Source organism: Ostrea edulis, chromosome 4, assembly GCF_947568905.1.
Source record: "Ostrea edulis chromosome 4, xbOstEdul1.1, whole genome shotgun sequence".
NCBI lineage: Eukaryota > Metazoa > Mollusca > Bivalvia > Ostreida > Ostreidae > Ostrea > Ostrea edulis.
Window position 1 is genome coordinate 70,142,934 of NC_079167.1, and position 72,089 is coordinate 70,215,022.

General features: G+C 36.1%; 2 protein-coding genes and 1 long non-coding RNA gene across 5 annotated transcripts; 1 reads left to right on the forward strand and 2 right to left on the reverse strand.

The window, feature by feature from the left end:
- Positions 1–1,707: 1,707 nt before the first annotated feature.
- On the forward strand, positions 1,708–31,989 carry LOC125670406 (chymotrypsinogen A-like). Its single transcript, XM_048905544.2, has 7 exons — positions 1,708–1,866; positions 5,263–5,384; positions 20,117–20,217; positions 22,089–22,360; positions 27,153–27,298; positions 29,396–29,450; positions 31,823–31,989. The coding sequence occupies exons 1-7, from the start codon at positions 1,830–1,832 to the stop codon at positions 31,930–31,932; spliced, it is 843 nt and encodes a 280-aa protein (XP_048761501.1). The 5' UTR covers positions 1,708–1,829; the 3' UTR covers positions 31,933–31,989.
- Positions 11,371–19,600, reverse strand: LOC130054302 (uncharacterized). 3 transcript variants are annotated; one of them, XR_008802606.1, is made up of 5 exons: positions 18,242–19,600; positions 17,411–17,556; positions 15,632–15,852; positions 14,581–14,645; positions 11,371–14,129 (listed from the first exon to the last, which is right to left on the reverse strand). It is a non-coding gene; the product is annotated as an uncharacterized LOC130054302 (long non-coding RNA). The 3 variants fall into 3 exon arrangements; XR_008802605.1 differs by having other exon boundaries at positions 11,371–14,645; positions 18,242–19,276; XR_008802607.1 differs by lacking the exon at positions 15,632–15,852 and having other exon boundaries at positions 11,371–14,645; positions 18,242–19,265.
- Positions 31,990–41,005: 9,016 nt separating the features above from the next.
- Positions 41,006–58,602, reverse strand: LOC125670409 (uncharacterized). Its single transcript, XM_048905549.2, has 3 exons — positions 58,423–58,602; positions 42,772–43,113; positions 41,006–42,358 (listed from the first exon to the last, which is right to left on the reverse strand). Exons 1-3 carry the CDS (start codon positions 58,481–58,483, stop codon positions 42,156–42,158), a joined length of 606 nt encoding a protein of 201 aa, XP_048761506.1. The 5' UTR covers positions 58,484–58,602; the 3' UTR covers positions 41,006–42,155.
- Between the last annotated feature and the right edge of the window lie 13,487 nt (positions 58,603–72,089).

Consider the following 72,089-nt stretch of genomic DNA (forward strand, 5'->3'; position numbering starts at 1 on the left):
CTTTACTCTCTCGTCCTGATGTGTCGGATCCAGTGGCAAACGAAGTCAAGGCGACTGGGGGCGGGCCAGGATGCGGGAGCTGCCGAATGTTGATAAGTGCACCAGTCAACCGCCTTACGGACCCCACTCCGGATTGTCTTTTGGGTTTACTTCATTAGCCTTCTTCTCTCCCAAGATGCCTACAAGGCAGTAGAGCTATTTACCCATAGCTGGGGGTTTGGTTCGTGGGGCACCAGGGCGTATCCACACGCCGTTGGTCCTGCATGCCACACGTCGGGGGGACCTCCTCCGTGTCGTTGCCAGTTCTACCCGAGTCCGTGAGGTATTCAGTTGCCCAGATGATGGTTCAAAGAGCGTTCTTTGACCAGCACCTTACTATGGAAAGTCAAGTTGCTGCTACAGTATGTATCACCAAATCATGCCACTATACCACCTTAGTAACATTGGACGGTTTATATCCACGAATGCATATAAAACACTGGTAATTCTATAGTTACTGCTAAGCTTGACTATGGAAACAGTCTACTTCAAGGAAAATGCAAAAAGGGCTCATGAGTTAATTAATTTAAACAATATTTTATTATGTATAATACATGAAAGGATTGGACAACAGGCGTGGCCTATATTGGACAACAGGCGTGGCCTATATAAGCCGTCTCCGTACTGAGTCGATTACAGACGGTACAAAACAACGTGGTCTGTCTCATTAGCAGATCCAAGAAGAGAGACCATATCCTACCTGTTCTTGTAGAGTTGCATTGGTTACCAGTTGAGCTCCGGTCTCAATACAAAGTTCTAGTGTATTGCTCGGGGTTATCTTCAATATCCTACTAACCGCACTGGAACGACACCGTTCACTCCGCTCTGAAGGAAACTTGAGACGTTTACTATCACGAGTGCGTAACAAGACCCAAGGTGAAAGAAAATTAAGGTTTGCTGCGACGAGTTTATGGAGCAGCCTTCTTCTGCATATCCGACACTCCAAATTAATCTAGTGTTTTAAAAATCTTTTGAAAACAAACTTATAAACTAGATTACCTGTAATTTTCAATATAATATTTTGTACTTTCATTTTGATGGAGATGCTAAGAAGTGGTGGTATATATTTTATCAACATTATCATAACTAAATTGGTAATTTTAGCACATCTAAATTTGATTTTTTGGGCAATAAGATTTCCATAAAAAAGCATGTTTTGTTCTATTGACCGATTAATCGGTCGAAAGTATTTACAACTAACCGGTTATAAAATTTTGACCGATTGTCATCCCAAATGACAGCTCATGCCCCTTTAAAGTCCCTGGAATGAAATTCCGAACCGCTTGTTTTTTTTAATTTCACGTACGATTTTACAATGCACCATGTTGTGAGAGAATGTCATCATTTGCGGAGACCATGGAAATATTAATTCTAAAGTATTGCTATTCACCAAGACAAAATACGCTAACTATAATTTAGAGTACAGATCGCGATAAGTTACAATGGGTGACCTCTTTAAAAGAATGGATGAAATTGTTGCATGTATTGATTACAACATCCAGCAAATAAAATATATAGACTTTATCCTTTACATGTATGCACGAAATGTGATATTTAATGTAAAATGCATTCAATAAAACACAATTTGTGTTTCTATCTAGATTCGAGCTGTGGTTATTTTTACGGTCACGCCTACAAAAGTACTTGGTAGCACTCACTGTTCAAAATATTGGTACCATATTATGATCGTGATAGACTTCTGATAAGGCATACTTTAGTTTAATGACACAGTCTGAAGATAACGGAGCAGTGGCGACAATCTGGGCGCATTGAATTACACATCAACTACAATGCTATTTTTAACAATTTCCATTCTCCTGGTATTCGGTATGTATTCGTATTGTTCAAACACGTTGTCAAAAATCTGTAAAATGTTTAATGAACTAAATGTATTGGTTTTTAGGCAAACTGGCTGGCTTTCCTCTAAGTGTTCTAGACAAGTTTCCAACAGTCCCTTTGCAACATGTCAGTGTTCTACTTGAAAATAGTTGTCTTTATTTCATTAGACCCCCGCAAACGAAGTATGGGTGGACCTTAAACTAAATTTCGTGGCGTTAATGTATGTTTTGTGATTCTGTGCACCATGTATTTTCATTTTGACCGTTCAGTTGTGAGAAATTTACGGCAACTTTTAATTGGTTATAATTCTGTACAAACAATTATTGATTTCACCATGTTTGACCGTCTTTTCATTCATATGCTATTGAGTTAATTAATTAGTGTCAATTTGGCTAGTTAGGTGTAGATTCAAGTTATTGATTGAATAGCTGTACATTGTTACTCAGGTTGGCCACTCCCCCTTTTACATCATGAATATTCATAAAATCAAAGTGAACGGAATATAGTGCATACGATATTTTTGATATGCCTCAATGTAGATGAGGCTGTGGGGGCATTAGTCTCTTTAATGCAAACGTAACTTTGAAACAGCATTCAATAGGTATATCTACTTTTAAATTTTATTGAATATTGTAAATTCCTTATTTTATGCGAGTATTTAATGAAAGGTGAAGATAACGAATAGTGATCAATCTCATAACTCCTATAAGCAATACAAAATAGATAGTTGGGCAAACACGGACCCCTGGACACACCAGAGGTGGGATCAGGTGCCTAGGAGCAGTAAGCATACCCTGTCGACCGGTTATACCTGCCGTGAGTCCTATATCCTGATCAAGTAAACAGAGTTATCCGTAGTCAAAATCATTGTGCCTAGAACGGCCTATCAATCGGTATGAAACACGTCAGACAGCATTTGACCCAATGATAGGTTGTATTGACGAACTAGATCGTATAACGATCATAGAATTTGTGAAATCCTTACTTCAATCGAGACTGTTGAAACCCCTGTACCATCAACTTATTTGTCAGTAGCTTGCCTCGATTCAAAAACTGATTATACGCAGAACAAGATATTGCGTATCGAATCAGTTGAGAGATAAAAACTCCACATGCAGGTGATAATGGGATATTGCTACATAAACATGGGACGTTAACGATGGAGGGGCTGAAATCATCCCGTTTGTCATACAGTTGAGTTGTCAGTTTGCCGTTAATGTCTACTTTCAATAAAATATCTAAGTATGAAGCAGAAGTGGACGACTCTGTGGTGTCTTTTATTCCGAGCTCACAGGGATATATATCGAATCGACATATGAATGAAAGTTGTTATTGCTAATAGACAAAACGTCGTAGATATATCTAAATGTCGATTTGAATGCCACAGCAAGAGAATTTTTCTTCTCGCGTAAAAGTTTTTGAAAAATTCTACTTCATATGAATATAAAAACTGGTCAGCTAACAAAGGAGCAGAATTCGTGCCCAGGGAATTCTAACAGACTGTTGGAAGACCTGATCACCAAAGATTACAACGATATTGTCAATGAGGAACTTTAGCATATCATTTTTTATTTCAACTTCAGAGTACTTGTGCGTGGAATCAGAGTGGTGTTTAACAAAGTGAGTTTTTGGATGACTGATCACTAGATATGAAGATTTCCTTTTTCCATTTTTGTTGAAGAAGCAACTGTCTATAATGTCAAAAAGTCTAGTCTTTAATTCATCGTGAGGAATGGGCGTGTATAGCGTTGAAAAGTCATAGGTTTTGATGTTATTGATTTGGGAAAAGTTTTGCGATATCAAGTTTACTAAAAGTTCTTTAGAATTTCTTAGAATCCGCATTTGATTAATACCACTTCTGGCATATGTAATCGCACAGTAAGTTTGACGTTTCTCCTTCACAGTTGTTAATATTTTCGTGAGGAGCAAAGATAGGGGCTTGGTTGAGCCCCATTTTTCGTTAACAGGTATGACATGTCATGCCTGCATTCTGATAGTTGATTGGCCATATTGTTTTCTTCTTTCGTAAAATAATATGTGAAAACTCCGGGACAGGTGGGAGCAACAAATAAAAGCAATGCTAAAAGCCGGTCCCGGTCTCGACATTTTTTCCTCAATAGCCGCTTTCATCTACCTTTTCATAAATAAGATAATTACGTGATACTCAATGGCATCCTTTTGTATACACATGTTTCTGATTTATTGTGTGTGTGTGTGGTATTTTATTCCATATTAATTTTCTTTATATTTATGTCAGAATCGAACTCAGCTAGATTTCTACGTGACATTTTCTCCCAAATGAACGCGTTTCACTACCTTTTCATAAGAAGAACCAGTCCCGGAGTTTTCACATATTATTTTACGAAAGAAGAAAACAATATGGTCAATCAACTATCAGAATGCAGGCATGACATGTCATACCTGTTAACGAAAAATGGGGCTCAAATATCCCGATATATTCTGTTTTTATCGAATAAAGAAATCTGAGACCGGGACCGAAGAGTGGGATTTAGTCATGTGACCGAGACCGAAGACCGGGACCGAGACCGGGTTTTTATCAGTACTATTGTATTGTCAAATTAGATCATTATATTGACCATAGAATTTACGAAATGCTGACTTTAAATGAAACTGTTGAAACCCCTGTAATGTCAACTTGTATATGTAAGTAGCCTGCCTCGATTTAAAAAACTCATCATACGCAGTAGAAGCTCTTGCGAATCGAATCAGTTGAGAGATATAAACACCGTATGCAGGTGATAAGTATACATAGATATGGTGAAATGACTAATATACGTCAAATCGCGTGAGCAATTCGTGTGTAGTCTGTTTATCAGGAGTTCTTAAATGTATTTTAACAACAGAAAAACAGTGTTGCTATTGTATTTTAGAAATAAAAAAATTAATGTATTTCATAAGGAGATTGATCACTGTTCATTATCTTTACCTTTCATACTGAAATGATATATACATGTCCATGTATATAAAAAGCACAAAGTTCCAACAACACCCGATACCAAGAAGAGTCGGATCCACAACGTAGATAGAAGGTCAAATACCAAAATCATACGAAGCATTAACATGTAGTCTGTGGTGTAAATATGGTTGTAGATATAGTGCAGTTTTAGTGATAGGTGTAATATTTGTTGTTGTTTTGTAATCCTTTGTTAATATTAGTCATATTGTGTATACCTTTGCGTTTGTCCTGAAGAAGGGACAGATCGTCCAGAAAATATGACGATCTGGTTGTTAGTGCCGTCGGTCATTTGAGTGATATATATATATATATATATATATATATATATATATATATATAATAATTCGTTCGGAACTTAAACCTCCAAGATCCACTGTTATAGCTGAACCATTTTGTAACCTTTACAGATTCAGCATGGGGCTCAATTCCCAACAACACAGGCTGTGGGGTGCCGTTCTACGCACCAGACTCACCGGTGAAGAGAGTGGTGGGAGGGGATCAAGTGGCCCCCAATAGTTGGCCGTGGATGGTAAATCTCTATAGGTCATTTATTCACCCTGCATGCTGGAAATAGATTTGCATAATTTTCTTCTTCATCATCATCATCTTTCTTTCTTTCCTTCTTCTTCTTCCAACGCAATAGTAAGTTGTGTTATTTATTACTTCATCATTTTAAAAAACACATGGCTGTGTAATATAGAAGTCCTATATATGTTATTGTTATTCCTTGAGAAATGCATATGAAGTCGAAGTCAAGAAGGCTGCATCAAAAGTGTTTTTTTTTTTGTCTCCAATACCAAGTATGCCCACCATAAGCATTGATAACTAAGTGCGTTATTGATACTAAGTCATGCATACGACATACTTCCAGTCAGACGTACAACATACATGTACTTAGTTAGTCGTACAATGAAATAATTAAGTCAAAGGCTATACTGAAGTTTGGTGTTTTTTATGATATTCTAGACACTGTTGAAGTTTGATGTTTTGGGGATATTCTAGACATTGTTGAAGTTTAGTGTTTTGGAGATATTTTAGACACTGTTGAAGTTTGATGTTTTGGGGATATTCTAGACACTGTTGAAGTTAAATGTTTTGGAGATATTCTAGACACTTTTGAAGTTTAATGTTTGGGGATATTTCAGACACTGTTAAAATGTAATGTTTGGTGATATTCTAGACACTGTTGAAGTTTAATGTTTTGAGGATATTCTAGACACTGTTGAAGTTTAATGTTTTGGGGATATTTTAGACACTGTTGAAGTTTAATGTTTTGGGGATATTTTAGACACTGTTGAAGTTTAATGTTTTGGGGATATTCTAGACACTGTTGAAGTTTAATGTTTTGGGGATATTTTAGACACTGTTGGAGTTTAATGTTTTGAGGATATTTTAGATACTGTTAAAATGTAACGTTTGGTGATATTTTAGAAACTGTTGAAGTTTGATGTTTTAGTGATAATTTAGACCCTGCTGAAGTTTGATGTTTTAGTGATAATTTAGACGCTGTTCAAGTTTGATGGTTTTGTGATATTTTAGACCCTGTTGAAGTTCGATGTTTTTGGTGATATTTTAGACACTGCTGAAGTTTAATGCAAATAGATTTTATAGACACTGTTGAACTGTGACGTTTTTGATGATGTTTTAGACGCTGTTGAAGTGTTATGCTTTTGCAGTTATGTTCAGACTTCCTTGTGCTTTGAAATGCGTTCTTAATATACATTACATTGTAAGGTCGGTTTTGATTTCAACTGTAATTAATGTACTTAAGTACAGACAATTTATATGGAGGGTTCTCTCGGCTATATATATTAACATATTTGTTATGACATCACATGACTTTCTTTGATTACGTGACAGTCATTCATAATTTTTTGAAGTGTTTCACACAAATTGCTTCGGTACAGCTGATTAACACAGTTAGTTTTACATTTTTGGGATATAGATCAACCCATCGTATCCTTATGTACTCAAAATGTGCTTGGAAAAAGTGGTAGAATTGTTTGGGTACAAAATATGTCATGAGACGTCCGACTAAGCAACAAATTTAAGGGTATTTTCCCCTCAATGTCGTAATCTGCATTAAAACAAGTCGAGGCTATCTGGTACCGCTTAGAGGGTGACGACCACGAGTTATCTCATCTTATGTAGGTACGAGTTATCCCTCGTGCCAATTTATAATTCACAATGATTCGTACGAATAATCGTCGTGTGTCAATTCTTTTATACTTATTTCTTGATAGACCAATATTAGGTAAAAGGTTTATTATCAATTACGTAGGAAACATGAATACTTTCAATCATATTCAAATCAATCGGTTCTAAAAATGAGAAGCACAACACTGTTGATTATTTAAAACTCAGATTTTCGACACAACCCGCGTCTAAATCAAGTGACATATATTACATAAGCAAGTATCAAAAAACCCTGACAAATATTAATAATCTACATTGTTAACAAGAATGATACACTGTTGCAGTGAATTGAGAAAAATGGTAATTCTATGCATAAACATATAATTTTTTTTAATGCATATTAGGTACCGTGTGTTATAATGGATGTATTAGCATCACACCCTCCCCAAAGTATTAGACTGATATTTCTAAATCATTGATGTACAAATTTCGGGCAGAATATTTTAAAATCTTGATACACCATTAGAACGTCGTAGTATTCATAATTTCACGGAATGTTGTGACAGCACATTGATATGAAATACGCTTAATTACAATTAACAATGTGTACACTTTAAATCAACTTGAAATGTTATTTTCCATAGAGGATATCAAGACTTTTACATATTTGTTGTTTGAAAACTGATACCAACTTATAAGGCAACCTCCCTGTAACAGGTACCAGATTATAAAGCACTCTCCCTCTTAACAGGTACCAGATTATAAAGCACTCTCCCTTTAACAGGTACCAGATTATGAAGCACTCTCCCTCTAACAGGTACCAACTAATAAAGCACTCTCCCTCTAACAGGTACCAGATTATAAAGCAACCTCCCTCTAACAGGTACCAACTAATAAAGCACTCTCCCTCTAACAGGTACCAACTTATAAGGCAACCTCCCTCTAACAGGTACCAGATTATAAAGCACTCTCTCTCTAACAGGTACCAACTAATAAAGCACTCTCCCTCTAACAGGTACCAACTTATAAGGCAACCTCCCTCTAACAGGTACCAGATTATAAAGCACTCTCCCTCTAACAGGTACCAAATAATAAAGCACTCTCCCTCTAACAGGTACCAAGTAATAAAGCACTCTCCCTCTAACAGGTACCAACTTATAAGGCAACCTCCCTGTAACAGGTACCAACTTATAAAGCACTCTCCCTCTAACAGGTACCAGATTATAAAGTACACTACCTCTAACAGGTACCAACTTATAAAGCACTCTCCCTCTAACAGGTACCAGATTATAAAACACTCTCCCTCTAACAGGTACCAACTTATAAGGCAACCTCCCTGTAACAGGTACCAGATTATAAAGCACTCTCCCTCTAACAGGTACCAAATAATAAAGCACTCTCCCTATAACAGGTACCAACTTATAAGGCAACCTCCCTGTAACAGGTACCAGATTATACATCACTCTCCCTCTAACAGGTACCAGATTATACATCACTCTCCCTCTAACAGGTACCAGATTATAAAGCACTCTCCCTCTAACAGGTACCAGATTATAAAGCACTCTCCCTCTAACAGGTACCAACTAATAAAGCACTCTCCCTCTAACAGGTACCAGATTATAAAGCACTCTCCCTTTAACAGGTACCAGATTATGAAGCACTCTCCCTCTAACAGGTACCAACTAATAAAGCACTCTCCCTCTAACAGGTACCAGATTATAAAGAAACCTCCCTCTAACAGGTACCAACTAATAAAGCACTCTCCCTCTAACAGGTACCAACTTACAAGGCAACCTCCCTCTAACAGGTACCAGATTATAAAGCACTCTCCCTCTAACAGGTACCAAATAATAAAGCACTCTCCCTCTAACAGGTACCAAGTAATAAAGCACTCTCCCTCTAACAGGTACCAACTTATAAGGCAACCTCCCTGTAACAGGTACCAACTTATAAAGCACTCTCCCTCTAACAGGTACCAGATTATAAAGTACACTACCTCTAACAGGTACCAACTTATAAAGCACTCTCCCTCTAACAGGTACCAGATTATAAAACACTCTCCCTCTAACAGGTACCAACTTATAAGGCAACCTCCCTGTAACAGGTACCAGATTATAAAGCACTCTCCCTCTAACAGGTACCAAATAATAAAGCACTCTCCCTATAACAGGTACCAACTTATAAGGCAACCTCCCTGTAACAGGTACCAGATTATACATCACTCTCCCTCTAACAGGTACCAGATTATACATCACTCTCCCTCTAACAGGTACCAGATTATAAAGCACTCTCCCTCTAACAGGTACCAGATTATAAAGCACTCTCCCTCTAACAGGTACCAACTAATAAAGCACTCTCCCTCTAACAGGTACCAGATTATAAAGCACTCTCCCTTTAACAGGTACCAGATTATGAAGCACTCTCCCTCTAACAGGTACCAACTAATAAAGCACTCTCCCTCTAACAGGTACCAGATTATAAAGAAACCTCCCTCTAACAGGTACCAACTAATAAAGCACTCTCCCTCTAACAGGTACCAACTTACAAGGCAACCTCCCTCTAACAGGTACCAGATTATAAAGCACTCTCCCTCTAACAGGTACCAAATAATAAAGCACTCTCCCTCTAACAGGTACCAAGTAATAAAGCACTCTCCCTCTAACAGGTACCAACTTATAAGGCAACCTCCCTGTAACAGGTACCAACTTATAAAGCACTCTCCCTCTAACAGGTACCAGATTATAAAGTACACTACCTCTAACAGGTACCAACTTATAAAGCACTCTCCCTCTAACAGGTACCAGATTATAAAACACTCTCCCTCTAACAGGTACCAACTTATAAGGCAACCTCCCTGTAACAGGTACCAGATTATAAAGCACTCTCCCTCTAACAGGTACCAACTAATAAAGCACTCTCCCTCTAACAGGTACCAACTTATAAGCCAACCTCCCTCTAACAGGTACCAGATTATAAAGCACTCTCCCTCTAACAGGTACCAAATAATAAAGCACTCTCCCTATAACAGGTACCAACTTATAAGGCAACCTCCCTGTAACAGGTACCAGATTATACAGCACTCTCCCTCTAACAGGTACCAGATTATAAAGCACTCTCCCTCTAACAGGTACCAACTAATAAAGCACTCTCCCTCTAACAGGTACCAACTTATAAGGCAACCTCCCTGTAACAGGTACCAACTTATAAAGCACTCTCCCTCTAACAGGTACCAACTAATAAAGCACTCTCCCTATAACAGGTACCAGATTATAAAGCACTCTCCCTCTAACAGGTACCAACTAATAAAGCACTCTCCCTCTAACAGGTACCAACTTATAAGGCAACCTCCCTGTAACAGGTACCAGATTATAAAGCACTCTCCCTCTAACAGGTACCAACTAATAAAGCACTCTCCCTCTAACAGGTACCAGATTATAAAGCACTCTCCCTTTAACAGGTACCAGATTATGAAGCACTCTCCCTCTAACAGGTACCAACTAATAAAGCACTCTCCCTCTAACAGGTACCAGATTATAAAGCAACCTCCCTCTAACAGGTACCAACTAATATAGCACTCTCCCTCTAACAGGTACCAACTTATAAGGCAACCTCCCTGTAACAGGTACCAACTTATAAAGCACTCTCCCTCTAACAGGTACCAGATTATAAAGCACTCTCCCTCTAACAGGTACCAACTAATAAAGCACTCTCCCTCTAACAGGTACCAACTAATAAAGCACTCTCCCTCTAACAGGTACCATCTTATAAGGCAACCTCCCTCTAACAGGTACCAGATTATAAAGCACTCTCCCTCTAACAGGTACCAACTAATAAAGCACTCTCCCTCTAACAGGTACCATCTTATAAGGCAACCTCCCTCTAACAGGTACCAGATTATAAATGGAGGATATTTTATAATCTGGTACATGTTGGAGGAAGTGTGCTTTGTAAGTTGGTACCTGTTAGAGGGAAGGTACTTTATAGAATCTGGTACCTGTTAGAGGGAGGGTGCTTTATAAGTTGGTACCTGTTAGAGGGAGGGTGCTTTATAATCTGGTGTCTGTTAGAGGGAAGATGCTTTATGATTTGATGATAAAGCATTTTATCTCAAAGAGGTACCAAGTTATACAGCACCATAACTCTAACAAGAAGCAGTGTATGCTAGGACTAAAATAATTATAGCTTCTCCCAAAGTAGAACTTCTATTGTGCTTATCAAAAACAATCGTTGTCAATAGTACAGTGTACTTGGGATCAGCTGGACTTGTTACACTACAGAAATCATGGAACACACTGTTTCCATGTTGTACCTGTTTGGTTGTGAATCCCAGATGATGTTCAACAACTTGTTCAACACCTTGTTTGAAATGAAAAGACTTGTAAAGTTTACAAATTTATTATAGCACAAGTCAATATTGTTTTAGAGTAGCTGATAACAAGTAATAAGTTTTCCAATAAAAATAAATGAGTACAAGCAGAAAAGGTTACATAGGGTGTTTTTCTGATGCCATTTCTAGAATAAAGTGCACCGCCACGGCACATGATATGCCCGTCACATATTGTTAACAGTATAGACTGTACCCATTAAAACATTTTTTTTATATCACCTTAATTAAATGTCACAGTGACCTTAAAGTAGGATGCGACACACCTTCTACCTAAGATGCATTAGTTGACCAATTTTGGTGATTCTAGGTCTAAAAGTTTTCAAGTTATGAGTCGGACAAGTTTTTGCCATATATGGCCATATCTTCTTAATGAAAAGTCACATTTACCTGGTTTTAATGTGCGACACACCTTCTACCCAAGATGTATCTACAGACAAAGTTTGATGATTCTAGGCCTTGTAGTATTTAAGTTACGGGTCGGACACGAAAAAGCTAACAGACGGACAGACAGATATCTTCTTAATGAAAAGTCACAGTGACCTGGTTTTAATGTGCGACACACCTTCTACCCAATATGTATCTACAGACAAAGTTTGATGATTCTAGGCCTTGTAGTATTTAAGTTACGGGTTGGACACGAAAAAGCTAACAGACGGACGGACATGAACGCTATACCATAATATGTCCCGTCTTAAGACGGGCGTATAAAAAGACTTTAAATAGTATCAGCCATCATCAGGTTGTCACATACTTTCTTTCCATGAATAAAAGCTCCTAAACTTAAAAGTGACAGGAGGCCGGTAGATAGACAACTAGAGCTCTGCGGAAAATATTTCCCCAAAATTGACCATGATCAACAATCTGTAAATATTCTAAAACACCAAAGAAGTTATTTACAAAGACCCTAGCTTCAAAACTGTGAGAGGAGTTAAAAGGTCAAACCGTCATTTATTTAATACATGTATATTTCCTCAAAAACTGACTCGGTTAAACCTGTAATTTTCAACATCAAAAAATTAAACAAAAATCAAAATCATAGCCACATACACATTTTCCATACCCATACAAATACTCTGCAGAATAAGGTTCTCAGTTGAATATTGGGAGAAATTTGACAAATCATGTACTTTCTATGTAACGTTTCCTCAAAATACTCAGTTCAAGAATCTGTAATTTTCTCAAACAAGGTTTTCCTATTAAGTGAACCTACAACCTTGACCTTAAAAAACAATAAGCATCTTCCTTTTATGGTGATCAAATGTACCAAGTTGTAAGATTCTAGAGCTTACGGTTCAGTCTGTATCCCATCTTACAAGGTCCGGACAGACAACACCATACCCAGTCTCTGACAGGCAAGTACCATAATAAGAAAATCTAAAGTTATGACCCTAACAAGCTTTCACAAACTATAAAACATGAGGTGTTTGTAAAACATATAAGCCTCCATGGTGCAAAATTGAAAAGGGTTATACACATGCATAATTTGATTGATAGTAGTATCATCAATTCGAAATATTGAGCAAACAATATCTTCCTATGTCAGGAGTGGATTGACCAAGTGACCTAAAAATCAATAGGGGTCATCTACTCCTTATGCTGTACCAGGTTTGGTGTCAATCAAGCAAATAATTCTTAAAACATAAGAGACAATATATTACTATGTCCAGTTTACCCCTTGACTTTTGACCATATGACCTCAAATCTACTCCTTGAGATGTACCAGTGTACCAAGTTTGATGTCTGTCAAGCAAAGGGTTCTCAAGATATTGAGCAGGCAGTGTCTTCCTATGTCCAGAGTAGATTGACCCTTGACATTTTGACCTGAAAAACAATTGGGGTCCTCTTCTTTTCATAACCAACCCACATATGAAATATATTACGATCAAGTGAATGGTTCTTAAGATATTAAGCGGACAACATGTGGTCTATCGACCGACCAACAGGTGCAAACCAATATGCCCCTCTTCTTTGAATGGGGGAATAAATATAGTGTTATAACACTAAAAGGCTTCCATACATCTAAAAGTAACATAGGACAAGGCTAACTATAGAAACATTGAGATAGCCTAAACACTTAAACTCTGAAAAAGTAATATCTGATACTACCCTGAACCAAGTAAATTGACTCTGCTAAGGTATTTACATATTATAATGTAAAATCTAAATAGTTCCCTAACTCAATGTTATGTTCATTTCCTACTCTATGTAAAAGATAAGAGGCGAACACGAAATTCATGTGAAAAGTACAAACCTTAGAGTTCTTTAACCTAGAAGAGTGAGTAAATCTGAGTCAGCTCCTTATATAGGGCTGACAAAATCAATGGGATACTAAATATAAATGCTCAATCTGATAACCCAGGATTAAACCTCTTGGCCAATGAAATTGCAGAAAACAAATTATGTTCAGGAAGACTGGCATAATGGCAGGTATAATGAATTACATAGCACAGTGAAAGGTAAACATGTGAAACATTAAGATATTTCCTTTATAAAATCTTAAATGTAAAGTTTGAAAAGGTTGCATGTATAGTACAATGTATGCCAGTGGATTTGAAAATGACCTGAATCAATGCTCTTTCTATTTGGTACAAAACAGATATAGTTATGATTAATCATTATATCATTGGGTACAGGCGGCAGTCTGCTTCCCTTAAGGATGTATTCTAAACAGTGGATGCAATCAAAATCTCTGCCTCCACAAACATAATATCTTTGAAGTATTGGATGTGTGTGTTCATATTCTGTCCAATCCTGTAACATGAAAAACAAGACATAATCTTATTGGCTCATCCTAAATTTAGTATCCTATCAAAGTTTAACTAGTAAATTGCATTCTTCTATTGTGTTATCGAGTATATAAGCTCAAACACAGTATTTATCAAGTTTCTCTGAATAATTAGAATTTATCCTACCATCTCCTACCATTATCTTTTTCCTTTAAATATTGAATATCTTAGACAGAAAATAAAATCATAAAACTTTATATATCACACAATGCGAAGTCAATATAAAATTACTGGTAAAGAAAGTTCAACTCTTTGACACAAGTATGATGGAAAATTAAAGATAACGGTGATAATGTTTCGAGGATTGTTTTCATCTCTCAAACAAAATACATGTAGAATTTCAGATTGAAAATAGAAGCAATGTTGACTATTTGAAATGACCATATGGAATTTGTGCACCACAAAGATGAACTTACATGATGGATTTTAGCCTAAACAGCCCAAATTCTTCCAAAACCAATGCACACAGTTCTAAACTACCCTGGATGAAAAAATGAAAGAAAAAAAGATTTATATATATAGATGTCTGTTCTTAATGTTTGAATATCTTCACACAAATAAAAGATATAGGTTAACAAAGAGGCCCATGGGCCACATCGCTCACCTGAGTCACCCTGGTCCAGTTCTAAAGATTTTCCCTATATATTCGCATGTAAAACTTTGGTCTCTATTGTGACCCCATCCTACCCCCAGGGGTCATGATTTGTAACAAGAGGCCCATGGGCCACATCGCTCACCTGAGTCACTTTGGCCCATATCTGAAGACTTTCCATATATATTTCCATGTAAAACCTTAGTCCCTATTATGACCCAAACTACCCTTTGCATACTTGAATCTACACTATGTCAGAAAGCTTTCATGTAAATGTCAATTTCTTTGGCCCAATGGTTCTTGAGAAGAAAATTTTTAAAGCTTTCTCCTATATTTGTATGTAAAACTTTGACCCCCCCCCCCACTTGTGGCCCCACCCTACCCCCCAGGGGCCATGATTTGAACAAACTTGAATCTGCACTACGTCACGATCACGATTTTCATGCCATGTTTGGTTGAAATTGGCCCGGTGGTTCTGGAGAAGAAGTCGAAAATGTGAAAAGTTTAACAGACAGACGGACAGACAGACAGACGGACGGACAGACAGACAAACAGACGACAGACAAAAAATGATCAGAAAAGCTCACTTGAGCTTTCAGCTCAGGTGAGCTACAAACTTGAATCTGCACTAGGTCAGGAATCTTTAATGATAATTTCAGGTCCTCTGGCCCAGTGGTGCTTGAGAAGATTTTTAAATGACCCCACCCTAATTTTGTGATTATCTCCCCTTTGTGCCAAGTTTTGGTTGAAATTGGCTCAGAGGTTCTGGAGAAGAAGATGAAAATGTGAAAAGTTTATGCCGACGACAGACAACTAACAAATTTTGATCAGAAAAGCACATTTGAGCCTGAGAAAATTTTTTTTTTAGAACTTACTGGCAAAATCTCGGTGCCCTGTAAATGTGATTTCTTACATCCTTATTGGCGGGGTAAAAGCATCTGTTAAATTCTGAGATGGTGTTCCCTGGTGAAATAGTATCCTTTACAAACAGATGGAAATGTCTTTTTGTTTCATCAACGCTTTGTGTGCCCTCGTGTACAAGTAAATGTATTTTTGATATAATAGTCTCATCTACTGGCTGGCTTAATCCTGGAAACTAAGAAAACATTCTAAATGAATACATGTAATTATATAAGGGGATTTGAAACAAAATGTATGCCTCTCTTGCTGAACTTTGCCAACAGAATTTAAGTTTTACAATTTTCATTTATGTATATTGAAAGTTTGATGCCAGTGACATTTGGGAATTACTGACATAGCATTATTTTAGGGATTGTAGCATTGGTGAGAAACACTGCACTGCCACCGGTCTCTAATTTATGAATGGGCTTGTAAATTTTTCACTTAAAGTTTATAATCTGATTGGACTACTTGTCTGGCAATATATACAGGGCTCGAAATTAATGTATGCCCGTCACTCCGTGACTGGTTAAAAGTCTGGCTGACTGACTGACATTTGTTTTAGTCAGTCAGATGAGTTAATTTTCTAAAGCATCATTTTGGAAAATATACTTATGAAAGAAGTAGGTACAGTTTCTAAAGTCATTTGGCCCAAAATATCGATGATTTCACTTGGAGCTCAAACCCTGGCATTCAAATAAGGTATGGATTAGCAAACCCACAATCTGCTCAGTTTGATCAGCAAAATGATTTGTGTCATATGACGTGAGCTAGAAGTTGGCATAAAATTGCAAAAATGCCATTTTCAATGAAAATATCCACAAATTCAGGTGGTTTTCTTATCAGAAAACATACAGTGCATGCGTCGAGCAAATTCATATTCAAGTATGTTTTTCATCTTAAATTAATACACAATATATATCATTTTTATTTTGCTCGACAAATGCGCACATCTTTTCCTGAGCAATAATCTGTATGACATTTGACAGTTTTCAGGCTTATTTGAAAACAAGATGTGTTTGTGAAACACAAATGCCCCAGATAATGGCCAATTCCAAAGATGGTCAAGGTCACAAGGGCAAATATCTTGGTACCAGTAGAAAGATCTTGTCAAAAGAAATCATCATGTATAATACGAAAGCTCTAATATTTACCATTTAGAAGTTATGACCAATGTAAAAAAAAATTAAAAGTAAGTTAAATGTCAAGGTCAAAAGGTTTAATACCAACGGAAAGGTCTTGTCACAAGGAACACTCATGTGAAATATCAAAGCTCTATCACTTATTGTTCAAACGTTATTAGCAAGGTTAAAGTTTTCAAAAAGTAGGCCAAACTCCAAAGTCAAGGTCACAGGGTCAAAAATGTTGGTACCCCTGGAAAGGTCTTGTCACAAGGAACACTCATGTGAAATATCAAAGCTCTATCACTTACTGTTCAAAAGTTATTAGCAAGGTTAAAGTTTTCAAAAAGTAGGTCAAACTCCAAGGTCAAGGTCACATGGTCAAAAATGTTGGTACCCCTGGAAAGGTCTTGTCACATGGAACACTCATGTGAAATATCAAAGCTCTATCACTTAATGTTCAAAAGTTATTAGCAAGGTTAAAGTTTTCTAAAAGTAGGTCAAACTCCAAGGTCAAGGTAACGGGGTCAAAAATGTTGGTACCCACGGAAAGGTCTTGTCACAAGGAATACTGGTGACATAAAAAGTTAGCTTCAAGCCCTGTATATAGGGAGTAAAAGATGCTTCATTTACCTCCCCTACTAGATGCTTTCTGTGATCTGCTGGATCTGGTAAAAACAATGAATCTCCACTTTCTTCTGAATGCTTTCCTTGGCCAACTTCTCACAGAGGAGCTTTGATATTGTTTTCCTTTTCCAGATAGAGTCCGTTTCTTGAATCTGAAGACAAATATGACACCATTTTAACATGTCTAAGTAGTCCTCATAAATTCCAGTAATTAACATCACTAAATGTTTTAACCTCTAATTGAAAATGATTTCATATTTGAGTCTTCGCAGGGGTTTTCCTACCATTTTCAAACTGGGTCCAGAGTCCGTAGAATTGGGAAAATTGACACATAAAATGTTCAAATTGGGAAAGTATGAAAAGTATTAATTATTTTGTGCTTAGATACGTATAAATAAAAGAGAAGAAAAAAATGTTTTCACTCAGCAAAACATGATATATATTCATAGCAAAATCTGTGTCAGAGATCTCATTCCTTTCTGTCTAAAAAAAATTCTAATTATGTCTCCCCTCTTCCAGGGGGAGACATAGTTTTTGTACTTCATCTGTCTTTCTGTCTGTCACAAAATCTTGTGAACACTTCTCCTATATGGCTTATCGGATAGTCTTGAAACTTTGTGCAATGCTTCATTCTCATTTGTAGATGTGTATATTGGTGGGACAGGATGATCCAATTATTTTCCTTAAAGTTATAGTGGATCTAACAGGGGTGGAAGAACAGTGTCATTGTTACATAAGGGTCCAGCAAATGAAAAGACCCAGTCCCTATTGAAAATTCCCTCTAATTAGATAACAGCTAAACTATAAGCTGATTTTCATGGTGTACAAAATGCATACCTTAAACTCTGGATATTTCAAGACAGTCCTCAAGGAAACTATTGTGAGGCAGTCCATCTTCTTGGAAGGCTGTAGTGATTGTCTTTTTTTTTTTGTGTCTAGCTGAATTCTGCTGAAAGAATTTATTAGTCTCACTATCAACCTTGCCATGCATTAATTTTTTTAAAGACCACACCTGTAATCAAAATCAAAGCATTACTTGTTTCTAAATATATACATCAGTATCATCACCAACAAAGACAGCCTTGTCTTGAAACACAAGCTTAGTATAACATGAAACCAATCATTACAATGACCAATGTTTCAAATTTATTTATATTAACAGTCCTTGACCAGTCGAATTTGATCAATATTTTCATTAGTTTGTCACTATGAAGATACCGTAATTTTCCAACTCAGTCTCAGATAGACATACACGGAGAAAATTTGTGGCTGGATCGGGAATTGAACCTAGGGACCTCTGTGCAAGATTTTACCAGTTGGTGCCGTGACTACTCTTGTCCTGCCAGGGGTGAAATGAATCTGGGTCGTGTGTCTTCGACAGCAAAAACAAATTAAAGGGAGGAATTTAGTAGTTAGGGCTACACGGACCGTGGATATCGACCTGGATAGCTCAGTGGTTAGAGCACCTGACTAGTAATGCAGGGATCCTAGGTTCGACTCCTGGTCCAGCCAAATATTTTCTCCTCCCCTATACTGCATTCCGTGACGTAACTTGCGCAGTGTTAAGTTTATACATGTATCAAATTAAAAATCTAGGCCCACTGGCCTTCATTGTGGAATGAATAGTAGGATTGTTACATATAATGTCCGAAATTACAAACGTTCACAGAAAATACCAAAGATATGACCGAAATTAAAAATTATTGAAGTCGTCAAAGGAGGGACCAAAATTTTTAATGTGAATATGATAGTAGATGTCATGTATTACTGAGGTCATTTTAGCTCCTCTCTCGGTAATTTTTGTCATTTTTTTTGGTAATTTCTGTAAATGGTACCGTAGTAGGCTAGTTTTGGTCATTCCTGCGCTGCGGAATGACTTACCACGTGTCCTGGCCTTGTGCTTGTTTAGCCTATATTGAATATACTTACCGATCTTGCAAAAATCTTTTGATTCCCGGGCAATATGGTACTAATATCTCATGTTTTATAAATTAATATACCTCGCAGACACTACTAAAGACAGAGATATTTCCGGCACCAACGGTCTCTTCGTAGATATGTTTGGTCTATCGTCCCGCTTTCCCATATTTGATATTTTCTATCTTTTTTTGCGCAAGAGTTAGCCTATTTTAAGTACAACTTAACAGATGAAATACAGGGGCAATTAACTCATTGTATAGGGGCAGGTAACTCGTGGTCGCCGCCTTGCAAGCGGTACCAAATAGCGTTAACCTTAAAACAAAGCTATCACACATTTTCCCAATGATTTAGTTAGAGAACAAACTCCTCTTACAGATTTTCACAAAAGAGCTCAAAATAATCTTCATCATTGCCTGCGACAGACTCTTTTATAAACACATGATAAATTGTACCTTTAACCACTGGTTTAAAACAGTACATTTCAAAAATATATCTTTCGAAAGCATTTTGAACACGCTGAATTAATTAGTTAGTTTGATACTCTGGGGATATTTTGGATACTGTTGAGGTTTGGTGTTTGGTGATATTATAGACACTGTTACAGTTTAAAACTTCAATGGTAACATTTTAGATACTGTTGCAGTTTAATGCTTCAATGGTGATAATTGAAATTTGATATTTTAGGCGCTGCTGAAGTTTAATGATTTGATGATATTTTAGCCGCTGTTGAAATTTAATGTTTTGGCGATATTTTAGGCGCTGCTGAAGTTTAATGATTTTGTGATATTTTAGGCGCTGCTGAAGTTTGATGGTCGTTTAACTTGTGGGGGTACGGTGGTGCGAAACAATAACAACACCATGGTTATTATCACCTCGGCCGCCTGTGTGGATGGGTACGACATTTAAATACTTCATGCAAATTTCATGCATTTTACAATTATGAAAAGCAACATGGAAATAGTTTTCATTAGCGAAATAAAATAAATATTTACTACTGCAGTATATTTATGAGGAAACGCGTAACAATTTGTAGCGATATCAAGGGCAAACATGGGAATGTAATCTATAAGAAAATATTGTCCGCTCAATATCTTTTGAACCTTTTGCACTTGGTACTCTAAAACCTCATAGCAAAGGATCCTCATTGGTTACTCTGACTATTGAAATCTCAAATGGTAATAAAGCAATTCGCTCTAGATATAAAACTACTGCTTATTGTCTTGATAACTATTTGTCTAGATAGAGATCAAATTTAGCATTACGGTTGCCCCAGACTAGTAGATAACCTATATTTTTCAATATTGTTACAGTTATTTTAAAGTTAAAGTTGATTCTTTTCTATGTTGCCACACAAGGGTCACACTCATTTCTTAAATATTTCTTGTTTAAAACAAAATTGCAGGTATAATTTCTTATATCAAAACCTTTTTCTTCTTTTTCCTTTCCTTTTTGTTGTTAAGGTGTAATGTACAAGTTCAATGGAAAGGAAAGGCGACTTTTTCATCTAAACTTTAAGACTTGCAGGAAGGATAGAATTTACAAACTCTTTTTTACGGTTATATAAAATAAATAGAAAATTCTACAAATTCCTTTGTAAAAGATTTTAGTTACGTATTTCATCCAAACTTGATCATACATGCAGGAATGATTCTTGGCATGCAGAACATAGTTTCTACTGGTTTTAAAGGTTACATGTAAAAGGGCAAGGTCACTGAAGGGTGAATTTTGAAAACAAAAAATATGTAGGAGATTTACATTTCTTGTTCAATGTTATAAAACTTCCAGGAAATTAATGGATATTGTACATGTATCAAATATTGAAGAGGGAATGTTCAATGTCAAGGTCATTGAAAAGTATATCCTTCTAAACTAGTTTTGTCGTGTATCTAGAATTTGATTTTAAATACATTTGTAAGACATGCTGTCGTACATTACATGTACAATTATTGTTCCATCTAGTTTTCAAGGTTAAATATAAAGAAGATATGACCACTAAAATAGATATTCCAAACACCTTGGCTTTCCGATTTCAATAGCACTTTAAGAGATGTTGATTTACTACCTGCAATGTTTCGAGGGTATGTCCCGCTTTGCAAAGTTTTTCTTGGGAATAGAACAGATGTTTTGTTTGGTTTTATCCTGTTTAACGTCCCTCCCAAGAATTCTTTTACCCATGTGGAGATATCACCATTGCCGGTGAAGGGCTGCAAAATTTAGGCCTATACTCGGCCTTTTAGCAGTAAGGGATCTTTATCGTGCTACACCTGCCGTGACACGGGGCCTCGGTTTTCATGGTCTTTTTCCATTTAGTCGCCTCTTACGACAAGCAAGGGATTCTGAGGACCTCTTTTAACCCGGATCCTCATGAAACTAGAACATATGGTATAAACATTAGAAATTAAGCAGAACAGTTGAGAGACGTAAACATCATAATGTGCAAATGATGGTGTAATATTGAGACATACATGTAGACATGGGAACTTGACGACGGAGAAGCTAAATTAATTCCGTTTGTCATAAATTTGATACCAACTAATTAAATAAGACGAGTATGACTTGTAAATATCCCTATACGGTTTTAAGTACTGTATATAGACCGCTCCTTTTAAAGTGTCTAGGGAAATTCCTTTTTGAAGTTTTTTTTCTCTGAATCAGAATTTCAGTGCAAAGGGAAGAGGATGATGCAAACATGGTTTTCTCTTTTTTGTATGACAGTTTAAACACAAAATGCTAATATTTGTATTTTTCTTTAATCACACACCAGGAGCCTGGCTGATGAAAGTCGTTGGCAAGTTCGCCTCGGTGTGTTTAGTCGAGCGAGTTCAATATTTGAACCTTACTACCAGGAGTTTAAAGTGAAGAAAATCATACAGCATCCAGCGTTTTTGGCGAGCAGTTTGAATAATGATATTGCTCTTATGTTTGTCGACGGTGTCATTCAGGAGACAAATGGTGTCAGTCCAGCGTGTGTTACACAGGAAATGTACAAGGCAGGGGAAAATTGCGTGACACTCGGATGGGGAGTCATTGCACACGGTATTTTTTAAAGAACATTTTTGGATTCTTTGTCATATATTCTCTTGATTGCTTAATCATGTGCTAGAGAACATGAATATAGTTTGGATCAAATGAAAGTGTCCCCCCCCCCCCCCAAGACAGCAACTATTTCCCCGAGTCTCAGCCGAGTGAAATAGTTGCTGTCTTGGATGGGGGGGGGGGGGGGCAATAAATTTGCTAATGTCCGAATAGTCAGTAAATAGGTGTTTAATTATACCGAAGTAGACTTTACTTGTGTCAGACATACCAAAGTGAAGTAAACTAACATTCGGCATTAGCCTGGATGGAATCGACCGAGGTGATCCGAGTGGCGAACTAATTAGAGTTATCAGACTTTGACGTCACAGAAAAGAAAACACAGGAAAATATAGTATCCGGTAAATAGTTTCGAGACTATTTCTCTAGAGTGAAATACTTCAGAAACTATTTCACGGCCAGCGTTATCCAGAAGAAATAGCAAATTTATTCACCTAACATTTATATAGCAAAAACATTCTGAGGTATAACATAGCATATTCCTTCCTTTGAATTAAATGATGGACAGGATGAGGATGCACTTCGAATTTGATTGACAGACATTAATTCAAACATGAATAATCAAAACTTTATGAGCAAATTGTTGAACCTGAATCAATCATGCATACCTCTGCATTGAGGAAATAATCATAAGTGTAATCAGCAAGGCAAATAAATATTATATGGCAGACTGACATTTAATAAAGAGGAGAGAGAGAAAAGAAATAGGTGCAACATAGATACCAACCTGTAATTTACTATGTTATAAAGTGTTCAACTAACATTTGACACACAGCAATAACGTTTGCAGTCATTTAACATCCATATCATAATCTTTAAGTTTCTTGGGAAGTCTCTCTACACGTGTATCAATTCTCGATATGGCTGAGTTTGTGGTAACGGTTCATGGGTCACTAAGCGTTTTGCGGAACAACTTTACTGTCCTTCATGTTTGGTTTCTCATCAGGAGTTACTGAGGGTGTATCGCATAACGCCTCAGAATCTGGGAATAGATCAGCGTTTGTGTCATAAGTTTCATTCGTTGGGCGAAGGTCTCTACGGCTTCCTTGTTAATGTCTGTTGTTAATCGCAACTATGTATGATTGGTTTCCAATATTTTCTATGCAAATTCCATAACGCTATATTTCTCTGGGTATGTGCTTTACCTTCTCTGCTACCTCCTCCACAAGCATGAACGGAAGTTCCTGTTGTTTATGTTACGTCCGGCCGAAACTTTTTACTCATATTGAAGCATTGGTAATAACTGTCGCGCTCTTCGTGACATTACACGTTGTGATGGACTGCTGGTCATGCCAGCAGCTGAGGTGTACCTCCAATCAAGAATGCGTTTCCGCAAATGATCTTGTTTTCTTCTAGCTTTGTGGACAATATTCTTTGCAATTTTCACAGTTGCCTCAGCTTTTCCATTGGACTGACTGTGATACAGGGACGAAGTATGATTCTCAAGTTCCCAACCACATGTAAAATTCGGAAGCTTTGAACCGATGGCATTAGCGGTTTAAAACAGTTGATAACTATGGATGCTGAAGCATAAGGAAGTAGATCAAGTCCAAAGAAATCTTATTAGCAATCTACAATAACTAAATAATCCTCAATCAAAAAGTAAAATTTCTACCAGGGCTGATCTGGGATGACATGTGTTATCATGGTTCTTTCTGTTGTTTCCGTTGCTGCTTTTAATGAAAAAATCGTATATTTCCTCATTCATGAGAGGCCAATAAAAAGATTCCCCTTGCTTTGAGTAGACAAGCATCAAATCCAAGATAGCTTGAATGAATGCGTCGAAGCATTTTCTGTCGAAGTGTCTTGGGTATGTCAACACCACTGCTGCGGTAGATCACATCGTCTTGAAGTGTAATACATCTCTGACAGTATAATGGTCTTTGTGACTGAAGACACAAGATCACTAATCTGGTTCAATCTTGTATCGGTGACCTTAAATACCCATTCTGATTGCTTGGTGTTAGCAATTTCCTCAGCAAGCTTGAAAGTCTGGTTTTCTTCATGACAAGTAGTAGAACCAGACAAGTTTTTCAAATTTTCGCTATGCAGACATTTTCCCCTCTGGTGTAAATTACTTCTAAATTGTATTTCTGAAGTGAAGGAATTTTGGTGTGGTTTCTTAAAAATAATTCCTTATTATTTGTTACCTGATTGTACTGAGATAAGGTTCATGCCATACATATAATCTTCGAATTTCCCACAAACAAACTCAACTGTAAGACACCCCTTTTCTATTTGGGCATAACACTGTTCCATTGTGGTTAAGGCTCTAGAAGTGTTGATCCTTCTGCAAGAGTGTGGCTCCTAAGCCATCATCTCTTGCATCAAACTGAAATGTGACTTCTTAAACATCAAAGCATCTCAGGACTGGTTGTTTACTGACGAATTGTTTCACATTTCCAAATGCCTCTTCTTGCTGAGACTGCCAATATCATATGGCACCTTCATCTGTAAGACGTCTCGGAAAGATGATGTAAGAATCGAGATAAATACATGAGAAATCCGATAAAACGCTGGACTGTTTTTACATTCTTACATCGCTTCATGTTGTTGATTGTACTAACTTAAATTGAGTCAGGACGAATACCATCTCATGTAAGTATGCTGTCCATATACTTCATGCCTGGCATAGCTTGAATTTATCCTTGTTCAGTTTCAATCCTACAGCATGAGGTTTTTATAGCACTGCTATCATGATTGAGGCATGGTCCTGAATAGTTATTTCCATGGTTTCACCACATCTAAAACACAATAACATAATCCATTCCACATTCCGTTCCCGTCTCTCATGGACTTCATGTTCTCTGCGATGGAACTCCTCAGGTGCCGAAAATAATCCAAAAGGCATCTGCAACCACCGATAACGACTAAATAGAGTCCAGAATGTAATAAGAAAACTACTGGTGTAATCTAAATGGATGTACTAAAATTCCTCCTTTTCATCCAACACTGAGAAAACTTCAGCATTTGCAAGATTTGGTAACATGTTCTGCAGTGTATGCATAAGGTAGTGAGAGCGTTTAGTTGCTGTGTTTAAGTCCCTTGGATCAATGCATATGCATAACTTGCCAACTTTTCTCACTGTCAGCATACAGTTTATCCAGTCTGTTGGATTGGTGACTATTGATTATGCCTATGCTCTCAATGTCCTTTATTTCAGCATGTATTTTCTGCTTCATAGCTTACCAAACTATACGAGGCTGGTGCTGAACAGGCTTGACTGACGGGTTAATGCCTTCCTTGTATTCATCGGGAAATGACCCTAAGCCTTTAAATATATCTTTATAGAAGTTCAATAGCTGCCTTCGGCTAATTGGTTCTATCCCTGGCTTGGATGAATTGTCAACACTAACCATATAAAAGTTCACAGTTACTAGAATCATGAGTTTCATCAACTCCATTTGCTCGCTTTTCCATGTTTTGACACACTGTTGAGAAATGGTATTTACATGTATATTTGCACAAATTGCATGTCTGGCCACCAGCAGGGCGACGTTTTCTTCCTTTGGTGTGTTTTCCACTGCAGTATTTATATTTGAATTTCAGGAGTGATTCACTAAATTTCTTGGTCGTCTACTTCGTGAACTTGCTCAGTTTCATGTCTTTGGAATATTTCGTGGTTCCTTTTGATGCAAAATTGACTTGTGGTAAAGCAGTAGCTCCTGTTGCACTCTGCCCTTGTAGTTTCTTAAGCTGATTAAAAGTTCTTTCTTGCACATGTCAATATCACTGTCTATAGTAAACGTCGACTCCGGTAGTTGTGTCCCACGAACTCCCTGGTCCTTCGTATCCAGCACATTTCTATCAAGTATCATTTCGTTTACAAAAACACAAATTCACACGTTTCTCTGAGTCTACATAGATAGTTATCAAACAAATTACTGGTAATTTTTTCCGCTGTGTTAGAAATGTAACGTTCAAATATGAGGTTGGTTTTGGCATAAGTGGCGATCAAGGTCTTCCAGAATCTTATCAATGTCATTGTTGTCTTTCTCGGAGAGCAGGAGATTTTTTTTATATATTTGACAGCAGTATTTATCCATCATCTTGAGAAATGTGGCAATACGTATAGGTACATCTTTTTTTTCGATAAGCTGTGTTGCAACCTCATAGTTTGACCATTGCGCTCTACAGAATTTCCAATTACCTCTGACATCTTTTTCCAGCATAAGAGCAGGAACCGGCAATTTCTCGATGCTATACTTTCGAGAAAAGATGTACCAAGCGCCAACCACATGTACAATATAGCTAAAATATAGCGTCAAGAATCAGCGGGAATAAAATAAAAAGCTAGAATATTTAGTGTCGATTAGCGTAGACAAAAAGTCAATGCTGACTTATGCTTACACTAGAAGGGCGCTGGAATCTGCTGAAGTCGGCGTGGGAAAGCTGCAGACTTCTGGCACCATGTTTCAGTCCAAGATGGATGAACTACACAACAAACGATGACGTCACATACACATTTGTACATGTACACACTTAGGGTCAGACTAATGAACGTAGCAAAATATCATAACATATATCAAGACTTTGAATTAATAAACTGATATTCATATAGCTTTTGAATAACTCTCTTGATGCCTTTATTTGTGGTTAAGAAATATTTTTACTGTAGTTAAATGCTTCGTTGTCAATAGGATATTTAGATTCGAGGGTACGTCTACAAACGAACATAACAACAACAAAAATTGAATCCTGTTGATGACTTGCAATGAATCTTATTTTTCATCAGGTTCAACAGATACTTCAGATAGACTTCAACAAGTATTCAAGCCCATTTTAAGCGCCGATATTTGTTCTCAGCAGCTAGGCGTCTTGTTTGACAGAACCACCATGCTGTGTGCTGGGAAGGACGCGGGCGGAGTCGGAGCCTGCAATGTAGGATACTTACGTCCACCAAAATATGATAATAGCTCACAGAATTTATGATATATGCCATAGAACTGCATGTCATTTGAGCTGTAATTGAAATTATTGTAATCTTGTCAAATGAATATCTTCATAAGCATACTGCTAGAGCGAGCGCAACTACGGATCCAGAATTATTGCCCAGGGAAACCAGTTCCATCCCGTGCAATTTCGGGAGGGGTTCAATCGATATTAAGGACTAACATTTAGTATTTTACATATACAACTGAAGAGGTATAGAAATAGGCAAATATATTCATATTATATCAAGCTCAAGACAACGTGAAGTCGGACTCTCACTCCCCACCCCACGTAAGCTCTTAATATACATCTACCAATGGAATTAAGTTATATACTGTAGAGGAAACCGCGGTTAAAATATATTTAATAAAATGTTTTCTTTGTTGTGTCATCGGGTGATGAAGATAGCTAGCATTGCAGAAAAAATGCATAACCTGCGTAAGCGGGTCATGTAAATTTTTTCTGCAATGATTGCTACCTTCATCACCTGATGAAACAACAAAGAAAGACAATTTATATTTGTATGCATTATCTAAGAATATAAACTAGAATTAAGATCTAAAATATCACATGCTTGACCCATTTGTTACGTTAAATGGAACAGCCAATGCACTTTTGACCTTGATGACACTCCATAATTTTGCAGACAGGGTGGTACTAGAAAATCGGATCGAACTAGTTTGTAACAAACATGTATTTATTGCATGATGAAAGCAATGTCAATTTCAAAAGAAATGTACGAGAAAATATTCAGTGAATCAATCTTAATATCTAGGCGGTGATAATCCTGAAAATGTACCTAATAATCTTCATGTACATGTAGCAATTGAATGACATTGAAATAAAACAAACATTAGGACAATATAATATTGTACAGAATCCATATTTTTTATTCACTGATTAATTAAGCATTTCAACATTTGCATGTAGTAAATAAACGTAAATTCAATTTTGCTACATGCTAGACCCCCTCCTTAATGCTGGCGTAGGGATACAATGAGATCCTTTCATGATCAGCTTACAGTTACATATATTCATAGACGTAAGAACAATAGAGAACTTCTTTGTAATAATAAGTATATATGTACATGCTGTACTAACCAACCTCAGCCAATAAAGACTCCAAATGGGAAAGAGGCTGTCTGTCATCGTGTTTTGCATCGCAGGGCATGACTAGACGTAAACGATTTATATCTTCTGATGCGGAAAAACAGAAGTTTAAATTTTCTATTGCACAAAAGAATCTCTTAGATCCACCATTTCCTCATTTGTATGATGACGTCAAAGAATGACCCCGTCGTTACGTAATCTTCTTCTCCCGGATCATTTTGTACCCAGAATTCTGTGCGCTACGGACACTAAATCTATATTGTAAAAGTTTTTAACATGCATCACTTATATTTTTGACTAAACATTTCGTCAAATTATGACATTATTTTCTTATTTATGTAGGACACTCACGTGGTGGAAATTTGATATAAACATGGAATCGAAAGCAAAAGAGAGAATAAGAAAAAACTTTAAAAATAAGAAGCAAACAGCTAGGTGCTTTATATTTAGAGAATGTGGCAGTGGAATACTAGTATTACAAGAGTCTGGTTCATCATTTGTTGCCTTAACTTTTAGATTGAAAGAAAAAGAGAATGATTGTTTATATCATGTGATTAAATTGTCACGGGATGCAGGAACTATTTTCTTGGCGTTGAAAGAGTGAAAGTGAAGATTGCGCAAAGCGCCCCCTGGTGAGAGAATGACCATGGATATGATCGGTATCACCTTTGATACATGTAAGCCCATATATTTCCAATGCACAGATAATGATAACACTGGGTTGAAATTGTGGTAGTCAACGCAAGTTTATAATCTCGGGTCAACGAGATGTTACTTTGGTAGATAAAAATGGACGGTCACTAGGATTAAGGGAGCTAATTTCAGTTGATAATTGATGTAGCTCGAAGTTTTTCTGCCCCAATCTTTAGAGATCGCAGCGCTCGCTCTCAATACCTGTTTAATGCATGCACTAAATCAGTATGTTCCATTTAACAGAGAGACACTGGAGGCCCTCTCCTTTGTAAGAGGAATGATAAATGGTACCTCACCGGTAAGATTATTGCTCAAAATAAACATTTACTGTAAAGCAACTTTTATTTTCACGAACTTTCGCCCAAATTTGAGGGTGTTGCATAGAAGCGGTGACTTTCCCTAATCGGAGCTCTGTGTCTGGTATTTAAACACTAGTGACGTAGAGCTTACCTTCATCCCTATTTATACTCTATTGCGTAATTGCCATTTAAGGACGTTCTCTACATCGTTATAATTGCTGACTTCCTTTTAAAACATGGATGAAAATATGAATATTGGCAATATTTGTCTATTCATTTTTAAAAAAAGTTATCGCATAGCTGAGTAGCTCAGTAGGTTAGCTGACCTGTAGATCGTGGGTTCGAGTCCAGCAGGGGTTTTAATTTTTTTTTTCGAATTGCTTTCGACTAAAACTGCATTTTTGACTAAATAAAGTAAATTTGAAAGTTTTCAATTTCAATATCTTTTTATACATATTCTCCACGTTTCATCCATATCAAATTTCTCTGGTGTAGCATACCTCCTTAAACACCTGCAGTATTCCTCGGTACTAAGGGCAAGCTTAAACCACTTTGTGTGTCAATACATTATAGTCTAAACAGGATTTTTGAAATCTTGAAAATTGAATTGTTTTAATTTTTCTGAGTATCGGACACAATGTATACAGTTACGATTGTATCAAATATTTGATATTCTATACTACTACAGTCTAAAAGCTCTTATACTCGTATATATTATTTTCTACAACTATCTGTACATAACTCTGACCACAAAACAAAATATGGGAAGTTTAATACGCATTAATGAATTTCAACAAAATTCTAAGTACATGCACCTGAAAACATTGATTTACCATAGCAATTTGCGACTGGAATACATATTATATAACCAATTGAACTGTTTAACAGTTATTCAACCCTGTTTTGGCCTTTTTCTTTCAAAGCTTTGCAAAGTTCCCAACGGGTTTTCGTAAAAGGCATGATTCCTTTGTCAACACCTTTCACTCATAAAAACACAAAAGTTCTCGTTAGCAGCCTTGACTATTAAAACACAGGTATTGCATGCTGTATTCGGCGTGTTTGTTGCAAGTCCCATTCACAAACTAAACAATGTCCAGGTTGAAAGTTTATTTCAAACTCGGCATATTGTAATAAACAGAGAAATGGCAGGAAACATTCATAAAGACTTCAAGTGTGTTTCAATGAAGGAAAAAAATATAGAGATTGAAAACATAATTTGAAAAAAAAGCTTGTGTCCGTGAGGGATTCGAACCCCTTCGTTAAAAAAGACAACTTCTTCACATATTAAATTCCCCGACCACTATTCACTGAACCACACAGTAGACCAACCTTCTTATGGAAAATTAACGTACAAGTGAATTTGAAAATGATATCAGTGAAATCGTTTAGAGTTTTTGAAATTTACAAAACAACAATGCCTTCGTGAAACAAAATTTCAGAGCAACAATATTTTAGTGGAAAACTCGAGGAACATATTCATGCTAAATTTATTTGGTTTCACATAAGTTCCAATTGGTTTTATCATATATTTGAATAACTTAATTTCATCAATCTTTCACGCAACACCTTTAGGGAACTTAACATGAGATGTGCAACACCTTCACATTTGTGAAGTCGTTTAACTTTTGTATAAGTTTTTGGAAATATGTTTGTATATACATGTATAATTCCAATGTTATTTATTACAAGTGTTTTGATAGGACAAAAATAAAGCTGAACAAGAGTTTATACATCAATAAATCCGAAAACGCGATGTATTCATACACGCCTGAAAACAAATAACATAATGCGGGGAAACTATTCAAATTTTTGCAATTTTTAATGAAGTGAATGAATTGGAATTATAAGAATCAAACATTCTTTTTGAAGAATTTATCGATGTGTAAACTCCGGCCATTTTACTCACAAACTTAACATAAAAGTGCTTCGCACTTTTATTCAGTTTGTGAGTAAAATGTCCGGAGTTTACACATCGATAAATTCTTCAAAAAGAATGTTTAATCCTATAATACATATCGAAGAAAAATGTGATGGTTAGCGAAGTTTCACCGACATTCACAACCTTGGAGTTAGATCGAGTCTCGTGGAATACATTTGACTGGTCTAGCAATTCCTTCCCTATCTAGTTACGATTCACATGTTATGAGTGTGTTGTATATACCGGGATGTATGTACCTATATTAGTTGTTTTAATATTTTTGCACCTTTGGAATAATCATATGTGCGCTAATTCTTGATTTAACATAGAATACCAATACTGTGCTAATCTATGATCATGCTAAAATAGATTTGTACCTAGTAATATTTATTCATTTTGAATCATTATTTCCATAAGTACAAAACTAATAATTAATTTGGCTTATTTTCTCAGGTCTCGTCAGTTGGGGTTTCGGCTGTGGACAACCTGGAAGTCCACCAGTATACACGCACGTGTTTGAATATGTCACTTCCGGCTGGCTTAACATTAATGGCGACATTTAACGTGTAACAAAAAGAAAAAGAAAAAGAAATTAAAATAAAAAATCACAAGCTCATTAATTTACAAATCTCACGAAGTCATGTCTACCTATGCAGCAAGAACCGATACGTTAAGCTTTTATGACTTCTATGGAAATTATTAATGAATTTCCTTTGTTCGACGCTATTTTAAAACGATTACTTGAATGATTTACTTACAAATTATTCAACCGAAGCGATAAATGTTTGATCATTTATGTTTTTGCCGTCATTGGATGAAGTTTAGATTCTGTTGTGTGTGGGTTTTTTTTTTTTTTGGTTGGTTTTTTATTTATTTATTTAACAAGGTTACTCACACGAAGTGCAGTCGTACTTGACCTATACAATTCTATCAATCAAATTTATATCAGATGTTTGATCCGCTGGTATATTCACCCATCGCTTTATTTCTCTCTCCATCACCCGTACATCCATTCGTACCAATTCCCTCGTTTCCATGTTACTGTCCAATCAAATCAGACGATAAAGGAACGGGGATTTCGGCTTTGAAGGAAAGTTACTTTCATTCTTGCTATCACAGCAATTTTCTGTAAGGAAAAGGCATTGAAAGGGACTTACTGATTGAACAAAATCGCTTTTTAGGTCACTTAAATCACTAAGGTGACCTATTATCGCAATCTCTACCCAGAGTTATCGTTCCTTACACTCAAATATACTACCCGAGTTATCGTTTCTTACACTCACATATACTACCCAGAGTTATCGTTCCTTACATACACGTGTAAGTGAGAGCAAGGAACGACAACTCTGGGTAGAGATTGCTATTGTCGTTCATCTTCGTCCGTCGTCATGTGTCGTCCGTTAACAATTTTACAGTTTTAAATTCTTGAAAACTACAAGGCCAATTGTTACCATTTTTGGTGCAATGTATCTCTTGGATAAGAGGAATATAAATGTCAAATATATTACCTTACCACCCCTGGAGCCTCATGAGCGGGCCAAAATATGCTTAAAAGGATAATATTTATAGGTTATAAACTTAGTATGGGAAAATATGACGACCGAGTTTTTTGGAGCGTACACGGACCGAGCTTGCGAGGTCCGTCCGCGACAAAAAAACGAGGTCGTCATATTTTCCCATACAAAGTCCATAACCTTTTTAATATATACTTTCAATTTCATTTAGAAACTAACAATAAGTTATTTTTATCAATTTCTTTATTGGTTTAACTGAGTAAAAGATGAAAAAACACGAAAAATTCGAAAATTAACGGTGTAGTAATATGCTTGTGTATTGATTGTGACGTAATGTTTGCAGGCGAGAATGTTTCCGGGCATATATCGTGTGATATATGCCCGCAAGCTTTTAAAGAAAAAAGAGGAGATGAAATTGAAAGTATATAATAATTTCAAAAATGTTCTTCTATACTCCCACACATATGGGAGAAAAACTAAATGCATTGATATGATGTCCATGAAGCCCTCTACGAAAATTGTGAAATTCATGGCCCCTTCGTTAGAGGTTCCAGCCCTACGGCTGGGCCAATAAGACTATATAATAAACATGATTAAATCTTAGAAAATCTTCTTCTCTATTACCATATATATTTGAGAAATCTAAATACATGATTATGATGTTCATGAAGTTATCTACTAAACTGTGAACTTCATGGCTCCTGGGTCAGAGGTTCAGGACCAATATGGCCACATAATTGAAATGAATAAAACATGTATTTATCTTTTTTTCTCTACTTTCACAGTCATGTGAGTTAAATGAAATGCATGGTTATGATGTTCGTAATCCCCTTTTAAATTGTGAAATTCATGGGTCATGAGTTCAAAGGGGGGGGGGGGTTGTCAAAATGATTTATACATGTATGCTTCAAACTTTCATTTTTCTTTCTTCCGTAAATGAATAGGAATTGTATGCATATTTTGAAAGATCATAAACATGTGCATAAAGGACTCCATATTGAGGTTTAAATGGAAATACGAGATTTCCTGTATGGGCTATGTTAGGTCTTCCCTGAGTGACCAATAACATTGCCGTACATCAATTATTGAGAACGAGCAAATTGGTAGGAATGGATCCACTAATGGTGATATTACTTTTTTAATCTTCGGCCAGAATCTTTTTAGAAAGTCATATGGAACAAGAGATGTTTGTAAAACACATATGCCCCCCATGGTGCAAAATTAAAAAGGGTTATACACACATATCATTTAATTGATAGTAGTATCATCAATTCAAAATATTGAGCAGACAATATCTTCCTATGTCAAGAGTGAATTGACCATGTGACCTAAAATCAATAGGGGTAATCTACTCCTTATGCTGTACCAGTGTACCAAGTTTGGTGTCAATCAAGCAAATAATTCTTGAAATATAGGAGACCATATATTACTATGTCCAGTTCAACAATTGACTTTTGACCTCAAAATCAATATGGGTCATCTTCTCCTGAAGATGTACCAGTGTACCAAGTTTAATGTCTGTCAAGCAAAGGGTTCTCAAGATATTGAACGGATAGTATATTCCTATGTCCAGTTTGACCCTTGACCTTTGACCATGTCACCTCAAAATCAATAGTGGTCATCTTCTGAAGACGTATCAGTGTACCAAGTTTGATGTCTGTCAAGAAAAGGGTTCTCAAGATACTGAGCAGACAGTATATTCCCATGTCTAGTTTGACCCTTGACCCTTGACCATGTCACCTCAAAATCAATAGTGATCATGTTCTGAAGATGTACCAGTGTACTAAGTTTGATGTCTGTCAAGCAAAGGGTTCTCAAGATATTGAGCGGACATTATATTCTTATATCCAGTTTGACTCTTGACCTTTGACCATATGACCTCAAAATTAATAGGGGCCATCTACTCTTTAGGATGTACCAGTGTGCCAAGTTCGATGTTTTTCAAGCAAAGGGCTCTCAAGATTTTAAGTGGACATTATATTCTTATGTCCAGAGTAGATTGACCCTTGACCTTTGACCTAAAAAAACAATAGGGGTCATCTTCTACTCATAACCAACCCACATATGAAATATCATTGTCATCAAGTGAATGGTTCTCAAGATATTGAGCGGACAACATGTGGTCTACCGACCGACCGACAGGTGCAAACCAATATGCCCCTCTTCTTTGAAGGGGGGCATACAAATCAAATATATCGGATTTAAAAAGAAAATGAAATGGCATGTTCAAAATTCAGAAATAATGCGATTTTTCAAATTTGAACCAAGCCCGACCGGAGTATCAAACAAATAGTCATAGAGAGCATTGTAATAAAAAAAAACTACATCCCCTTGATGTAAATTGATTTACTGATAGCTTGCCACTAAATTACCACTCATTGAATTTCCCTCAATTTTATCTCTTATAATATTTGGACTTTACCCAAAAACATATCAAAAAATCAACATAAGTAATCGGGTTAGTTTTGGAGAAATATGAAATTGAAATCCCATACATATAGTACAAAGCAGTATGTGGGTCAAATCGAGCAACCTACACCAGGTTACTTGCTGTATGGCCCTGATGAATTGGACGAGAAGAATATATATAAGCTGTTCAGTCCATGTACATTAGCTACACGTCCTTTGGCTTCTATCGAGGAACGCAGGGCCAGGCATTCAACACTAAGAATTTGCTGGGATACTTCAGAGACAGACAAAGTATTGCATGATTTCACAAGAAAAGTGTCAAAGGATATCATGGTTCCTATTTCACGGAGACCAGTGCTAGATTCCATCGTAAGTGGTGGTGACGGTGATGTTCATGGTAAAACGGTTATGAAGCCTGCTACTTCTGATTCTACTGGATCATGGATTGACTATAAGGCACACTTTAAGGCCTGTTGCAATATAATTTCTTGGAGTATCAGACAAAAGGGGCTATACCTGGCAGCGTCGCCTAATGGACAAGCACAACAAGTACAAACGGTTAAGGTAACTTGAAATCGGATAACGTATGTGCTTATGGGGATCTTTGTGAGGCTTTAAAAGCGCGAGAATTGTCCATGCAAATCAGACTGAGCTCTACAGAGCTATGCTTAGAGAGAAACACCAAAAACCCTAAGATACTTTGCTGGAACTAGGAGAAAGCATTACACGATTGGCGCATTTAGCTTACCCGACAGCAGCTAGAGAGGTTACAGAAATGATTGCAAAAGATCATTTTGTGGACGCATTCAACGCCTTTGATACGAGACTTAGAATATAGCAATCTAGACCCAGGACTCTGAATGACGCTATTCGACTTGCAGTCGAGATAGAAGCATTAGATGTAGGACAGAAAGACAACGAAGGCAATATACCGGTTATGCCAGAGGATCTAATAGTGTCAGTAACGAGTCTAAAGATTTGGATTCTAATGTGCATGTGAATCAAGAAATCAAACAACTGCGCGATGAATTTTTGAAATCTTCGTTAAAGGCTTTGGAGGACAAAATAGCCCGTTTGACTCTGTCTGAAATAAAACCCCACAAAGCAACACAGCGTAAATGAATTTCTTACTTCATCGCTGAGTTCTGGTAATGATTTCCCTTTTAAATGCCACAATTGTGGAAAGCGGGGACATATAGCAATAGGATCGGGGTTAGAATAGGTCCTCAGTATCCCCTTGCTTGTCGTATGAGGCGACTAAATGGGAGCAGTCCTTCGGGTGAGACCGTAAAAACCGAGGTCCCGTGTCACAGTAGGTGTAGCACGATAAAGATCCCTCCCAGCTCAATGGCCATAAGCGTCGAGCTTAGAACTAAATTTTGCAGTCCTTCTCCGGCAATGGTGACGTCTCCATATGAGTGAAATATTCTCGAGCAGGAAGTTAAACAATATTCAATTAATCAATCAATCAATATAGCAGTAGACTGTTACAGCAAAAAGAAATAAAGTCCAAGAAAAAGAGAGTATATCCTAAGTAAACCAATGGAATAGTCTGAGACAAGATCAGATAATGAATAGTCCAAGACTGCAAGTGGTACAATCACTCAAACCAGAATAGATATTCAATCTGGATTATTCACTGAGGCTACTGTCAACCAGGTTCCCTGTCATTTATTAATTGGCACAGGGGCCACTGAAAGCACAAGAAGGAATGAAATGACCCCTTCTTACACAAGAAATAATGTTAGCAGATGGATTTCCATTGTAGGTAAAGGGTAGATGTAATCTCCAAATATCACTGATTACCTTCTCGTTCAATCATGATGACGTGGTCCTAGCTGATATCAGTACTGAGGAAATATTGGGCCCAGAATTTTTTAAACACCATAAATGTCTCGTTGATGTATCATTGGGCAAACTATATGTGGAAGGTATTGAGCACGAGCTACAGCTCCAAGGTCATCGTGGGTGTTTTAAGATAAGTATTAGGGAGAGTGAAAAGAAGGTAAAATTGGTCCAGTTGATGATCATTCAAGCTCGTACAGTTCGTTGGATGAAGACCCAGGAGTAATTTAAATTCATCGTTCAGAGTAATGGAAAACATTATAGAAAAAACCGCAAGTTCTTGAGGCCAACTCTAGTTAGAGATAACTTTGAATGCACAGTTACAGAGGATACTCCAATATTCAGTGCTTCGTCGTACAGTCCGCCAAAATCAGAAGTCAATGGAACCGAAACTTCTTTGTCGCATTCTACAGCTTCTGATGAAACTACTACTGCAACACCTGATGCCAAACCGCCAGCTATTAGCCCTGCTCGCGTAGTGGCCGTTGCTTAAATATTCCTGTGCGTTACCGTAAGTGAATTCAGTGATTCGAGTGAATAGTGTATCATTGTGATCGGTGCTAATATGTTCTGAATAGTTATGTATGCAACCAGAAAGACAAATACCATCAGTCTGAGGGCTATGTTTTATTAAAACTATTAAATTAAAACCAAACGCCGGTACATATATTTCCAGTATAAGAAATGTGAAAACTCGAATGCTAAGTAGCTTAACGTCTGTTCCCTTCAAGGGTAGCGCCGAGAGTGCGGGCCCTGGGATAGTAAAAGCGGGAAAGTAAGTATTAGAAACCGGTTAAACGAGTATAGAGAAGTCCAGTAGTCCGTTATACACACACACACACACACACACACACACACACACACACACACACACACACACACGTGGTCTGTCACACTTGGACGCAGAAATAAAAATACATTTATACATATGTACAACAATGAGAAATAAATGATTAATGATAATTTATTTACAGAGGTTACATGTATAATGTGTTCATTTATTTGGCTTTAACAATCAAATAGATAGTTGGATTGAATTTTGACATGATTGATTTAAGTGATTATATTTTGTCAGTGATTTACAATTTGATTATTGATTGCTTTCGTATTTTGGAACTGGATTGGAAAAACAACTTATTTTGTCATTCTTTGTTATGGTGATTTACATGTATATTGATAGGTCAATAATCAAATGCATGTTTAAATATACTACTCGAAATTTGATAAGGATCACTAGGTTATACGTGTGTAATTTACCACTAACATAACAAAAGACATAAATTTGACTCAGAAACGTGTTTACTCAGGTTATGAATGAAAATTCATGAACGGCATGAACTTTTATCAATACGGAATGCTTGAAATCTGATAACAACACCAAAAGGCATTTCATTACAAAAAGTTAACAGCAAACCAGAGAAAGATTTACACAGTTTTGGGGGATAGTCCATCATTACACTTAGTCGATGAAGTGTCAATACCGGGTATGACCTCCCCTTGCATCAATAACGGCTTGACAACGTCGAGCCATGCTGTCAATAAGCACCCGGATGTTTCCAATGGGAAGGTTGTTCCACTCTTCCACGAGGGCGTTTCCGAGCTCTGCCAAAGTCGTGGGTTGTGCTCTACGGCGTGAAAGGGCAACCTGCAGCATGTTCCATACATGCTCAATCGGGTTCAAGTCTGGCGAGTGCGCTGGTCAGTCCATACGGACAATTGTCTCCTGCTGAAGGTACTGTTCCATCACCCTGGCGCGATGAGGACGGGCGTTATCATCCATCAGGATGAACTCAAGGCCAACAGCACCAGCACCATCGAGGATCTCATCCCGGTATTGCACCCCCTTCATTGTTCTTCTCTCCAGGACATGAAGATCTGTTCTTCCATCCCTGCTGATTCTACCCCAGACCATGATGGAACCACCACCATAACGGTCATGTTCACTGATGTTGGCATCATGGAAACGTTCACGTTGTCGCCACACTCGGTGCCTCCTGTCTGTAAAGTCGAAACAATACCTGGACTCATCGGTGAACAGAACTTGAACCCAATCGTTCTGTGTCCAAGTGACATGATCTTCAGCCCAGTCCAATCGCTCCCGCCAATGTCGAACAGTCAGAGGGACTCGAACACATGCCCTTCTCGAGTTGAGACCTGCATTGTGAAGCCGATTCCGTATCGTCTGAGTGGACACATTCACCCCCGAGGCGTTCAGGAGGTTCTTACGTAGGCTGGTTGCTGTCCAGAAGGGATGGCGTCGTGCCTGAAGAGCCACAAAATGGTCTTGGCGTTGGGTTGTCGACCTCTGACGACCACCCCCATGTCGGTGTGCTGCTGTACCAAAAGTTTGCTGTCGGTTCCAGGCCCTGTTTACAACGCTCTGGCTGACGTTTAGTGCATTTGCAACGTCACGTTGTGAATAGCCAGCGTCAAGCATTCCAATACATCTGCCCAGTTGTTCTGTCGTCAGGCGACGCCGAGGGGGCATTGTGTTGATAAACGTAGTGTAAACACTCAAGTGAGTTTGAAATTTTTAAAAAGAATCAGACACCAATGCCTGGGTGAAAATCGTGCAATGGTAGCAAAAGCATAAACTGTGATGCGAAACGCATTTCCCATGGCATGAAATGCACGTGCAAGTTTGTTGAAGACGTTTTTGATTTCACTTGGACACAATATTGCCAGTTATGCAGTTATTAATATTCTAAACAGAAAAATACCTATGATCCTTATCAAATTTTGAGTTGTATATATTTTGCAGTAATTCAATGTCCATTTCAAAACAGTCCTAAATTATCATTTTTATGATCCATTCTATGTTTGTTTAGAGTCGTTTCCCTTTGTTTGTACTCTCCTGAATATTGATATTAATAAATCAGTTAGTAAACGTAAATGGCGTGATTTTTACCGTACACCACATTTATGTCGGAGAGAATCAAACTGAAACTAAATTAACGCTCCCTAGCGGTAATAGTTATTATCGCGTGTCTTTACCAGACTCTCTGCTTGTCGGAGATTTGCGGAGACAGCCGAGTGTCTGGTTGAACGAGACTACATTTGGACATAAATCTGAATCAATTCGCCAGTTTCGAGATAAGAGCTCTTCTGTGTAGTATAAGACGTATGTAACGTAGTGCAGTAGGCTGTGACGTCATAGTTAACAATTCATCAAATTCTCTCATGAATGGCATGCAATCGGATCACGCGCTCGTCCTTTTACGACTCGGACGTAGTCTAGGTCACACAAGCCGTTTGACTCCCCACTGGTAGAACACTAGACTCGGACCTGGATCGGCGTAAGAATTGCATCAAATCGATGCATTTCTTCGCCGGAAGCGCGCCTGTGGATGAGGTTAGAAGGCCAGAACCGAATCCCTGTACAATGTTTTATTTAGATTTTCACCACAAATTCAGTTTTGGTATCATGAACGTCTTATTCACTCTAATACATAAACATATAAGTGGAAAATGATCGATAGAACACCTTAGATATGTATGATATCTTAGATGCATTTGAAAGCTGGCGTTTCATATTGTAACGTATGACTGTGGCGTCATAGTTACATTTGTGTACACATGGCAACATCCTCTGATGGCATCAGGTTCATTTGCGGTTACGTTTGTCGAGTAGTTACGATTGGAATGCCATCGTATTACATCCGAGATCTATGTCGAGTGTACGAGACATTCGTGGAGTTCCGATTGTGACGCATGTAAACAAATAATGTTTCGCGCCTTATTATGTGCGAGAGTTCTCCAAAGGGAAATAACTCTGCCGTATCTCGAAACCGGCGTATTATGTCTGTTGAATTTTCTATTCATTTCAACCCATGTCCTGGAATAGCCACATTTAAAAGGAACTCAAATAATTTTTTCAGCCATATATTTATTACCAATAAAACTATAGGTAAAAGTATGCAATAATTTTTTAGAACAAACAGAAAGCACGGGCAACCAACGACGTATAGATGTCGGTGGATCTTCACACTTCCATTCAAATTTCTAAAAGATACTATTTATTATAACAGACAAAAACATGATTCTGAAGTAATGATAAACTATTCAAAGCTTCGTCTGTAGCAGTGTGCTATATTTACAATAATATAAGTAGCATATATTTGTGGTGTCTGGCAAAATTTTGAACATAAGTGAAATTACTGTTCACACTATCGACTTCTGAATCACCGAACATGATACTACATGTGTGTGAGACGGAAATTCAGTATGTTTTGTCCCCCTCCAGATAAAGGCACACGAATACTGACGAGGAGATATACATATATGTAAGACAAACTAGGTTGATATAATTGTTTAAGTGCTTTGATTTAATTGTCGACTATCGTAATGGAGGAATTTTATTAAACCATGGATAGTTTTACTATTCCAAATATAGATGTACAAGATTTGTGTTTGACTCGTAAAGGTTTGTGGTCTTCACAGCAACTGAATCTACGTTATAGCATGTTTAATAATCAATCAATTGATCCAAATAGGATATGATGTATACAATACATATTGAAACCATGTTCAACAGAATGATACAAAACAGTAAAGCAATCTTACAAAATGCAGAGAAACCTTTTCAAATAGATATTTTTGCTCCAGAGCAGGACGATTGCAGATTATCACAATGATAGTCCATCATCCATTGTCTTACGTGCACCATACAATTCTAATCTGGGATGTGTCTATATTACCAACACTAAATTTTTCCTGTAGTAATTTTCAAAAATCTTGAAATTCAAAGGAGAAAGGAGAAAGGGTTGCTATTTTGTCACCGTGACAAGTTTTAAGCTAACCGTTGTCCAGTTATCATCCTTACTTCTGGCCGATGCCACAGGAAGAGTTAGAAGCCAGGGTTCTCCGTAATATGTTTGATCCCGGTTATCCAGGTTAGTGCTGTGTTCCAAGGGTCCATTGCTTACAGACGATACACAATTATACCTAATCTGGTTTTGGATTATTGCTTTGGAGGGGTGCACATTGTTTTGTGTGATGTTCTGTCGAAGTTGATAATGTCATATAAACTGATCGTTTACAACTTTCTGGACCATCTTCTTCATCAATTCGTATCGCTTCGGTGGTGCAAAATGTTTAGATAGCTCGTATTTTTTCTCCAATTGAGTGATAGTGTCTGTTACCAGAGAACACCGACCCTTCAACCCGTTGACCTGATGACGTAATTGTTCAACTTCAGACTTTATTTCTTCTACTGACATGTCTGAAATTTAATTGATTAAAAACAATGTAAAAGAAAATGACGAATATAATCATTATTTGCCCCGGCCCCACCCTGTCTTTACCTCTATGTATTTACTTTTGATATCTTTACTAATTGAAATTTTAGCCATTTCCTCATGAATGTGAACGATGTGCGTAAGAATTTCGATAAATATGGTACGACAAATTTAATGGCATGGAATATTCCGAAAGAAAGGAAAGCAAAATGTAAGTATGAAAATAAATATCATTTTGATAATGCATGGAGGGTATGAACAGAACGCTTCACGCTAGAGCGCTTTATGGGGTATTTTAGCGTGATGTATCGCAGTTCATGCCCTCATGTAGATGTACATGTATTTTGGTTTTTTTTTAAAATCTTGAACATCTCTATCTCGTTATATCATAACCTACCGTCCAGATCGGCCTTTCTCCTCGTTAACTCCAGCGTATAGGACAACTCTTTATAAGCAGTGGCAAGATTTCGGATCCCTGTTACTGAATTAGATCCAGTCACTTTGTCTTCGTTAAGTTTAAAATGAAGAATTGTCCTCTTGATCATACCTTTCAGCAAACCATAACGTCTCAAGGGGTCGAAATCTTTGGATCGGTCGTAGTCCCATTGCAGACTGTCCACGACCTGCCGCGCGTGTTTGTGTTCCCGCTGAAGTGTGTTCAGTTCCTTACATAACTGTTCGTGAACTTTCCTGATGTTTTCCTTGTCCTGACCCCTCTCTATATTTAGAGATTTACCTGCTGTAATTCACAAATCAATAATTCAATATTTATTGTATTATAGGCTCTGATTGGTTAAATACATACTAGGATATGCAATTTATTTCGTATAATCAGGTTTAATTTGGTATGGGGAAACACTCCCCTGACAACCAAACGCTGGGACTATTTTTTTCTTCTCTTTAATTTACATCTCTGCATGCAATGTTTAGTTGTAGGCCTCCTATGAAATAGAAATTAACGTGTGCAATAAGATCTCGATGTCAAACGAGACGCAGAATTATTCACTGTACGGTGGTAAAAAATTCAGTACGATAATTGCTTGATCCGCCTCCCAAAACAAACAAAAAAGCATCATCATTTATCAAATGATGTAACGTCGCATATACTTGTGGATTGTGATGAAATTAGTCACTTGCTTACTGTGTCGGCTTTAATGCCACAGTTTCGAGACAATAACTCTTCTGTGTAGGAGTTACATTTAGTAGTTCTTTGAATGCCTAAGTGGAACAGAGTGGGCCTACATTACAAATGGTCAGCATTACAATTTGTAAAGATATAAAACGCAAAAAGATTCGAAATGTAAAAATTATGCAATTTAACCTGGTTGGTGTCAGTTTACGCTTTTGTATAATTCGCCAAATAATGCCCCAAAACTAAATTAATTCCTTAGATAAAACTATTTCAAATGTATACTAGAATTTAAGTGCATATAGCTATTTCATTATCATAATATTTACATTCACTGAATCTTTTCTCTTATATTTCAATTGAAATTAACATTGCTTTTATCAAGGACAATGAATGCATGTTCATTGCAACCTAGTTCGATCGAGTTTTTTTAGTACCACCTGTCTGTGTAATCATTTTACCAAATATGGAGCGTCATCAAGGTCAAAGGGTACATTGGCTGTTCCGTTTTAAATCTAGTTCATATTTTAAAACAATACATAATATATAAATATAAACAATAAAATGTCTTTGTTGTTTCATTGGGTGATAAAGGTAGCAATGATTGCAGAAAAAAATTACATAACCCGCTTACACGGGTTATGAATTTTTTACTGCAATGCTAGCTACCTTCATCACCCGATGAAACAACAAGGAAAGCATTTCATTGTTTAATTACAGGTACATGTATGTACGGTGTACACTGGTCCAGTATTCAATATATATTTTTATGTACATACACTGTACATATAAAATGTGCACCTGGTCCAGTATTCAGTATACATGTATGTACATGTATATGTATGTACTTCATCGAAAAAAATAAACGTTTCCTTTGAAAATTGCAAATATTGGTAGTTTCTTTCAAAATTTTGTTACTCGCCGCTTTCCTAAGAATTTAGTTTCTCGGTAATGTGAGTGATTAATTTAAAATGCAATGTTTCTCTTCGAGCTATTAAAAATAGCCTTATAAGTAGCATGTTAATAGATGTAAAGAAGGAAACATGGAACCCGCTGAAAACGCTGTAGTAGCTTTAAAAATAACAGCGAACAGAAAACATTCAATTCCGTAGACTGGTCGAGGTAAAATCTTTGTTTTTAGATTGTTTTGAGTATCCCCCGTGGTGATATAGAGAGTCGCAAACGATTTCATGCAGAGATCCCTAATTGCATTTCCCTCCAAGTTTGGCTATCAAGTGTGATATTGCGAAAATGTCGAAACCTGAAGAACACTGTAGATAGCGGATATTTTTAGATCCTGTCAGAGAGAAACCAGCATTGTTATCACCCGCTGTGTATGTCCTCACGGCAAATCAAATGTCAGATCCAAATTAGATATAATTTGTATTTCTCCGTAACCAATAACAATTCGCAAGGGTTATCAATTTAAAAGTGTAATGGAACTTTAACATGGAGTGCAGCGTTTTAGGGAACCGAAGCTTATATTCGATATGCACCACTAAAGATGAATCGTTGAGAAATTTTCGGGACGACCTGTCCCTTCTTTGGGACGAACGAAAATGTTTACATAATATTACTAATATTAACAAAGAATTACAAAACAACAACAAAAATCAAAATATCATTATTATCATATATATAATAACAGTACAGTTAGCGTCCGGCCCATTGAGTCTGTAAGTCATTTTAAAGACCCTTGATACAGGAAAACCCCGGATGTATGGGTTGATATACAGTAAACCCCGCCTAATGCGACACCTGTGCAATCCGTTTCACTGGGCATTCCAACCCGTATTTTCATTCTCAATTTCATTTTTCCATTATTTTACACTTTTTAATCTGACACACTCTGTATTCCGACAAAATGATGTCTTCGAGTGCATGTCGAATTTGACAGGTTTCACTGTAAATATAATTTGGTTTAATATATTCAACTCTATAAATATTTCCCCACTATTTTTGGATTTAATTGAGAAATCATGGCTAAAGCACGGTGTTATTCTACATTCCATTCGGTAAATTGTATTCATTTTACTTATACAAACATAAATTATATTCATTTTACTTTAACAAACATAAATTGTGTTCATTTTACTTTTCAAACATAAATTGTGTTCATTTTACTTATACAAACATAAATTGTATTCATTTTACTTATAGAAACATAAATTGTTTTCATTTTTGTCATTTTGGATTAAAAAGTTTGTAGTAAATGGCGTTGACATTCTAAGGTATTTTTAAAATGTTCAGATAGAGCTCATTAGGAAAAGTATTTAACTTACATGATTTTACTTATTCACTTATGCAACACCATAAATGTAAGAAAAACCTTTATATAAACAAAATATATAACAATGGGCATCCACTTTAGGCTTGAAAATGATGCATTTGCGGATTGAAATGTTCATGACATTACAATCCCGGACCGTCATTTTAGCCGCCGCTGATTGAAACGCGACCGGAAGAAAGCAGATCCCGAACACTGCTAGGTCCTAATAATCTATTCCCAGTGGCTTTCAAAATCAATTCAGGCGGGGGTCTCACGAGACTTGTTCTTTATCTGTCGTGACAAAATGTGGGTTTGAATAGCTCATAAATGACAAAGGAGAAAATCTTCTAATGAATTACTGAATTTCAGTTCTCCTTTAGAAGATTTTCATGTCTAGGAATTTTGTGCTGTGGCGTTACTTACACATAGATTTCAAGGAATTTGCATATTGGTATTGACAGAACTGTAGAAATGATATCCAAATGGGAAAAGATTTACTAGCCGACATAAAAGGGGATTCGTCAGATCGAGGTAGCAATGATTTTCTGTCTTTGTACAACTAGTTAAAGACAAAAATTCCTTCCTTCTTTCAACCGACGAATGCCCTTTTATATCATCTAAAGAAATGTTCGTAGCAAGTCTTCAATCACATGTCTATCTTGATGAGTGATCCCTAGGATTAGAATATTTGTGATGCCTTTTTCTTCAAAAATACCCTAATTACATTGAATTTTCTACCATTTGTAGAATATATCATTGTTTTCTTCTTGACGTTTATGACATGAAATAGGGCTTTTCGAGGCTGGATTGATATGGTTCCTAACATAGCTCGCGTATTCACACCTCTGTGATGGTAAATGCATTGTGTTGCTCCTGGCCTGTTTCAAAACAAATGATATTTTCCTCAACGCCATGATTAACTTTTCAATTCCTTAACAGATATGCACATTTATACTCTGATTTCCTCTTTAATCGCAGATAAAAAAAATCACAGCTTAAAGCAAAAAAATATTTTAACAAGATCAGTTAATCATTTTCCCCCCTGCAATATGTTTGACACCAGAGAATGGCGTGTCTCCCTGAATAACAAGAAAATCAAATCTATTGATTATTTGGCGGGAGAAATGGTTCAATATAAAGTAGGCAATATCATTGAAAATTAGTTCGGCTTCTGCAAATATTTAAATGAAAACAGGAAACTAACCTTCGGATATCAAGCTAGTTTTATGGGAAATGTGTCCTCAATCATTTATGTGTATGTTGACTTTCGTTGAAAGGCAAAAATAAATCCTAATAATTAACGGCAGATTAAACCAAATGCTTTACATAATCCTAATTAGCGCAGCTAAGTTAAACAAATCACACAGCGCAAACCCTACCCATACCACAGTTGTTTGTACACGTAAACTATATATAGCCAACACAAGACGCCCAATTAATTCCCTCACCTAATTCATTAACTGATCAGACTTATGGAGGATTTTCAGAACTACTTTGAAACATAGGCAATTATATCGCTCCGGTTCGAATTTACTACTGTTTAATAGTAAATTTGAACCCAGGCGATATATAATTGAAATACATTCACTTAAATTCATGGAAACCAATTTGCGCGATTGCCAAACATTTAGACAGTGCCGATGGGATTGATATATAGATATATGGTTTCTCTCCTTTAAAATACACAGCGGCGCAGTTCATACCCATAAGTCTTTCTTTTTCAAAAATGAAAATCATTTCTTAAAAATCGGGCCCCACAAAATTAAACGAATGTGCAGTAGGTACCTGACACTAGATTCTAGTACTTTTGTCTGTCACGATCAATAATCTTATTTATATATGTTCATAAACACAACACACGGATACTCTTAAGGACGATATTGTCCGACTAATTGGGTGGAGTAACCTTAGACTTGATTTGGACGAATGTAGGTACTTGTCGATTATGACAGGTCAGAGACAGCGACCAAAATACCCCTGAATCCCTATCAATGCGCCTCAGAGACAGTGACCAAAATATCCCTGATTCCCTATCAATGCGCCTCAGAGACAGTGACCAAAATATCCCTGATTCCCTATCAATGCGCCACTTTGTTGGCAATCTGTATATACTCACTAGAATGTGCCATTAACAATAGATGAGTATATGGGGATATACATGTAGTTTTTTGTTTTAAGATAACAAAACAGTTGATCTAAGATGAACAGATAGGAATAATACGGAATAAGATATCATAGAAATTGACATCTGATGTTTTCTATGTGATTCTTCTTCGAGCTCAAAGAGGTATTCAGGTTATTGAAAACATTGATAATTAGAGCAGGCCCAAATAAGTCCACTCCGTCGGCTGGTTATGAAAATCGGACAGTACGTACTGAATATATTCCTGATTTTACGTATAGCACACAACCGCATACATGTATATCGTATATTTTCTGAATATAAAAATTTAAATTCAAGTAACAAAATGGGAGTGGTGAAACTTTGGAAAACTTAAATGCTATATTCATGTCATAAACACAGATTTCGCAAATTTAAACTAATCTCACTTGTATCCTTGAGTCTTAAAATGTAGATCTGTGAAATAAGATATTCCACCCTACGTTTGTAGTAAGGAAATGTTTCGTAAAAATTTCAAAAGTCCGGTAACCGTCAAAGATTTATGACGTCATATATTAGAATTACTGACAGGAGTGAAATAAATTTAAATCCTCATTAAATTACGACAAAACTGCTTATTTAAATGCGAAACACAGTTCTTGCTAGAAAATAGATATCAAGTTGACGGACAATCTCATAAAAAACCCAGTCCTAACTATAAGGAGGCCAAAGTCAAATTCTTAAAAAATTTCTTCGAAAAGTGATGACAGACTTAAACACAGTCCGAATTATATGCGAAATATTTCGGAATTAGATGGATGATGTCATAATGCATTTTCATGTCGTTCAGGGATCGTTTTATGAGAACATATTTTGAGGCATTGTTTATCACCACGGTGCAGATCAATGTATCAACTTCAAATTGGTGTCCGATTACATGCCATAATCTGCTAACTGCAATTTAATCCGAAGTCATCGGCTTTTAATGAGAAAGAATAAGCCCCAGGCTTAACAGGTAATCCTATCATCTAAGGAAGCGCAACTCATTCTGCAGCGGATATTGATTTGAATTTTCACATTGAATTTTCGTCGATTTGTAGCTTGGAATTAGTCATTTGCCATTGTGAGAGCATTGGGGATATATAATGGAGACGAACTTCCGTCAGCTGAAAGACTCGTTCTATCAACTTTTTACCCATGAAATTAATTGCTTTATCAATTTACTCTATATTTCGTTTTGAAATATTTGCCAGAATATTCCTATAATTACACAATATGAAATGAAATAGATTATGACGTGTATACAAATAAAAATTAGAGAAAGAGAGGGAAAGAACTCTTAGATAAACATAAACTGTCAACTGTTAGATAAACATAAACTGTCAACTCTTAGATAAGCATAAACTGTCAACTCTTAGATAAACATAAACTGTCAACTCTTAGATAAGCATAAACTGTCAACTGTTAGATAAACATAAACTGTCAACTGTTAGATAAACATAAACTGTCAATTGTTAGATAAACATAAACTGTCAACTGTTAGATAAACATAAACTGTCAATTGTTAGATAAACATAAACTGTCAACTCTTAGATAAACATAAACTACATGTATCAACTCTTAGATAAACATAAACTGTCAATTGTTAGATAAACATAAACTGTCAATTGTTAGATAAACATAAACTGTCAACTGTTAGATAAACATAAACTGTCAATTGTTAGATAAACATAAACTGTCAACTCTTAGATAAACATAAACTACATGTATCAACTCTTAGATAAACATAAACTGTCAACTCTTAGATAAACATAAACTACATGTATCAACTCGTAGATAAACATAAACCGTCAACTGTTAGATAAACATAAACTGTCAATTGTTAGATAAACATAAACTGTCAACTCGTAGATAAGCATAAACTGTCAACTGTTAGATAAACATAAACTGTCAACTCTTAGATAAACATAAACTGTCAACTCTTAGATAAACATAAACTACATGTATCAACTCTTAGATAAACATAAACTGTCAACTCTTAGATAAACATAAACTACATGTATCAACTCGTAGATAAACATAAACCGTCAACTGTTAGATAAACATAAACTGTCAATTGTTAGATAAACATAAACTGTCAACTCGTAGATAAGCATAAACTGTCAACTGTTAGATAAACATAAACTGTCAACTCTTAGATAAACATAAACTGTCAACTGTTAGATAAACATAAACTGTCAACTGTTTGCGGGACAGGATAACCCGTTATCCAACTTTTTCCCCACGGAGCTGAAAATTTTTGGGGCAACATACTCGTCTGCCGAACAAGCTTTTCAACACGTGAAAGCAATGCGTTCTGGCGATCTCAACAAAGCGGAATCCATAAGTAATGCAGAGACTGCTCTCGACGCAAAACGGATTGGAAATCAAATCCTTGTCTCCGATGCATGGTTGGATTCTCGGGATGAAGTTATGAGGGAGATTTTGGAGTCCAAAATCAAGCAGTGTGAAGAATTCCGCGAGGCGCTTGGTAAAATCAAGAAAACCAACATCTTGGCCGAGGCAACGTGGGACACATACTGGGGAACGGGGCTAAACAATGTAGGAACCATTCATACTGTTATGCAGCGATGGCCCGGCCAAAACAAGCTCGGACGCATGCTAGACAATCTGGCGAGACAGATGCAGGTAAACAGATCAAATTCGAAGCAACGGAGCGGAACCCGAGCCAGCAACAAGTCTACGTCAGGAAAGTAAACAGCCAATAAATGAATAGATTGAGATTTATTTCTGTTAATTGTAGAGGGCTAAATACCACTGAAAAGCGTACTAAATTAAACACATGGATTTCAGATAGTAATTTTGACATTATTCTTTTACAGGAAACGCATTATATTGAAAAAAATACTATTGCTTATGATGCTAGATGGTTTGGAAAAGCAATACATTGTTATTCAGACTCGCCCTACAGTAGAGGGGTCTCCATTCTTTTTCGAAAGAATTTGGCGTATGAAATATTGAATATCCATAAATCTAACGATGGAAGAAAGTTACTACTAAATATTAAATTTGACGACAAGATTATAACAATAATAAACATATATGCACCAAATGATATAAATGCAAAGTATGGCTTTTTTAAACGTATGAATATTTGGATAAAAAAACATGCGGAGTGTCAAGAGAACATGCTCATAGGGGGTGATTTCAATTGTTCTTTAGATGAAAATAAACAAGACAAAAGTGTGAATATTTTAAATAGTATCCTAAATAAGTTGGAGCTCATAGACCTGTGGAAAAAAGTTAAACCAAATAATAAAGGATACACCTGGTGCAATGGTGAAAATATAGCTACGAGTAGAATCGATTACATTTTTATCTCAAAGTCTTTTTGTTATCAATGTGAATCTTTTTGTTTACAAAAAATCCCAGGGTCTCATTCAAATGGTGTTAGATTGTCAGATCATTTAAGTCTACAGTTCTGTCTGATTATAAATGAAAAATTAAGAGGACCGGGCTATTGGAAATTTAATGTCTCACTGATAAAAAACAAGGACTTCGTCGAAGAAATGAAAAAATATCTATCAAATTACACTTTCAATGAAGTAGAACCGCATGAAGCATGGGAAACTCTAAAAAGAAACATAAAAATATTCTGTATAGACTTTTCAAAGAAAATAAATAAATCATATAAAAGTAAGTTAGCCTATTTACAATCGGAAATCAAAAAAATTGAGGAATTACCTGCGGATAATATTGACATGAATCAAAAACGAAATTTAGAAAATGAATTATCAAAACTTGTAGATAAAAAAGCAAAAGGTGCACAGGTTAGGTCTAGGGCCAATTGGATAGAACAAGGAGAAAAGAATACCTCGTACTTCTTAAATTTAGAAAAGAGAAGACAAATAAATAATGTAGTTAAAGCTTTAAGAGAAGAAACTGGTGATATCATACTCGATGATGATGACATACTAAACAATATGTGCAATTTTTATGAAAATTTATATAGAACAAATAATATACAAACCACGGATATCAACGAATATATAAATGCTATAGACTTAGAATTTACATTGAAAGATAAGGAGAAAAATGAATTAGAAATATTTCCCTCACTTCAGGAATGCTCAGAGGCACTCTTAAATATGAAAAGCAATAAATCTCCTGGTCTGGATGGAATACCATGTGAATTTTATCAAACATTTTGGGAAGAAATAAAACAATATTTCTATTGTGTTTTACAAAGTATTTTTGATTTAAATACAATGTCTTTTACGCAGAGATTATCATTGATTACTTTGATTTATAAGAAAGGAGACGAACAAAACCTAGGAAATTATAGACCAATTAGCCTTACCAACACAGACTATAAAATAATAGCTTTTGTATTCGCCAGGCGTTTACAAAAACTGCTAGATGATTTGATATCAATAAATCAAACAGCTTATATAAAAGGAAGAAATATCGCACTAAATGCAAGATTAATTTTGGACATTTTTGATTATTGTGAAGAAAATAATCAAGAACTTATACTTTTATTTTTAGACTTTCAGAAAGCCTTTGATTCAATTGAGTGGAATTTTATGTTTGAAGTACTGAAAAGATTTAACTTTGGTGAAAATTTTATTAAATGGGTTCACATCTTATATGCAAATCCAATCTTCAGAATAAAAAATAATGGATGGATATCTAAAACTTGCATGATGCATAGGGGAATAAGGCAGGGATGTCCGGTATCAGCAGTCTTGTTTCTCTTTGTGGCTGAAATATTAGGAATTTCAATAAGAAACAATCCCAGCATACATGGGTTTCAAAAAGAAGGAATGGAAAAAGACATTAAGATAATACAGCATGCCGATGATTCTACCCTTCCAATGGAAAATGAAAAGTCTTTAAAGAAGGCCCTCGAGGCGATAAGTAATTTTAGTAATGTTTCGGGTATGAGATTAAATATGTCAAAAACAGAATGCATATTAACTGGACCTTTAAAAAACAGATTTAAGAAAATTCATAATGTTTATGTAAATGTTTCATGTGTAAAAGCATTAGGTGTATATATTGGCCATGATAAAGAAATGTGCCTGAGAAATAATTGGACAAAAATCACCAGCGATGTAGAGAAACTTTTTGAATCTTGGAAAACAAGAAACTTAACCATTTTTGGCAAAGTTTGCATAATTAATAGTCTTGCAATATCTAAAATTATATATATAGCTTCGATATTAAACCTACCAGATTCAAACATTATCAAAGAAATTCAAAGACTTATTTACAATTTCATTTGGAATAAGAGAGATAGAATAAAAAGAAATACATTAATCGGAAATATCATTAGTGGAGGCATTGGAGTTGTAGATATCTTATCAAAAATTAAATCTTTAAGAATATCATGGATTAAGAAAATATTAGATAAAAGAAATCCATTATACCATTTTGTGAATAGCATATGTTTGGAAAACAATTATGATCTTGACTATTTAAGTAAAACTAATATCACTAATATCAAACAGTATGAGATAATGGAGGGATTTCCTATGTTTTACAAGGAAATGTTCGCATCTTTTAATGAATGCAAGGGTAGAAACAGGCTAGATTGTTTGAACAATATACTGAGGGAGCCATTATGGAGTAATAATATTGTGGTATTTAAAAATAAACCTATATTTCTAAAATCATGGCTAAAGAGTGGTCTGAAATACGTGATTGACGTGGTGGATGAGAATGGTATTAAGCCGATGGAATGGTTTATAGATAAATTGATTTGCAAGAAAAACTGGATTTGTGAATATAATATTGTAAAAAATGCCATAGGAAAATTACTACAACCTTTCGATGTTCAAAATATAATATATGAAAATGTACATATAAAAGATAATTCATACTTTCTACTGCTAAATCAGGGAATTGTACATGTGAAAGATTTCTCAAGTAAAATGTTCTATGATATTTATCGGGATAAGAAATTTGTACCTCCTCTACACCAAAATTTTTATTCTAAAAGCTTCAATGTTTCAAAACAGTCTTGGAGTGCAATATATAAACAAAAAATATGTAATATTTTTGATACCCACATTGCTGATTTCAATTACAAGTTGTTGAACAATCTAACCAGCAACCGAGTTATGTTAAAGAAATGGAAAGTTACTGATACGGATTTATGTTCACTATGTAAGGAAAAAGAAGATAATGAGCATCTGGTACTGAAATGTAAAAATGTTTGTGAAATTTGGAAAATCGTTGAGAAAACATTGAATTTTCAAGTTTCATGGAAAAACATTGTTCTTGGTTTTTTTTGGGAAATCAATGAGAAAACAGTATTTTTAAATAATCTTTTATCACTAATTGCATGTAAAATTTACAAATATAAAATGTATTGTAGAATATTAAAAAAAAAAGAGCAATCTTATGACATTCGAAAGAATGTAAAGGGAATCCTTGAATTCAATGTATCTGTATACAAAAAATTAAACAAGGTATCTTTTTCGCATATTCTTGATAGTATTGTAAAAAAAATATAGTCTTATATATTTATATTACAAATTGTGTTGCATGCTATTCATATCATGTACAAATAAAGTAAAGGGAAATGATCTGCCTTCCCTTTTACATGACTACCCAGGGTCAAAATAGACTTTTTGGAGTGTGAGAAGGGCCCTTTGGGTAGTTGTCACGAAATACTTTAATATCCTCTAGAAATGATATACATGTATTTATATTTGTATAACTTTGTTCTCATATGATTATATAATCTTGTATTTCTCTCAGGTTTTTTTTCCTTCTTCTACATCCTGCGAGATGTAATAGGGAATATATATTGTTATTTAGGTGGAGCTTAGTTAGGGCCCCATCCCTGGCAGCTTTCCACACTTTTTTTTCTTCTATCGTTTAGTCTATTTGTTATATGTTATAGTGATAGGTCTGGGAAATAAAAATGTCATAAGCCAAAAAAAAAAAAAAAAAAAAAAAAAAAAAATAAACTGTCAACTGTTAGATAAACATAAACCGTCAACTGTTAGATAAACATAAACTGACCCAGGTGAAGAAACATTGTACATGTGATATACAGCACCGTGAAATTCAGTCTGTGTGGATACCCACTTCCGTCCTTACCCGGATTGAACTCGCGATCGGCGGAACCAAATCGCATTGTGTGATAAGCGTGCTAGACCGCTCAACCATCTCGACAAGTTATGCAACTTGCTTTCGATGGCGATGGAATACTTGCTACACTGCCACTCGCTACACCGTGATAGAATTTGAACTTGAGAATGAAAATGAGATATAATCATCTGACGTAAATCAAAGGTGGTTATATAAAATACACACTGCTTTTGAAACATTTCAATAAAGCACAGTTCTAGATGGTCGAGCGGTGTAGCGTGCTGGTCTCGCGATGCCAGGAGGTCCGCAGGTTGTGAGTTCAACCACTGGTAGTGCAGCGAAAGTGGGTACCTGTACATAGTGTGTTTCTCTGTGGTGTGTTGTATTTACATTTATTACATGTATATACTTTCAATTTTATCTGTTCTTTTTTCTTTAAAAATTTGCGGCCATATATCACACGATATAATTATGCCCGGAAACATTCCGGCCCGCAAACATTACATGTACGTCACAATCAATACACAAGCAAATTATAATTACTACGCTGTTAATTTTCAAATTTTTAGTGTTTTTCATCTTTTACTCAGTTAAACCAATAAAGAAATTGTTAAAAATAAAAGTAATGATAGTTTCTAAATAAAATTGAAAGTATATACTACCGGTAGAAATGTTTTTTGTTGCGGACAGCGAGGTTCGTCTACGCGCCAAAAAACTCGGTCGTCATATTTTCCCATATAATGTCTATAACCTATAAGTGTATGCGAGTTTCATTGAAAGATATATAGGAACTAATAATCGAGATTTCCCCCCAAACTAACATGGATTAATGTATGTGTAACGGCGATACAATAAGTTATGCAACTTAAATCAATAGATTTCATCTCAGATGAAAAGAATGAATCGAAATTTTGTTCATCGTCGGTTGGCTTTATTTTATACATGTATTGTATGCAATGCGCGCGCCTTCTTCACGCGTGGTCGGAATGAAAACAATGGCGTCGGTAAGTTGTAAAATTGCGTTCATCGACTGTATACATACATTTAGGAATAAGGGATAAATTCATTACGCTAGATCATGTGTACAACACTGAAGGGTAATTAGATATGCACATATCCAAGAATTGCTGGAAAATAGCACACACACAAAAAACATACTATATATAAAATATGGTTCATTTCGGAAATAAAGTGTTTAAAAAGAAAGGCTGTATTTTGAAAATATTTTCATTTATATCATTACAACCGTGGATTTGATTGTATGCATATTTGATAGAGATTTCCATAGAATACAGTAGCATTGATATTTTTATTAAAATCTAACATACGAATTGGAACATTACTACATGGTTCTCTTAAGCTGAATCTTTCGAGAGCACCGATGTTCACTTGTAAAATATTCTAGATCCTTATGTCCACCCTATATAGCAAACGAAACCCAAGTTGATTGTAAATCGAAATTAAAAAAAGTTCGATATCATCTTTTATTGACTGTTTGGTGGTTTTGTACTATATAAGATGATTAATAGATTCATATCACTAAAACAAAATTAAATACTGAAGGGTGGCATGTTTTAGAAATGTATTCTATTGAAAAACATCAATATCTAACATGTGACGTCAATGCATCTGCTCCGAAGTGCGACACCTCGATACATGTACTGTGTATAGGTCTTTATCGAATGTATGTCAAGGATGAAACTATTCCGAGTAAGTTATAGGAATTTGCAAAATACGACCTGCGCCGTGAGCAAGTGTGGGAAAGTTCTACAATGAAATAAAATTCGTTTGGCACATATCGGAATATATTGTTAGCAGATGGTTCTGTTACATGGGTTTGAAGGTTAAGATAGCATTCCACGCTGAGATGTACAAAACTTAAATCTATACCGAGTCTCTTTTGTAGCTTTCAGAATCTTAAATATACATGAAAGGTGAAGATAACAAACAGTGATCAATCTCATAACTACTGTAAGGAATACAAAATAGAGAGTTGGGCAAACACAGACCCCTTGACACACCAAAGGTGGGATCAGGTGCCTAGGAGGAGTAGGCATCCCCTGTCGACCGGTCACGCCCGCTGTGAGCCCTACATGCACGTGGAATTCCCTAGTTCCAATGGGTTAATCCTCGGTCGGTAGAGCACTAGATTGTCGTGCCAGAGGTAGCTGTCTCTGTACATTTGGTAGTGGAAGGTCATGTGTAGCTAACACTACCACAATGTCGGGTATACTTAAACTGTAAACATTCAAATATTTGTATTATCAGTGGCTTTTCATTCTGGTTTAACTTAGGTGTAGCAACAACTTCTGATTGCGAATGAATGATGTCAATTCCCCAATTCGTCATGCACCCTCGCGCGTTAGTATCTTCTCCCTACGAACGAAAGAACAGCTGGGCTGATCAGTACATGAAAGGACTTATGATGGGTCACTGTTGTTCCCAGTGATTGTGTCTGGCAGCGACAGCATTTTCTCAAGCCTTAATTCAGGAATCCAGGCACACGAAAATAAAACAACCTTAAATATATCATGATATCAAACCTTCATCTATTGGTGAAACTGGAAGATAATATGGAAAATGATTTGTTGTCAGTTTTGTCAAAACGATGTGATCTCCTCGATGAATTTATGCAGATGTTTGCAACGTTTTTGAGAAGGATCTTGTCTAGCATGTACACTTCCTGAACAGTGGATTTGACGTCACAATTTAAACTTGTACGCCAGCTTTCATAACAGCGGGAACTTTTAAAACCGTGAATGATGATAGCAACGATAAGAATGCAATTGATTTTTTTTTAAAAAAAAAAAAAGATAATGTTAAACAGACTTGGAAAATATCATTTATTAACCTCGTTAATCCATTTCATTTAAATTTGTTTGATGGCATCGAGTTGTAAAACTATTGCTCTAAGTAGCAGGACACCGTGGTACAATAATTATGTATGTCCCATGTCTTATTAATGATGAATCTTCAAAGAAAATAATCGAATCCACTTGAAGAAAACTTAACCCAACTTAATTGATTTTCGGTACTGTGCAATAAATGTTTAGTTTTTTTCTTATTCTTTTTAATGAGGCCGAGTTTTAGCATAAAAAATGATTATACAAGAAGCCGGTTTGTGTAGATGGATACTTTTTATGCTAGTTTCGAAAAAAACCCAACCCATTTCTTTGCAATTTATCAATTCAAATTCAATGCTAACATGACTGATTCAACAGCATATTCATGTAATGGAGTAATTTTCACCTATGATGAGAAATTATCTACGTGACGAAATAAAACGGTATTTTCATTTAACAGAAAACGCTAATTTTATGCCAAAGAAAATTATGATTTATAAATAAAACGAAAATGCTCCTTGTATTAAAATAAAACAACATCAATATTAAAGCCTAACCTGTGTTGAAATAAAGCGATGCTTTAGAAATAAGAAGAAACAAACCTTGTGCAGTTGGTGTAAGAGAAAACCACTTGCTGAACACCTTGGCGCTCTGTCCCATCATTTCACCATAAAGAGTCAGAACTGTCCCGCTTAGTTCAGTATGTAGAGACAAACGCGCGAACGTCTGAGGACCCCGGCGGATGCTGAAATCAGGGTCGCCGTATCGGCAGATGTCACAGAGACGTGTGTTACAACTCACCCACACTATCAATTGATACACGGTGGGCAGATGGGGTTATTCACGTGATAAATCCACATTGCTAAGGACCTCTCTATGTTATGAAATCAATATCATATCTAAATTCAATTCGCTCTCTTTGTATTAGTCATACAAGACTTGTTGTCTTTTCTTTGAAGTCTGTTGATTACCTGGTTTAAGATTTGGTGCTTTTGATTTTTTCTCTCTCAAGAACTTAATTGGCGTTTTAGAAATGTCTTCCTACTGTTTGGTTCATGCTAATTGAAATTTTGACATTAGAACATCCTTGAAATATTGTTATATAGGAAACATATCTTAGCAAATGATTGATGCGTGGGTTTTGAACCATGCAGTGTAATTAACAACATTTTTCTTATTTTCTTTGCCCTATTCCGAATCTGTATTAGTATTCTGAGTATAGGTAGGTAAATAAGTAGGTAGGTAAGTACATGTAAGTAGATACGCATTAGGGAGGAAGGGAGAGTGGGCGTGTACGTATATAGGTATGTACTTACGTATATATGAGCAGGTAAGTAGGTAGGTAGAATTAGGGTTAACAAATTCCCAGATTCCGTAACAAACACAATAAATAAAGTGTATAAAAATGGAGTCTTGGGGATTTATTTAAGGTAATGCCACCCTTCTAGAATTGTAGGTTCAATGTTATATTTGATAGCTGATTCTTCAAATAATATATTTCAGTAGCAAATAAAAATAATAAAATAAGTATATTGCGGTATCAATAAAGTTTTTATCACTTAGCACATGTATACCTGTATCAACGTCAGAAAATTGCAAGTTTCTTTAAACAGCATTATCAATGTTTCACAAAAACTGGTTGAAACGATATAATAGTATTCATAACAATTTTATGAAACTGTTTCTTGACGGAATATAAAAAAATGTTTTAAAAAAATAAAGGATAGCTATCGCATAATGGACTTGATAAATATTCTAATGAAAACAGAGTTATTGTCCTTGGATTTAATATTTTGAAACATATGATTGATTATTCATATATAACTTAGACTTTTGAAATATTTTATGGTTAACAGGACTTTTTACAATAACTATTGAAAAAGACTTCAGCAAATTTCATGTTCCTGTCATGCATAAATCTTATAAAATCGTTGACTTTCCGAAATCTTATGACGTCACAGGAGGGTAGAACTACGTTAAGCACATAATTACAGGTAATACACAGAGAGAGAGAGAGAGAGAGAGAGAGAGAGAGAGAGAGAGAGAGAGAGAGCAGCGTAAACAGGATCAATGTGACTTTTTCATAATAGTATTAGCAGCACTCAAAATTTCCCTAATTTCAACAGATCGCTGACGGTACTAGTAGTTTTAAGATAATTGAATTAATCTAAAAACTTTGGTCTTGACTAGTAATACTTTTTTTTAAATTTGTTCCTTCCAATCGTTATATAGTGGACATTTTGATATGAAATAAAATTCGTTCTTAATATCATGAAGATCACAACATGTACATAATCTATTAGATTTGATTTCGTTGCAGTGTCTACCAAATTCAATATCTAAAAGATGGTTAGACAACCTAAATTTAGTTAACAACCTTCGATATGTTTTTTATCTATGCGTTTTGTTAAATATGTTTACGGACAAAAATTATCGATAAGGTGTTGATATAAGTACATATGTAGCTTTTTGAAGTGTAAACCAAGTGGTGACAATACATTCTTAATATTCAGAATTCATTTGTCATTTCGTACCGCTAAATTTTCGTAACAGGACTTGAGAATACAATTTGTATTGTTCTTAATTTGAACCAATATTTGAAAATTCAAGTTTCAATGTCGCAACCAACGGCAAACGCCCAAGTTCAAAATAAACCATGTTGTTTGAGGTCTTCTTCCCGACACCAAAGATATTTACAGAGATTTAAATGTACTTTTTCTACATCAGCACATCTGTAAAAACTCCACAATTCATATCCATAAAGTAGAACACTACAAAATATGTGTCAAAAACAGAACAGAGTTACTACATCAAACTCAAGTTTCTTAAACCTGCTAGAAATGGCAAAGACAAATCCACAACTCAAATTTAGGCTTACTCCGAGGAACATATTTCTGACCACCATTACACACAACTGCTCTACGGCAATATATACATGTAAATATATTTCAATTTGAATATGAGTAATCTTTAGCTATCACTTTTCGAAATATCTTCATCTAAATATTTAATTGTGTTGATCATGCGATAGTGGTACCATGACCGTATTCAAAGTCAGAGAGATCCTCAAGAGGGAATGGTAACTATTCAATGTAGTGAATTTCCTTCGCCAAGAGGTCGCATATATCTGTATGCTTGGTATGTAATCTTGTAATTTAATCGAACCCCAATATTACGGTTCTCAAAGGATCGATGAAAGTCACCTTTACAATACGATAGACCTCTATTCACAACGCCGTAATTCAAACGAACATAAATTAGAGCGCTTAAAATTTAGCTTAATCTTCCTTATCAACCGATTAGCACAATCACGAATTAGTGCACGTGAGTCAATATTAAAAAAAATGATATAACCATGATAATAAAATATAAGAATATTAATACCCCATGTAACGAATTGGAGAGGGTAAAATGTGTCCGTCCGTCAGTCCGTTAGTCCTGTATTCCTCTGTAACCACTCTTTCATGAAACTGACTTACTGTGTATATGTGCATATTCACAGAAAATTATTATTCTTTTTTCTGCGTTATGCCGCTTTTGAACTTACAAATGTTGCCTTCGTCATTCCTATTCCTGTCCTCACAACTCCTCTGAAGCCGCATAACAGAATTTCATGAATTCAATCTTATAATCAATGATGAGATATGCATATTCGCAGGAAATCTTATTTGATTTTTTTCTGGGAGTTATGCCTGTTTTGACATTTGAAAAATGTATACTTGTCTATCTACTGAAACAGTTTGTCAGCGCAACCTCCCAGCAACCGCTAAAAAGAATTTCACGAAACACCGTAGTTAATGCGGACATACTATGTGAGTGTGTACTATATTCAATGGAAATTCTTATTTGGTTATTTTTTTACTGCGAGTTATTTCCCCTTTGAACATAGAAGTTTGGCGAAAATATAGAAAAACCTGTGGAAAACTGGTTAAAAACGTCATGAGTTCTTATAACAGAAGAGAAGCTGTGTTTTCGTTTTATTTAGTCAGTGGCGTGGCTACAATATATGCTTGTATGCCAAAGCATTCACTTTTTTTTTTTCAAAAAAATAAATGAATAAAATGAGTAAAGAAAAAAATGAGAGAGAGAGAGAGAGAGAGAGAGAGAGAGAGAGAGAGAGAGAGAGAGAGAGAGAGATCCGGATTGTTTTGAAACCTTATTAGTATGAGCGTCACAATTAGTACACTCTCGATGATTTCCGGTGATAAAACCAATTGACAAATATGTCGTAATTAAAGTTGAATCAATTTTTCAAGAAGTCTCAGACAGTCACACACCAAATATTCGCGAAGTTTCGCCCCCTGGGCCCCTACCCGGCCTAGGGCGCTTCCATAGACCCACTGGGGGCCTCAAAGCAGCCCTAGACCACCTACTTTCAGAAAAGCATCCATATAATTTTTGCCTTGCTACTCCAATGTTAGTGCAACTTCTGCATATTCCCTGGACATTCTGATGCACGCATTATTCCCTGGACATTCTGATGCACTCATTATTCCCTGGACATTCTGATGCACGCATTGTAGCACCTTTCATTATGTGCATGGTTCCCCGTTTCCCGTTTCTAAAATAGCATTGGATGTACGATCACGGTCGTAATAAGATTTATATCACCGCTCGGTCTTGTTTAATTGCTGCATTAAGTGCATATATTTGAATTTTATATATATATACATACAGATAGACAGACAGACAGACGTACATACATACATACATACATACATATTGCTAATATGGTTACTTAATTTCTTCAACTAGATTCCATTTCCATTTATGTTTTGTTCCGTGGGGATCCAGGTTAGAACAGGTCCTCAGTACCCTTTTGCTTGTCGTAAGAGACGACTAAATGGGGCGGTCCTTCGGATGAGACCACAAATACCGAGGCTCCTTGTCACAGCAGTTGTGGCACGATAAAGATCCTTCCCTGCACATAGGCCGTAAGCGCCGAGCATAGGCCTAAATTTTGCAGCCCTTCACCGGTAGTGGTGGCCATCTTCGTATGTATAAAAAAATTTCGAGTGGGGCGTTAAACAATATACAATCAACCATTTATGTTCGTAAGCAGGTTGAGTGTGATATTGTGGCGAGACAGAGACGGATAAAAAAAAATTCAGGAGGAGGGACTGCGAACTCAGATTTTCCACCCCTAAAACGGATGGGGGTGGGGGGTAAAGTAGCACAAAACAAAAAAACAGACTTCTTAAACAACAAGAGAGGTTGTATAATCCATGTACCCCATCCCTGCTATAGTAAAGACCCACTATGGAGATGAATTGCATTCCGCCAAAGGAGAGATAAAGAGATAGAAAATCAAAGATTACTATCATAAATAACATGGTGTTTATTCAATCCCTGTAATAATCACGGGAAATCGAGATCGGTTAATAAAGCAGAGAACATCCAGCCACGCTTTTAAATTATAGACGTATTTGTGCTAATTTAGCAATGATGCATGTTGTCCTTTAGATTATCCCTAGAGGCTGTAACGGAAGTACTAACGATGGGCTTCTAAACGAGTCAGTGGTGAACTTTCTACAGGGTACTTTCTACAGATAAGTCATATGGTATGGAGAGACAGGTGTACCTATATAAGGCATCCCATCAGCCATAGGATTCAACAGTCCCGATGTGATTTAACATAAAACAGTCCGAACGGGGGGGGGGGGTCGCTAAAGTGCAAATACCCTACAGAAAATATTACAGTGGATTGTTTGATATTTTCTAGTTATAGATGATCACTTCATTAATAATTAGGTGAAAAGAAGGCGGAAAGTACGGGAAAGTCAACCACTAGGTTAACAACTCATATAAAACTATCCTATTTTCCTGAATCCCTTATTGAGTGCTGAATTTATTAGAACTTGAAAATGAAAGTCTCGTCCTTTTCCTTGAAACCAACCCTTTATTATATGGAACACACCATGTAATATGATGTACAATACATTAAGGCAGCTATGGCGTTCCATAGAAAACCCCGTGTTTGCATATACATACATGATGTAGTATTCATTTCTCCTTTTAATCAAGTCTGTGATGGGTTGCACAAATAGGATTGCAAGTTAGGAAACATTAATATTGCACCTTGTTAGTATCAATAAAATAAAATAAAGCTATATTTCACGTAAAAACCACATTCCACACGCGTAGTGCTATTCTGTACTTTTCTTTTATCTTTCAGCGAGAGGAGCGAGCACTTGACTGTCGTCACCGTACGGATAAGTCCTTATCGATGATAATATTCATGTCAGTGCATAAAATAATCTAGTGGTAAATGTACTTTTACTACCAACGGCAAAATTGATTTGATTTGAACATATTTTATTGTATAAATATACAGAGGGATTGGTTACAAGTTCTAGCAACTTAAAAAACCTCTCCTATATACAACATATATCATGTTATACCTATACATGTACAATTATGATAATATACAATATATGTTTAAGTTCATGTAAGTTTATAATCAGGCATAAAATGCAAAATATATTTTTAAAATATTATAAAATATAATGGCAAAATTCACAGTTCACGACATTGCTTAAACTAAACTAGAGAATTATAGTCAGACATAAGATACATTAGATAATTGGTCTACTATGGATTGATTGACAATGGCCGAATCAATCAAATACTACTCATCATACACCTTATTTAACATGCACAAGAGAGACGAACCTTCATCTAAAATTCATTTCTTTTCTCACCAGAACCTGCATTCATGTTGTTCAAATCTATATTTGTCAAACTAATCAAATTATTCTTATGCAATATAGTATGTTAATAAATCAATTTGAACTGTCTCGGTACATTTAGCTTCTAACACTTAGTGATGGGCTGTACTAAAAGCATTACAAAATGTCATGCATAAGTGAGATAATTGTGTTTACACTCCATTCTAATCTCCGTGTATGTCATGTACACATTTGAAGTTCTAACTATGCCCAACGCCTACCTGTCATCCGAAAATGCAGAAGACAGATTTTGGAAACAGTTCTTTGATTTCGTTTAATGTTCTTAGTTGTGGAAGAAAACAACAACTATTAATTGACAATGGAAGCTTTCTATTTAAACCTGAAAAGATATGTGCACTAGGGTTAAGTTTTATCTACAAAAATAAATTATAATGGGACACATCCATAAAAAGAAAAAGAAAATCTAAAAAGTAATTCATTTCCTCGGATTGGCAATCACTTCACACGTATTGGAAATCACGGATTGGCATTCTCTGCACACGGATTGGCAATCTCTTCACACGGATTGTCATTCTCTGCACACGGATTGGCATTCTGTGCACACGGATTGGCATTCACTGCACACTGCACCAATCCGGCAACCTAAAGGATTAGATTACTTATCCGTCCGCAGGAGTCGTGGAATGCATTGCTCCTTTTATAAATTGCATTGCTAATTAATCAACGTCGGATGCGTCACCTCATGACTGTCTTATCAGCAGCTAAATGATCACATTTGAACGGTGAAATTGACAATTGTTATAATGGACTCCGAGATGTATTTCAACGCATATGTATCCGGTTTATTAGTATTTTATCACTACACATTCTTTATACATAGGTATTTTACCGGGCACGGTAGCTCAGTGGTAGAGCATTCGCTTCGTAACCGGGAGGTCTTGATTTTGAGCCCCGTTCGTGCCATGACTGTGTCAAACTTAAAGGGAAAGGCAACCCTTACCACATTGTTGCTTTTATGAATAAAGTATTACTTACTTATATCATAAATGGCAGTCTTTAACCACAAAACCCTTGCTTAACAATTAGATTAATATTAATCTATCATATATTTCAAATTACCCGCCGCTAAGAGAGCGGCCATTGAAGTAAAATATATGACATCACACCGTCTGTTCCGGTTTATTTCATCAGCAGCACTGTAAACATGACAAGTCACGAACGGTTAATTAAGTTTGGAGCCGTAAAGACTTGAACCCGTTCTTTAGTAAGAAGAAATTAAGAAAAAAGACGTTTAGTCGAGTCACAGACCTAGTACACGGTACACGTTTCTTCATACAAATGACTCGAACCTCAACATGTCATTACGCAAATGATGGATCCATAGTTTACATATTCAGGAATTTCTAAATAAAAACAAAAACAAAAAAACTTTTTCACATCTCTCCTTCGCATTAGTGTAATTAAGTGCTTGACAGGAAGGCATCAACTTATTTACAATTTATTCGTAAATTCTACCACAAGTACATCTTTAATGATCTTAGGATCTCATCAAAACCGGAATAGACTGTGTGACGTCAAAATTATTGATTTTTTATGGTCTTGAATAAAAAAGAGTTCCACATCATGGCAGCCTCTACATACAGCGAGAATTTCAATTTTCAAATTAGTACTGAAGCTTATCCAGGCCGTATATCAACAGAATAGTATGAAAAATCTTTATAATGTAATTAGTCCTATCATTTATCATGTAAAAACAAAATTGGATTGCCTTTCCCTTTAAGACGTCAAGATATGTTGCAACCCCCGGGGGGTACCAGTACTTTGTTATATCTTTATAGCATAATGGTGTACATAGATTATATAACGTGGTTGTGATCGATCACCACCTTGTTTGATGAATCAACAACGACAAACAGCGATGCGAGTAATTTAGAAATGACTAGGGTCCCTATTACTGGTCCCGTTTAACTATAAATATTACGATTAGAACCAAAATTTCTACTCGACCCTAAATCATTGTTGCTTATTGTTTAACCTATGATTCTTAGGATATAACTTTCTAAAGAACCTCTTTTAGCATGATCCATGCTCGTCCTTTTCTGTAACCGGTTATTTGCGGTTACAGAAATAGCCAAGTAGTTATGATTGCTCTTTTAGCTCACCCGAGTCAAAGGCTTAAGTAAACTTTTCTAATCAAAATTGCCCGTTGTATCTCGGCGTCGTCGTCGTTTTTGTTAATTGTAAATTTTTCAATTTCATCTTTTTCTCCAAAACTTTTTGGCCATTTTCAACTAAACTTGGCACAGGGTATCCTTGGATGAAAAGGATTCGAGTTTGTTCAAATAAGGGGCCATCTCTCCTTCCATGGAGAGATAATTAAAAAAGATTTTTTTTAAAAAAAGGTTCACTTTAAGATCTTCTCAAGAACCACTGGGCCAGAAAAAAATTGATACTCATATGAAGACTTTCTGACTTTATAATGAATGTTTGTCCATAGCATGACCCTCGGGAGTAAGATATAGTTATAACAGAGAAATAGAATTGTACGTAGATACATATGTAGGAAAAATCTTTATAAACACTAAAACCTCTCAAAAACAGGAGCTGTCGTGACGAGTCTTCCGAAAGCATCTTCAGATAGCATAGATTCAAGGCCCCCCCCCCCCCCCCCCCCCGCCCTCAGATTATGGCTACCGGAGATTGGGTGAGGGGTCAAAATAGGGTAACACAGGTTTATACGGAAATATATCGTGTAAAAAAAGCTTTAAAATATTTTTTCTCAAGAGCACAGGGCAGAATTACTCATATTAATATATAAATATTGCCAAGAAGTACAGATGCGTTCGAATGTACAAATTTAAGTTTATTCAAACCATTACCCTGGAGAATAGGATGGGGCCACAATAGGTAATAAAACTTTTACATGGCAATGTATGGGAATATATTTTTTAATCTTCATCTCAAGAACACCAGGGCTGTGCTTAATCACATTAGTATGTAAGCATTCTTAGACACTGTGGACTCTAATTCATTCAAATTATAATCTGCAGAGGGGAGTTGGGGTTGCTCAGATTGGGCCTCAACAGGAGAATTTTTTTTTTTACATAATAATATTGACATAATATATATGTATAGGATGAAGCGTGGAAAAATCCCATTCTCTAGGCCATCAGGACCAGGGTTAGTCATATTAATTAGCAAGTTTCCTCAGGTAGTGTAGATTCAAGTTTGATCAAATCAATGCCCCAGGGGTAGGTGTGGTCCACAAAACAGATGCAAAGTTTACGGGGGATTTTCGAAAATCGCCTTTTGTCCATTGTGCCGGTAAAAAAAAATAATCAAGTTTGCTCATAAAAAAAAAGGTCTTCCTTTATAGTAGATCAGTCCTCAAGACTGAGAATAGTCTCAAGTCTAAATTTAAAATCCAGCAAACTTTTAAAATAGTTTTCATATACAAATGAAATTTTCCTTGTGTATTTGCTGCCGTTTTTATGCATCTATACTAGATACAACTTAAGGTATAAGTAATCAAACCTTAAGAAGTAAAATCTACTTTGAGTAGGGAGGGAGAACACAACTGGGAAATCTGATATAGATGGAAAGTGAAGGATGTGTATAATAGTATTTTAAAACAAGAGTACCGCAAACAGTACATCATACGCCTGTGAAAATGCTTACGTAGGGTGTTTTTCTTAAGCCATAATTTGTAGAACTTTGCTTCAGGTAGTATCAGCCATCATCAGGCTGTGACATACTTTCTTTGCATGATATGAACATTTCCTTAAAAAGGACTAAGTTCAACAACCTGTAATTTTCTTACAAATTGAAGAAAATCAAAATCCTTGCCACATGCACATCTTCCATACCCATACAAATACTCTGTAAAATAGGAAGGTCCTCACTTGAAAACAGTGGGAGGAAAAACAGACAAATCATGTACACGCTATGCAATACATGTAATTCCTCAAAACTGATGAAGTTCAATAACCTGTAATATTCTCAGAAATTGCAGGAAATCAAAACCCCAGCTACATGCACATCTTCAATACCTATATAAACACGCTGTAAAACATGAAGGTTCTCACTTTAAAACTGTGGAGGAGTTCACTGGACAAAAGATGTACTCTCTTTGCAATATTTTCTCAAAACAGACTAAGTTCAACAACCTGTAATTTTCTGGAAAAAAAAAATCCTTGCCACATGCACACCTTCAATATCCATACAAACACTCTGTAAAACAAGATGGTCCTCACTTGAAAAGCGTGGAAGGAGTTAGCCGGACAAATGTTGTAGTCTTCATATAACAATAAGTTTCAAATAAAGGGGCAAAACTCCTGCAAGAAAGGTCGAAATGGATCAAAAGTGCAACAAGATCTAGAGTGATCCACTAAGAAGCTACATAGCAAGTTTCAGCATGATATGTGACAGAGAAAATGAAATTAGAAACAAAAAAATCCCGAACGGACGGACGGACGTATATACATTGCTGTATCATAATACGGGCGTATAATTTTTCCTTGTTTTTAAAGCACACAGTTCTAGAAGGTGATTAAATAATTTTTTTTTAAAAACTGTTAGATCCGAACCCCCGATCATCTAGATTTAAAGGAATTTACAAGTATTGCTGATATTCATATTTTCATTCATATTTCAAAAGGAAATCAGTCATCATTACGATATGCATTTCCTCCTTACACGTAAAATAGAATTGACTTCCAGGAAGTCAGCCATTATTACGATGTGTTATTCCTCCTTAAATAAAAATGACTTCCTATTTCATCGGGAAATTATTTTATGAATGAGTTAATCGGTCTGCATCCCATCATGCCTACCTTGTACCTGATGATATTTTAGATGAAGAGGCTGATGTTATTGATGATGTAGAAAATGTAGAGGAAGCTAATGATAATGATGACTCTAATTTCTCTGATGATGACTCTAATTTTTTAATAATGTTTTTGAATTAATCAAAATCAATAATCAAAACTGGTATTTTAAGATCCTTTGATAGTAAAAGTCAAGTAATGCATTACAGTTTGCATCACCAGAAGGACTGAGAACTCTGGTACAGGACCAGTACCTTTGCATTGTTAAACTGTGAACAATGGTGTTGAGTAGTACTAGTATGCAAACGGGAAGTGCAGATCCAGCTTGTTTGAACCACGTTCCCAAGGAGGAAGGTTGACAGTGGCGGATTGAAGGTTTAAGATTGACTTAGGTACAGTTTCTAAAGTCATTTGGCCCAAAATATCGATGATTTTACTTGGAGCTTAAACTCTGGCATTCAAATAAGGAATGGATTAGCAAACCCAAATTCCCCTCAGTTTGATCAGCAAAATGATTTGTGTCATATGATGAGAGCAAGAAGTTGACATAAAATTGCAAAAATGCCATTTTCAATGAAAATATCCACAAATTTAGGTGGTTTTCTTCTCAGAAAACATACAGCGCATGCGTCGAGCAAATTCATGTTCAAGTATGTTTTTCATCTTAAAATAATACACAATATATATCATTTTCATTTTGCTCGACAAATGCGCACATCTTTTCCTGAGCAATAATCTGTATGACATTTGACAGTTTTCAAGCTTATTTTGAAAAAAAGGCGGCAAATGTCTTAATCATGATGTCATAATGCTATCCAATTAGGAATATCATTCTGATTTTGTTGATATAGTATACCTGGCATATATTTTACTTTCTTAAAACGCTGATTAAGGTTAATTCCAGACACATTTTATAGAGAGAAAATTTTTGGGCCTTTTTATGTATACAATCGTACCTTGTTCTTTAAGTAAATCGTAGTATCTTGTTTAAAAAAACGTACTAAACGATAAAAGAAGCAATAATTTCTTCCACTCCCGGAGAAATAAATGACAAAATCTTTTGAATTCTTGAATTACTTGATTGGGAGAACTCAATTTTTCCCCAAACCCTTAAAATTTTCGTCATTTTATTAATTTCACCTTATCAAAAATGATAGTAAAAATAGTACAAATGACTAAATAGGACACATATTTCAAGTCCTAAAAAATCTGTAAAATCCAGGAGCTTTCGGGGGCTTTACAACCTGGGTCCCCACCCAAGGCGGCCCCTGGAAACCTTGCCTCATAAACTGGCGCCCCCGGTAACCGCAAGTTCTGGATCCGACCCTGGTTGCGGCCACGATAGGAATTAATCAAAATTTCACATGGGAATACATATTTTAAAAACTCTTCTCAAGAACCGCTGGCCATGATTAGTCGTAAAAATATGTAAGCATTTTGATGTAGTGCAAATTCATATTTGATCAAATCATGACCACGAGATGAGGCTAGGGTGGGGCTAAAATACGGACCCAAAGTTTTACATGAGAATATATGTAGGGATTTTAAAGCATTTTCCCCAAGAGTCACAGAACCGCACAAAAGCATTAGTATGCAAACATTCCCAGTTTAACGAACAGCGATCAATCTCATAACTCCTATAAGCAACACAAAATAGAGAGTTGGACAAACATTGACCCCCGGACACACCAGAGGTGGGATCAGGTGCGAAGGAGGAGTAAGCATCCCCTGTCGACCGGTCACACCCGCCGTATATAGGGAACCAAACTTTGCATAAAACATCTTTAGATTAAATTTGTTAATACCCGTCTACAAGGGCATATGATAATTAATGAATTTATAGCCAAGTTTAATAATTAAGTTTGATAATTAATGAATTTTTAGTCGTTACCTTTGAAAAGTTTTTTTTTCTGAACCAAGCTGCTTGTATAATGATAGTTTTGCTCACAGGGGCTGAGCCCGTTTTGGGCCCAAACTCTGTGATATCATATATTTATGATATCACAGAGTTCGGGTCCAAAACAGGCTTAGCCCCTGTGGTTTTGCTCAAGCTTCTTTATTGCTAGGAACTGCTAATCAGGTGAGCGATGTGACCCATGGGCCTCTTGTTTTTAAATTACGGCTCCTTGGTGGGGTCATAATCTGGGGACATTTTCGTGGGAATAATAAAAAATCTTTAGAATAACTGCCTCAGTGAACATTATGGCGCATAGGCCTATTGTTTGTATTGAAATGGTAGCAGAGTAAAAAAAAATGGGGGGCTGAACTATCTCTCTCTCTCTCTATTTCTCTCTCTCTCGCCTTTCCTGTGAACAATATTCGTCTTGATAACGAACTGTATGACAGATCAGTGGACCTGCTGCAATTATCAGATGATTCCGTTAATGGCTTTGGATGCGTGTATTGCATTGGATAGTTAATATGAAACATGTAATGAATGTGTCATTCTTGCTATCAATGTAAATAGGAACTGTTCCATACATCTACCGGAGTCTGAGGTCAACGAAAGGTGATGTAACAAATTAAAAAATAAACCTTATTTTGATACGAAATATCACACACAAACCACAAACATACGCACACACCACAAACATACACGCACACAAACATACAAACACGCAGAGAGAGAGAGAGAGAGAGAGAGAGAGAGAGAGAGAGAGAGAGAGAGAGAGAGAGAGAGAGAGAGAGCGAGCGAGCGAGAGAGAGAGAGGACAATTGCACTAGCTAGTAATGTGTCTTTATGATAGAAACTAT

Coding starts and splice junctions, on each gene's coding strand:
- LOC125670406 (XM_048905544.2), top strand. CDS start 1,830: ATGCTATTTTTAACAATTTCCATTCTCCTGGTATTCG. Junction 27,299..29,395: donor GCGGAGTCGGAGCCTGCAAT/GTAGGATACTTA, acceptor TCCATTTAACAG/AGAGACACTGGAGGCCCTCT. Junction 29,451..31,822: donor TGATAAATGGTACCTCACCG/GTAAGATTATTG, acceptor TTATTTTCTCAG/GTCTCGTCAGTTGGGGTTTC.
- LOC125670409 (XM_048905549.2), bottom strand. CDS start 58,483: ATGATGGGACAGAGCGCCAAGGTGTTCAGCAAGTGGTTTTCTCTTACA. Junction 43,114..58,422: donor TCTTACACCAACTGCACAAG/GTTTGTTTCTTC, acceptor TGTGAATTACAG/CAGGTAAATCTCTAAATATA. Junction 42,359..42,771: donor GAGAAAGGCCGATCTGGACG/GTAGGTTATGAT, acceptor ATTAAATTTCAG/ACATGTCAGTAGAAGAAATA.